Genomic DNA, 72,089 nt, shown 5'->3' on the forward strand with positions numbered 1-72,089 from the left:
ACCTCTGAGCCACCAGGGAAGCCCAAGAACAACAACAGTAGACTTTACTTAGCATTAGGAAACCCTGGGTATGATATAAAAAAAATTAATATACAGAATATGTTCTTCGTTTCACTTCAATCATTGTTTCTTTGCTTTTAATTCATGAGCAAAATATTAAGAACTATGGACAGGGGATATTCAGTTACAAGAAGATCTGATGTTGAAAAAAAGGAAAGTTCATGGAGCTACAGGGAATATCTTACCAAAGGACATTTTTGCAGCTAGAAATGATTAAATGATAGCAGTTCAAAGAAGCAAAAATATTCTGAATGTTCACTCTAACCTCATTTTTATAAAAAACCTGTTCCATGGCCAAAATCTATAGTCATCAGCTTCAGCATTTTTGAGAAACTGAATACCCTGAATTCTGGTTCTATTTCTGTGTACTGACTTTTCACTGACAGCACTGACTCTATTGACTGTTCAGTGACTTACTCCTCAGCTCTCTTTGCTTGGAAATGGAATCCTGCACCTGCTTCTCAGAAGAACAGCAGAATGATGGGTCATTCCATCCTTCTTTCTCCCTTGCACGTATAACCTCTTTCAGCATTTCCTCTCCTCTCATTGATGGTGAAAATGAACCGTACTCCTGCTTGCTGCTGCTGCCAAGTCGCTTCAGTCATGTCCGACTCTGTGCGACCCCACAGATGGCAGCCTACCAGGCTCCCCCATCCCTGGGATTCTCCAGGCAAGAACACTGGAGTGGGTTGCCATTTCCTTCTCCAATGCATGAAAGTGAAAAGTGAAAGTGAAGTCGCTCAGTCATGTCCAACTCTTAGCGACCCCATGGACTGCAGCCCACCAGGCTCCTCCGTCCATGGGATTTTCCAGGCAAGAGTACTGGAGTGGGGTGCCATTGGTTACCACGTTACTTAAATAGTTAAAGCTCCAACAGATTACCTTATCACCAGACTGAGAAAGAGAAGAGCTCAGCATAAGAGAGCTGATATTTCTACTGTCCTACAGCAGGTTGTTAGGACTTGACAAGCATCATCTCATTTAGCTATCACAACTGCTATATGCATTGGACTAAATCGGCCCCATATTCCAGTTGCAGCACTGAAACTCAAGATTTTTCAGCTAATTAGTGACAAACAGAAAATAAATCAAGCACATGTTTGCATGAATCTAGTCTACTCTCTTTCCAAGAATTTCCCATTTTCCCTCCTCCCTTTCTTCTTAGCAGACATGTTCTCCACCAGAAAAAGATTCTTCTGTTCACTCACTGGGTTGGGAAAAACAAACAAACAAACAACTTAATTTTTAGGCAGCTGATCTCTTCAGTAATTGTCACAAATAACTTGTATAGCCTTTCATAATCACTCTTTCCTTTAATCCCAAACTGGTGTCCCCAGTCTGAAAAACTGAGTGGAAGCTGAGTCTTCTTGATTTTTGCAAAAGATTTTATATTTTCCATCACTTCTTGCCAACTTTAGCTCTTAAATGATGCTGTGGGTGACACTGATATTAATACAGTGTTTTGTCATCTCAGATTATTTTGGGAAGCAGTTTTCCTCTATTCTGTGGTGTTGGAGAAGACTCTTGAGAGTCCCTTGGACTGCAAGGAGATCCAACCAGTCCATCCTAAAGGAAATCAGTTCTGAATATTCATTGGTAGGACTGATGCTGAAGCTGAAACTCCAATACTTTGGCCACCTGATTCGGAGAGCTGACTCATTGGAAAAGATGATGCTGGGAAAGATTGAGGGCAGGAGAAGGGGACGACAGAGGATGAGATGGTCAGATGGCATCACCAACTCAATAGACATGAGTTTGGGTAAACTCCGAGAGTTCGTGATGGACAGGGAGGCCTGGCGCTGCGGTCCATGGGGTCGCAAAGAGTTGGACACAGCTGAGCAACTGAACTGAACTGACTTTCCTCTATTCCCCCTTCTTTGCTGTGTCTAAAGTAGACACAGGTTCATTTTTCAGCAAATAAAACGTCCTTAACACAAGGAAATTATGCAAAACCGCCCCTAGATAAGATATCTGCCATAGCCCAAATGGAATATATTTTACCAAAGTAGATTATATATATAACATGCATAAATACACATTTATCTATTTTATTTCTTTTATACTTATGTTTTTTCATAGTTATATATTTTATATGTATTTGTTTGCATTATATTAGACATTGTTAATTTTAGCTAAATTTATTTGAAAATAAAGAAAAATGAAAATTGAATTGCTCCATTTCACATTTATGTTGTTTCACAATAGGTTTAAACTAAAGAAGGAGATTTATAAAAGTTAAGTAGAACAATGTAAAGAGTTTTATGAAGTGGATTCATTTTGCAATTTAATAAAGCATATTTCTTTTCAAAATAACAGAAAACGGTCAACATATTTAGACATCACTTCTTTCAATCATACTAGTTTAGCTATTTCAGATATTTTAATGTTTAAAAATCTAAAATTTACATTATTTGTACTGTGAGCTCCTAAAAATTGGCCACAATTTAGTATTTGGACTACGTTTATTGTGACTCCAATTTTAGGTAAATTTTTATCTGTATTCTTTTACCCCTTCCCCCAACAATAACTTCATTTTCATATATCAATCGCTACCAAATATCCCCTCAGGCTATCCATTGGCAATTAATCAGCACCCCTTCAGCCCCACACTCTCAGCCAGCGTTTTGATTTCCTTTCCTCTGTTTGATTTGCCAGTGTTAGACTTTGACATATGCAATCATTTCTTTTTTTTTTTTGAGATTGATTTTATTTTATTTTTAATTGGAATGCAATCATTTTACAGTGTGCTGGTTTTTGCTGTAAGTATACATATACCCCTTTCTTCTTGAGTCATTTAGTTTTCTGTCCGGAGAAGGCAATGGCACCCCACTCCAGTACTCTTGCCTGGAAAATCCCATGGACGGAGGAGCCTGGTGGGCTGCAGTCCATGGGGTCGCTAAGAGTCAGACACGACTGAGCGACTTCACTTTCACTTTTCACCTTCATGCACTGGAGAAGGAAATGGCAACCCACTCCAGTGTTCTTGCCTGGAGAATCCCAGGGAGGGGGAGCCTGGCGGGCTGCCGTCTATGGGGTCGCACAGAGTCAGACACGACTGAGCGACTTAGCAGCAACGTCCATCTATAAATACACTAACATTTGGTTCTTTCATGTATTGATGGAAACTTGGGTACTTTCTAGTTTGGGGGGGTTGTGATTAAAACTACTTTTATAATCTTTCATCATTTTCGGCTTGTGGGTCTTCTCTTGGAAATACACTCATGAGTGAACTTTCTGGGTTACAGGATAGGTATGTATTTAGTTTTATGAAAAATCTTCCAATCTAGTTTCTAAATTTTTTTGCATTTTTGCCAGCAAAGCTTAGGAGCCCTACTACACCACATCTTTACCAACACCTGAGAACGTTAAGCTTTTTATTTTTGCTACACAGTGAGAACACAGAAGTATGTATTGTGGCTTTAATTATATTTAGCTAATGTCTAATGATATTGAGCCCTGTTTAATGGAATTATCAACCATTATTATTGATCATTCAGATATCTTTCTTTTTTAATGTAATTATTAACCATTATTATTAAAAATTATTATTAACCATTCAGATATCTTTGTTATTATGTAATTATTAACCATTATTATTGATCATTCAGATATCATTCCTTTTTAGTGGCTTTGCCCATTGTTATTTTGTTTTCGTAGTAATTTGTTTTTGAGCTGTATTATCTTAATATGTACTCTGGATATAAGTAATTTTCTAGGCCTATCTATTATAAATAATTTTTTATCTTGCTGGTTTGAATACTTATTTTATGAATGACATATTTTAAAGAACAAGTATTTTTTAAGGTGAACTTAAATAGTTTAACACACTTTTCTTTTATGGCAAGCGTTTTTAAGATCCTATGTGAAAACTAGTTGGCTGCATCAAGATCACAAAGACACTGACTCTGCTCTCCCATGTTTTTTTGGGAAGCTACATATTTTAGATTTTACATTTCGGTTTATGATCCATATCAGATTAGTATTTTTGAATGTTTTCAGGTAAATGCTGTCTTTCGTGTTTTTCAATATCCTGCTCCATTTGTTGACAAAGCTTTATTCCATGGTATGGACCTAACAGAAGCAGAAGATATTAAGACGAGATGGCAAGAATAAACAGAAGAACTTTACAAAAAAGATCTTCACGACCCAGATAATCACGATGGTGTGATCACTGACCTAGAGCCAGACATCTTGGAATGTGAAGTCAAGTGGGCCTTAGAAAGCATTACTACGAACAAAGCGAGTGGAGGTGATGGAATTCCAGTGGAGCTATTTCAAATCCTGATAGATGATGCTATGAAAGTGCTGCACTCAATATGCCAGCAAATTTGGAAAACTCAGCAGTGGCCACAGGACTGGAAAAGGTCAGTTTTCATTCCAATCCCAAAGAAAGGCAATGCCAAAGAATGCTCAAACTACCGCACAATTGCACTCATCTGACATGCTAGTAATGTTCAAAATTCTCCAAGCCAGGCTTCAGCAATATGTGAACTGTGAACTTCCTGATGTTCAAGCTGGTTTTAGAAAAGGCAGAGCAACCAGAGATCAAATTGCCAACATCCTCTGGATCATGGAAAAAACAAGAGAGTTCCAGAAAAAATCTATTTCTGCTTTATTGACTATGCCAAAGCCTTTGACTGTGTGGATCACAATAAACTGTGGAAAATTCTGAAAGAGATGGGAATACCAGAGCATCTGACCTTCCTCTTGAGAAACCTGTATGCAGGTCAGGAAGCAACAGTTAGAACTGGACATGGAACAACAGACTGGTTCCAAATAGGAAAAGGAGTTCATCAAGGCTGTATATTGTCACCCTGCTTATTTAACTTATACGCAGAGTACATCATGAGAAATGCTGAGCTGGAAGAAGCACAAGCTGGAATCAAGATTGCCAGGAGAAATATCAATAATCTCAGATATGCAGATGACACCACCCTTATGGCAGAAAGTGAAGAGGAACTCAAAAGCCTCTTGATGAAAGTGAAAGAGGAGAGTGAAAAAGTTGGCTTAAAGCTCAACATTCAGAAAACAAAGATCATGGCATCCAGTCCCATCACTTCATGGGAAATAGATGGGGAAACAGTGGAAACAGTGGAAACAGTGTCAGACTTTATTTTTCTGGGCTGCAAAATCACTGCAGATGGTGACTGCAGCCATGAAATTAAAAGATGCTTACTCCTTGGAAGGAAAGTTATGACCAACCTAGATAGCATATTCAAAAGTAGAGACATTACTTTGCCAACAAAGTTTTGTCTAGTCAAGGCTATGGTTTTTCCTGTGGTCATGGATGGATGTGAGAGTTGGACTATGAAGAAGGCTGAGCGCCGACGAATTGATGCTTTTGAACCATGGTGTTGGAGAAGACTCTTGAGAGTCCCTTGGACTGCAAGGAGATCCAACCAGTCCATTCTCAAGGAGATCGGCCCTGGGATTTCTTTGGAAGGAACAATGCTGAAGCTGAAACTCCAGTACTTTGGCCACCTCATGCGAAGAGTTGACTCATTGGAAAAGTCTGTGATGCTGGGAGGGATTGGGGGCAAGAGGAGAAGGGGACAACAGAGGATGAGATGGCTAGATGGCATCACTGACTTGATGGAGGTGAGTCTGAGTGAACTCTGGGAGTTGGTGATGGACAGGGAGGCCTGGCGTGCTGCGATTCATGGAGTCGCAAAGAGTCGGACACGACTCAGCAACTGATCTGATCTGATTGGCTGACATATTGAACATGTGTTTTCTAGGTCTGCCAGGATTTTCTTATCTGATCAGTTGATTTATCATTATTATTGCTGTTATCACAGTATCAAATACTATACACATATGATAAATATCCAAATCTAGATATATGTGTCTCCAAAGTTTATGCTCTAATTTGTTTTGCATGTTTTAAATCCTTCATAGAAAGTTCTATATCTATTTTAGAACAAATATTCATAGATTTCTTTTATTTTTATTTGTTTTTCATAGATTTAAAATATCAGGCTGTTGCTGTTCAGCTTCCAAGTCGAGTCTGACCTTTTGCAACCCCAAGGACTTCAGCGCGCCAGGACTCCCTGACCTTCACCATCTGTCAGCGTTCACCCAAGTTAATTTTCATTGAATCAATGACACCATCCAACCATTTCATCCTCTGTCACCCTCTTCTCCTTCTGCCTTCAATCTTTCCCAGAATCAGGGTATTTTCCAGGGTATTTTCCAATGAGTCAACTTTTTGCATCAGATGGCCAAAGTATTGGAGCTTCAGATTCAGCATCAGTCCTTCCCATGAGTATTCAGGGTTGATTTGCTTCAGAATGGACTGGTGGGATCTCCTTGCAGTCTAAGGTACTCTCAAGAGTCTTCTGCAACACCGCAGTCCAAAAGCATCAATTCTTTGCCACTCTGGCTTCTTTATGGTCCAACTCTCACATCCATACATGACTACTAGAAAACCATAGCTTTGAATTTATGGACCTTTGCCAGAAAGTGATGCCTTTGCTTTTTAAACACTATCTAGATTTGTCATAGCTGTCCTGCCAAGAAGTGCAGGGAGCCAGCGTGAGGCACTCCGCCCATGGCAAAGGTCATGAGGAAGGAGGCTCGACATATGCAAAGGTGGGATCGAGCCTCAGGAGTCCCCCTGGAAATCCTCGAGCATCTACCCCCATAACCAGAGCCTGCCTGCTTTACTACTTTGTGCTTTCACCTACACCTCTGACTTTACGGGGGGCTGTCCCTCACCACCTCTTTCGGAGAAGGAGTTAACTTAGAGCTCCAGTTAACAATAATTCCTGGGCGTGATAGGAGTGTTTCAACCTAGAAACTCCTCTAAAGGTTCTCTAGCCTGCCTGACAGGCTTGTCCAGCCACATGTGATTGCTCACAGCCTCCCAACCATGAGAGGCACGAGATGCTTTAAACCTTCTAAAAACAGGTTCCTTAGAAAAGTTAGAAAACCATTAGTATAAGTATAGTGGGCTGATTAGAAATTGTATTGGTGAAGGGTTTTTCATTTGTTGAGCCAATGTTTGTTGCTAAGTCTCCACATCCCCCGCCCTTATACACATTAATGAATATATAGAAGAAATTAGTATTAACCTTTGATATTAATCACATTAGACCTTAGGCTAAGTAAATTCTTTCCTTAACTAAAACCCACTACACCCTCACCCTATAGGAATGTAACTTTATCTGGTACCTTCGGCAGGTGGAGTCTTTTTTAAGAATAACCACCCCCGGAGATATAAGTGTCCTGGTTGACTGACCGCTGTCACAAGGAGAGGGTCATAAATTGTCAGCAGGCCCCCTGGCCAGAAGATGATGTAACACCTAAGACCTCTGTATACATTTGTATGAAGCACCTGACTTTGATAAAAGTCAGGACTGCTGACCCCGCGTGACTTTTGCATAATATCTCAGTGTATAGAAGTAGACCATGGAAAATAAAGAATTGGGATCAGTTTCTCGAAATACTGGTCTCCCCATGTCACTCTCTCTCTCTCTCTGGCTGAGTCTCCATCTGGAGCGCGGAACCCACCAAGCTTACTAATTATGCCTGGGCTTCTAAGGTCCGACTGGGGAGGCCTCAGTGTCTCCTCTCCTTCGGGAGAACGGAAGGACGCCGGCAGCCTCCGTAAGTGGTGCAAACTTCTTGTCTTGAAGTTTTATTGGTCTCCCGCGTAAACCAAGCTACTAAGCCTCTTTTCTCCACTGAATATTCCTACTGAGCTATCCTCATTGTATTACTCTTTATATCTCTAATTAATATCTAATTGAAGCTATTGTATCCTGATCCTCGCTGACGCCGTCCCCGCTTCAAACTCCTTGGAACTCCTTGGATGAGCCGGGGCTGGACCCCGGCAAAGAAGCAGTTGCCTTCTAGTTCCATGACTGCAGTCACCATCCACAGTGGTGTTAGCGCAGGAAATGTGTCCCTGCTTCCACCTTTTCCTGTTCTATTTGCCATGAAGTGATGGAGCGGATGCCAATATTTAGATTTTGTAATATTTAGTTTTAGGCCAGCTTTTTCACTCTCCTCTTTCACCCACATCAAGAGTCTCTTTAGTCCCTCCTCACTTTCTGCCATTAAGGTGCTATCCTCTGCATATGTGAGATTGTTGGTATTTCTCCTGGCAATCTTGATTCTAGCTTGTAACTCAACTAGCCCAGCATTTCACACTGTATGCTCTGAATATAAAGTTAAATAAACAGGGTGATAATACACAGCCTTGTCACACTCCTTTTTCAATTTTGAACCAGTTAATTGCTTCATACAAGGTTCTAGCTGTTGCTTCTTGACCCATATACAGGTTTCTCAGGATCCAGGTGATATGGTCTGTATCCCCATCTCTTTAAGAGTTTTCCACAGTTTGATATGGTCCATGCAAAGACTTTAGCATAGTCAATGAAGCAGAGGTAGATATTTTTTTCTGGGCTGTGCTTGCTTTTTCTATGATCGGGCAAATACTGGCAATTTGATCTCTGGTTCCTCTGCCTTTTCTAAACCCAGCTTGACCATTTGGAAGTTCCCGGTTCACGTACTGCTGAAACCTTGTTTGAAGGATCTGGAGCATAACCTTACTAGCCTGGGAGATGAGTGCAGTCATCTGGTAGTTTGAGCATTCTTTAGTACTGCCCTTCTTGGAAATTGAGATGAAGGTTGACCTCTTCCCGTCCCGTGGCCACTGCTGGGTTTTCCAAATTTGCTGACATATTAAGTGCAGCACTTTAATAGCATCATCTTTTAGGATTTTACATTACTTTGCTGGAGTCCCATCATCTCCACTAACTTTGTTGGAAGCCATGCTTCCACTTGCCTTCACATTCCAGAATGTCTGGCTCTGGGTGAGTGACCACACCATCGTGCCTATCTGGCTCATTAAAATCTTCTCTGAACTGTTCTTCTGTGTATTCTTGCCAACTACTCTTGATCTCTTCTGCTTCCATTAGATCTTTACTGTTTTTGTCCTTTATTGTGCCCATCTTTGGGTGAAATATTCCTTGGATATCTCCAATTTTCTTGAAGAGATCTTTAGTCTTTGCCTTTCTATTATTTTCCTCTATTTCTTTGCATTGTTCATTGAAGAAGACTCTCCTTGCTATTCTCTGGAACTCTGCATTCAGTAGGGTATACCTTTTCCTTTCTCCCTTACTTTTCATCTCTCTTCTTTCCTCACCTATTTGCAAAGCTTCCTCGCACAAAACTTTGTCTTCTTGCATTTCCTTTTCTTTGGGATGGTTTTGTTCACGGACTCCTATACAATTACAAACCTCTGTCCATAGCTTTCTCAGGCACTCTGTTTACTAGACCTAATCCCTTGAATCTATTTGTCACCTCCACCTTGTAATCATAGGGAATTTCATTTAGGTCATACCTGATTGGCCTACTGATTTTCTCTACTTTCTTAACTTTTTAGCCTGAATTTTTCTATAAGGAGTTGATGATCTGAGCCAGTCAGCTCCAGGTCTTATTTCTGCTGACTTTATACAGCTTCTCTGTCTTTAGCTACAAAGAATGTAATCAGTCTGATTTTGCTATTTACCATATTGTCCATGAATTAAGCTGTCTCTTGTGTTGTTGAAAAAAGATATTTACTATGATCAGAATGTTCTCTTGGCAGAATTCTATTAGCATTTGCCCTGCTTCACTTTGTATTCCAAGGCCACACTTGCCTGTTACTCAAGGTATCTCTTGACTTCCTACTTTTGCATTCCAATCCTCTATGATGAATAGGACATCTTTTTTTGATGTTAATTCTATGAGGTCTTATAGGTCTTCATATAATTGATCAGCTTCAGCTTCTTCTGTATCAGTGGCATAGACTTGGTTTACTATGATGTTGAGTAGTTTGCCTTGGAGATAAACAGAGATCATTCTGTCATTTTTGAGGTTGCAAGCCTTGTATTTAGGACTCCTTTGTTGATTCTGAGGGCTACTCCATAACAGATTCTTGCCCACAGTAGTTGACATAATGGTCATCTGAATTAAATTCACCCATTTTCATCCATTTTAGTTCACTGATTCTTAAGATGTTGATTCATACTCTTGCCATCTCCTGTTTCACCACTTCCAATTTACTTTGATTCACAGACTTAATATTCCAGGTTCCTATGCAGCACTGTTCTTTACAGCATTGGATTTTACTTGTATTAACAGACACATTCACAACTGAATGTCACTTCCACTTTGGCCCAGCCCCTTCCTTTTTTCTGGAGTTATTAGTAATTTCCCTCTGCTCTTCTGCAGTAGCATTCTGGGCATCTTCTGACCTGGGGAGCTCATCTTTCAGTGTCATATCTTTTTGCCTCTTTATATAGTTCATGGGGTTATCACAGCAAGAATAATGGAGTAGTTTGCAGTTCCCCCTTTCAATGGATTACATCTTGTCAGAACTCTCCACTGTGACCTGTCCACCTTGGGTGGCCCATCATGGCATGGTTCATGCTGCTGCTGCTACTAAGTCACTTCAGTCGTGTCCAACTCTGTGCGACCCCACAGACGGCAGCCCACCAGGCTCCGCCATCCCTGGGATTCTCCAGGAAAGAACACCGGAGTGGGTTGCCATTTCCTTCTCCAATGGCATGGTTCATAGCTTCATTGAATTATGCAAACCCCTTCATCACAAGGCAGTGATCCATGAAGGTGTTAAAATATCATACTTCTGTGATTTTAATGGTTTTGTATCAGATATAAAAACAATGTGAGAAATGCCATCAAAATTGAATATTCCAATCCATGAATTTATTTTTTTGAGCTCCAAAATCACTGCAGATGGTGACTGCAGCCATGAAATTAAAAGATGCTTGCTCCTTGGAAGAAAAGCTATGACCAACCTATGCAGCATATTAAAAAGCAGAGACATTACCTTACTGACAAAGATCCATCTACTCAAAGCTTTGGTTTTTCCAGTTGTCATGTATGGATGTGAGAGTTGGACTCTATATAAAGCTAATCACTGAAGGAATGATGCTTTTGAACTGCTGTGTTGGAGAAGGCTCTTGAGAGTCCCTTGGGCAGCAAGGCAATCCAACCAGTCCATCCTAAAGGAAATCAGTCTTGAATATTCATTGGAAGGACTGATGCTGAAGCTGAAACTCTAATATTTTGGCCACTTGATGCAAAGAACTGACTCACTGGAAAAGTCCCTAATGCTGGGAAAGACTGAAGGTGGGAGGAGAAGGGAACGACAGAGGTTGAGATGATTGGATGGCATCACCGACGTGATGAAGGTGAGTTTGAGTAAGCTCCAGGAGATGGTGGTGGACAGGGAAGCCTGGCATGCTGCAGTCAGTCCATGGGTCACAAAGAGTTGGACACAACTCAGTGACTGAACTGAACTGAACTGAATCCGTGAACATCATATAATCTATGTATTTTGGTTTTTAATGTCTTTCAGCTTTGTTAGACAATTTTCAGTGCAGAATTTTTGCTAATAGGACATTGCGTTTCACCGTTAGTATTTTATAAATTCTGATGCTATTTTAAAAGTATTGCTTTTCAATTACAATTATGAAATGGAAAAAAAATAGGATTTAATCTCTGAAAATAGATAAATCTTATTTTAAAAGGATTTATTTTTTTTAACCTTGAAGGGGCATCTTAAATAATTTGTTTCTTCACTCAAAAAATAGTAAAAAATTATGTACTTGAAATATTCATTTTACATTTTTAATCATTTGATAATCCCCAAATTTGGATTTGAATATCCTATATTAAGGGGCTTTCTTTGTGGCTCAGATGGTCAAGAAATTGCCTGCACTGCAAGAGACCTCGGTTAGATCCCTGGATTGGGAAGATGTCCTGCAGAAGGGAAAGGCTACCGACTCTAGCATTCTGGCCTGGAGAACTCCATGGACTATATAGCTCATTGGGTCACAAAAAGTCAAACGCAACTGAGTGACTTTCACTTTCATCCTGTATTAAGAGTAGTGTCAAGAAGTGAAAATAAAAAGACCAAGTCTTCACTTTCCCTTCTCCTTGATCGTCAGGGAATGGACATATAATCAATGTTTGGTTGGTCACTTCCAAACACTCAGGATTTTATTTTCCAAGAACTGAAGTAAGGTCAGGGGAATGCAAAAGTGATTACAAAGAATTTTCAAACTCATTCATTCAGGGACATTGGTAAACACAGTCAGTTTGCAGAGGCTGGATATCAACAAATCCAGCGATGAGCCCAGTGTTCCCCGATGGCGACGCAGCGACTGCAGCTCTGAGTCTCTGTTCTCTCCAGGGGCGCTTTGTCTTAGGAATGTGGCCACGTTCACCTACCCAGCCTCCTTTGCTCATGTGAGTTTTGCAGGCCTGATTCTCCAAACTTTCCAGGAATACCACGAGACACCTTAAATCCTTGCAATAAGTTCTAGTTCTAAATTAACCAGAGTCAATCTCTCTTGCTTTCTACTGAGAACCCTAACTAGTACTCTATTTACGTTTTTTGTGTGAGAATTAAAAGAGCTGAGAACTTGGCACATCTGCCCAAAGTAAGCCATCCAAATGTACTAGATCTTTCCCTTGTATTAAGTATCGAATTTCATTCTGAACTTTCTTAAAAGTTTGCTTGTCAGTAAGAATGAGAGATCATAGAAAACGTGCCTCTTTAATGAATAATCAGACTCTTTCCAATTCAGGTTAGTGTTCTGTGTAATCACCCTAGGAAGCAAAAAAGAATTCCCAAATTCATTTAATAGTCTGGACTTCTGTAAAGTCAAAATATCTTAAACTACTAAAAGTTGTAAATATACATATCAATACTAGCAAAAGAAGGGAGGCTTAATCCCTAAACTTCAGGACTCTCCCTAGAATATATTTTAGCCTGAAGGGTATTTGGAGGAAAAAGAAGAGCTGTGCAAAAATGCAATATTAAGACACCTTTTATGCCATATCTATGAGAATTTTATCCAATGAAGCAATGGTTTCTGTCTAGAATTATATTTTGTTTTCTGCCAGTAAAATGTAGCATCACATTTGCTTTTACTCCTGCTAGGTATTTGTATGAAAGGTTTTTAATTTTCTGTAATAGATTCCTAATTAATCAGTATCATTCCAAAGTATTTTTTTTTAACCAATTAATTTTGCCTCTAGGTCTTACTTTTTGCACTCTTATCTTGTATGAGTTAAATATATGATTTCTCCAGTCTTTTTCTTGTATACTTTCAAAGCTTCCACAAACATGGATACCTCTTACATACTTCATTTGATAATGATATTGAACCAAGATCTCTGCAGTATTGACTAGATCTCAGGAGAATATCTTTGCCCATGCTTTTCTATTCACCGTAACATTATTTGTTTAATTATCTGTTTCTTTTTCTATTCCTCCCAGTGTAGAATATAGTTTTCACCCATTTCTGAGTCACTGGGACAAAAATTTGAAGACAAGATTATTAAGAAGTATTAACCAGTACAAATATATTCACTGAATTTGCCACAGAATGAAAAGTCAGAAGACATGTTTTAAATCCCTATTGCAACACTTTTCTTGATTTTTAAATTATTTCTGCAAAATTAATTTGAACTTGTTGCATCTCAGCTTCTTTCAATCTCAAAATGGGAATGCTAAAGGTAATATGTACCCTACCTATTCAGAATGTTACTGAACATCAGATGGTGTGATATGCGTAAGGGCAATTTGCTAAACCAAACAGCACTTCCAGTTGCTTCTCTCTATGAAAGCACTTATCACAATGTCTGGTAATTATCTGTTAAGTTGTCTGTCAACCCCTTCTAAATCCTTTCCTCCTTGAAGGAAACATAAATGAATGAAAATGTAAATTACCAGTTCCAGAGTCCATAGCATATTATACTACCAAAAATCTAAAAGATTTCATCACTTGCTGTGCTTTTAAAATTGCATGCTTCTTGCTTAAATTTAAAACCATTTTATATAAACTCGTTCACTGCTGTCTTTTTTTCTTTTTTCTCTTGTTTCCTTATATATAAAATAGGAAAGAGTGAAAGAGAAACATGTGATCATAAACATTTTGCTCTATAGGCAATGGCATGTACATAAGAGAATATAGTGTAAAAATTAGTAATGGAAAACAAAGATTTAAACTTTGTTATTCAACTAAAACTGTGATTTTTATGTTTAGTATGTTTATAATTTACCCATGTACAATTTCAGAGGTTTTATGTATGTCTGTGTGTGTGTGTGTGTATATATGCATGTGTGTGTATGTACATGTATATATATGTATGTATATACATACATATAAATACATAAACACAACGATTATTATCATTAAAGACATTAGAACAAAAAAAGAGAATTTTGTGATTTACTATGGTATAGATGAAGTCTTTTCTCCATTCTTAGTTATACAGTTGACCCTTGAATAGCACAAGTTTGAACTGCATGGATCCTCTTAAAAACAGATTACTTCAGCAAATATACTGAAACCAGTTTTGGAGATCTGAGCAATTTTAAAAAACCTAAAAGCCACTTAGCTCTTTCTCTCTCATAACTGAAGAAACTGCATATCAGCCTGTCATTATGGGGCACTTTGTAATGTAACAAAATTCTCAATAGTGTATTATGGATGTGACTGTTGTACTGTATTTCATAAAAAATTTTTTATAACAATTTACTAATATACATGCTAAGCTACTAGAAAGCAATATCAATTATACTAGGCTACATGCAGCAATTATATTGCTGCTTCTTTCTCATAAATGAATGGTTAACTGCATAAAAATATGAAGTTCTTTTTCATGTTACTTTCTCTTCTTGATATCTGCTATTAGTAGTATATATAACATCTAAAATGTTTGTCAAACATTAGACAATATTAGATATATATACTGACAGACTACTCATCTTGTTAATAGACACCATAAACATGCAGCATTGATAGATAAAGTACAACACTATAAACACAGTTTGTCTTCCTATTTTCTTTTTTGTCTTGTTTTTTAATTCTTAGTTTGTATTGGAACATAGTGCATTCACCATGTTGTCTTAGCTTCAAGTGCTCAGCAAAGTGCTGCAGTTATATGTCTGTCTCCCCTGCATGGATCACAGCCTTGTGGCAAAGGGGCTTGTGTAACTCAGTGAAGCTATGAGCCATGCCATGCAGGCCCACCCAAGACGGATGTGTCATTGTGAAGAGTCACAACAAAACGTGGTCCACTGGAGAAGGAAATGGCAACCCACTCCAGTGTTTTTGCATGGAGAACCCCATGGACAGTATTCAAAGGCCCAAAGAGACACCAGAAGACAAGTCCCCAGGTCGGGAGATGTGCAGTATGCTACTGGGGAAGAGCAGAGGGCAGTTTCTAATACTCCAGAAAGAATGAAGCAGTGTACCAAAGCCAAAACGACCCTCAGTTGCAGATGTGACTGGTGCAAAAGAAAAGCCCGATGCTGTAAAGAACAATACTGCATAGGATCCTAGAATGTCAGGTCCAGGAATCAAGGTAAACTGGACGTGATCAAGGAGCAGACAGCAAGAGTATGCACCGACATCTTAGGAATCAGTGAACTAAAATGGATTGGATGGGTGGGTTTAACTCTGATAACCATTGTATCTACTACTGTGGGCAAGAGTCTCTTTGGAGAAATGGAGTAGCCCTTAGAGTTAACAAAAGAGTCCACACGCAGGACTTAATCAAGTCTATGCCCCAACCACTGATGCTGAAGAAGCTGAAATCGACCAGTTCTGTGAAGATCTGCAACCCTTTCTAGAACTACCACTTAAAATAGATGTCTGTTTCATCGCAGGGGATTGGAAAGCAGAAACACAAAGTCAAAAGATACCAGAATAACAGGCAAAGCTGGCGTTGAAGTATAGAATGAAGCAGGGCATATGGTAAAGGAGTTTTGCCAAGAAAACATGTCTGTCATAGCAATTACCCTTCTCCAAGTACTCAAGACATCTCTACACATTGACATCACCAGGTGATCAATACTGAAATCAGATTGATTATGTTCTTTTTAGCCAAAGATGGAGAAGCTCTATATAGAGTTTCTTATATAGACTATATAAGTCTGCAAAAAAAAAAAAAAGAACTGGAGCTGGCTGTGGCTCAGATCATGAACTTATTGCAAAATTCAGGTTTAAATTGAAAAAAGTAAGGAAAATAATTAGGTCATTCAGGTATTACTTAAATCAAATCCCTTATGATTATGCCTTGGGAGAAGGCAATGGCAACCCACTCCAGTACTCTTGCCTGTAAAATCCCATGGACAGAGAAGCCTGGTAGGCTGCAGTCCATGGGGTCACTAAGAGTCGGACACAACTGAGTGTCTTCACTTATAATTATACAGTGGATGTGACAATTAGATTCAAAGGATGAGATCTGGTAGACAGGGTGCCTGAAGAACTATGGATGGAGGTTTGTGACTGTATAGGAGACAGAGAAAAAAAAATCCCAAAGAAAAAGAAATGCAAGAGGACAAAATGGTTGTCTGAGGAGGCTTTACAAATAGTTGAAGAAATAAGAAAGATGGAAAACAAGGGAGAAATGAAAAGGTATACCCAACTCAATGCAGAGTTCCAGAGAATTGCAATGAGATACAAGAAAGCCTTCTTCAATGAACAATGCAAAGAAATAGAAAAAAAAACAACAGAAGGGGAAAGACTAGACATCTCTTCAAGAAAATTGGAGATATCAAAGGAATATTTCATGCAAGAATGGTCATGAAAAAGGACAGAAACTGTAAGGACTTAATGAAACGGAAGAGATACAGAAGAGGTGCAAAGAATACACAGAAGAATTGTTCAAAAAAGGTTTTAATGATCTGGACACCCAAATAGAAGGGGAAAAAGTGGAAGTAATGACAGATTTTATTGTCTTGGACTCCAAAATCTATGGTTTTTCCTGTGGTCATGTATGGATGTGAGAGTTGGACTGTGAAGAAGGCTGAGCGCTGAAGAATTGATGCTTTTGAACTGTGGTGTTGGAGAAGACCCTTGAGAGTCCCTTGGACTGCAAGGAGATCCTACCAGTCCATTCTGAAGGGGATCAGTCCTGGGATTTCTTTGGAAGGAATGATGCTGAAGCTGAAACTCCAGTACTTTGGCCACCTCATTCGAAGAGTTGACTCATTGGAAAAGACCCTGATGCTGGGAGGGATTGGGGGCAAGAGGAGAGATGGCTGGATGGCATCACTGACTCGATGGACGTGAGTCTTAGTCAACTCCGGGAGTTGGTGATAGACAGGGAGGCCTGGCATGCTGCGATTCATGGGGTCACAAGGAGCCGGACACGACTGAGCGACTGATCTGATCTGACCTGATCTGACTCTCCTGTGTTGAGGTTGGCACCTCTCACTCCTATAGTTTATTCAAGAACCTATTGCAAAAGTGTAGTCATTCTCATTCTTCCACTTTATTTTTGGCTAGTCTTTGAAAAAAACAAAACAAAACTTCCCTAGAAAGAGTTTCTGTCATGAAAATGCCTGTTATTTTGAGGGGCATAAATTATTATATTTTATTGAAAATTTTCACTCTAACAAAAATAAGTGACAAATATGTATTTATAGAGAACTGGATGGATGGCAGTTGTGAGCAAGCAAGAAAATAGAAAAATTATATGTAGATCTGGCAAGCAAACCATCTTTCTGTTTTTTTTAATTTATTAAATATTCATTAAATACACTTGTGCCAAATACTATGCTATGCAATAGAGTTCAAAGATAAGCACAGTTATTCTGACAGCATCTAAAAGGTATACAGAATTTAATGAAGCTGGGAGGTGAGATCAGCCAAAAATAGTCATAATTTTGTGTAGAAAGAGTGTATTTTGAACACCAGAGGCCCTGCATTAAGAGTCCCAAATCTTTTAATGAGTAGTCTGCTAATGGTGGTCAGACTATTTTACCTCTCTGAATGTTCCTTATTAACAAATTTAGACCAAAATATTGACTTCCTCAACAGGGATACTGGTGATATAAGTTGAAATAAGACGGGTGATAACTTCATCTCCCAAATGCTTAATTACTACTATAGAAAAGGAATTTGATATAAATTATAGATTAAAGAATTTGAGTCATCAGTAAACTTAGAATCCAGTACAGCCAAGAAAAATTTTTCTGTTAGAATAAATAACTATTCTAAGTATCTGACTCTAACTACAAGTTTAGAATTATTGGATATTATATATCTATTCTGTAACTTAAGATGCTTTCCACATTTCATATATTTCAAAATACCGTCTGCAGATTTTCATATAAATACGGAATTCCTTTTTTTTATGATGAGGAGACAAATAATCAAAAACATCAGTTAATTTACATTCTCACTCAATTTGGTATACATATTGGTCAGAAATACAGTCAGAGGAGATATAATATTCTATACTCTCAAAGCCTCAGTAATTGAATAAGATGGATTTCACTTTGTGTGTCTAAAAAATTTGGGTTCACTAACGAATTCCTCCTGGCACAGTTTTAGATAATATGTTGAATAATTGTTTGTGCCTTGTTAATGAACACCCTGTGAATTCAGATGAAAGCTGCAGGCAAAGCTATGCTCTGTCCCTGTGTGTAGACTAGGATGCAGCGGTCACTACATAATGACGGCGTGCTCCTTAAATAAAGTCTGCATGAACGCCGTGTTACTTCTAAGTTTCCACTGCTCTTTTATATGATCTTTTCATTTGACACTTAAAAAAAGCTCTATAAAGTAATGAATATTTTAATGCATTCTATTGGAGGTGATGAGTGGTGAGTTTCCTAGAAAAGACAGATTTAGTACACAAAAGGAGTCATATCTGTCTCTGCCATACTTCAGTGCTTCCTTCTTGCCTGGAATGATTACGATCACACTATTGAAGAGTGGTTTATTACAAGTGCTGCCCATAAAATGCCTGTAGTTTATTTAGCTCCAGGTTGTACCATGACATGGTTGTCATTTTTCTTTCCCTTTCCTCCCCTTGCTTAAAAGTATTTTTATGGGTGGGTGAGCAAAACAAAGGGGCATTCTGTTATTGCTAAAGGAAATTGAATAGTGTTCTCGAGGGAAAAAAAAAGAGATGGAAGAAGGAAGGTGACACAGACATTGGAGCAATCTGATCTCATTTAACAAGTACGGAATATGAGTGTGTTGAGGTGCCCTGGTGGCTCAGACGATAAAGCGTCTGCCTGCAATGCAGGAGACCTGGGTTCAACCCCTGGGTTGGGAAGATCTGGAGAAGGAAATGGCAACCCACTCCAGTACTCTTGCCTGGAGAATCCCACGGACAGAGGAGTCTGGTAGGCTACAGTCCATGGGGTCTCGAAGAGTCGGACACGACTGAGCGACTTCACTACACTATCACTACGAGCATGCTAAGCGCATTAACCTAGAGTCGATCTGATTCCTGATAATCTTCACAGCAGGAGGGTTCCGGGTACCTTGTCACCAAATCCTTTTCAACAAATCCTTTTCAACTTTTATGGAATTCTTTCAGTGATTAGAGCCTTGGGCTTAGAACACACATGGATTAGGCTCATCTCTTAGAGGAGTTTTATGTTCAATCAGTCTTGGTCGAAGTTGAGAATAGACTATATTACATTTTAACATTTCTTCTAGCTCAAGGTTTTATGATCCTTTGGAGATTCATAATTTCTGGTATCTACGACATTCCTTCGTATTAAGCTGAGTTTTTCTAATTTACTGCATCATGCTAAACGGTGCCCTGGTGGTCTGAAAAATGAATGTGCGCATCCAACCCTAAATACTGTATTTAGTACACTTGCCACTATTCTTCTCTTATTTGTGTATTTTCATCTAGAATCATCTTTTGTGAGCAGAGATAAAAATCTTTGTCAAAAAGCAGCATGAACTGAATTCTGTGTTTGCCATTATTAGTCACAGAAGGTTAGGCCACAGTTTTCTCATGGCAGAAAGAAGGGGAAATTATATATTCCTCCCAAGCTGCTAAATCACTTAAGGCCAAGAAAACTTCTAGCAAAATATATTGAACATATATATATATATATATATATATATATAATGTATAATAAGAATATGTATATATATAGATATATGTAATATCTATATATTATATATATAATATTTCCTTGCTGTATCAACTGAAGTTCAATTCTAAATTAACTTTCTGATTAGTGTTCTTGCTAGAAGTCTTGTTCTCATCACTTTATATCAGTTCAGTTCAGTTCAGTTCAGTGGCTCAGTCGTGTCCGACTCTTTGTGACCCCATGGACTGCAGCACACCAGGCCTCCCTGTCCATCAAGTTTATTCAAACCCATGTCCATTGAGTCAGTGATGCCATCCGACCATCTCATCCTCTGTCGTCCCATTCTCCTCCTGCCTTTGATCTTTCCCAGCATCAGGGTCTTTTCAGATGACCTTATATACTAGCCCCCCCTAACTTTTTTTTTTAATCTTTTATGATTGAAGTGTAAGATTCTGGGTTAAAATGCAGTTTCCCTACTTGATTATCTTCCATCTCTACCGTAAAAGCCTACAATGTTAGCTCCAGTTTGCTCAGGATGGCCAAAAAAGCCATCACGATCTGGCTTAATTTAGCTCCCAAACTCATGTCCTGCGACATCCTGTATCAGCACACATTCTTCTTCTATAAATACCTTTAACTGATTCCAACTGTCGATTGTTTCTTAACTAGCCATTTTTGTGAACCTCTTATACCATTGCTTTCTGCCTATGAGGTGCCTCACCCACATTTTCACATCACAAACTATAAGACATTCTTCAAGTTTAGATAAAATAAACTTCCTAAAACTCTTCAGCTGGCATTCTCTTGGGGATTTCCATGGAAGGCTGTCTATTTTGCTGGTGTAGTGTTTATCTAATTAGATAACAATGAGTTGCTTGTGGGCACACGACTTTTGATAGTGAGGAACGGATGTCTTCTCCCTCAGAAAGCAGTATAAGGGTCTGCCTGACATAATCAAGGACATTAGTCTCTCTTCTGTGCACCCAGAGTACACTGAATTTGATACCTTTATTTCAACATTTAACTAACCTCCTTCTTGGTTTGCTTTTCTGTCTCTTAATCATGCTCCTAGTTGCAGGTCTGTGAACTCAACGACAGAATGAATGGATGAATTTATCTATCTATCTAGGTATCTTATTTATACGAACGTACATATACTCATAGATTCATCAAGCAGCCTACATCTTGACACAGAGGAAACATGCCATTAACATTTCATTTTTTGTTTTTGTTTTTCATCTGCAGAAAAATAAAATTTAGCAACTCCCTCATGTGAGACTGTAGTGCTTAGTGATCATTCTGTAACAGCCACTTCAGTTGGTTTGATGTGGAAAAGAATGAGAAGGAAGACATAATTTCCCCCAACCACTGATCTATGGGAATGTAAACAAGCTGCCCAGGAACAGCGAGCCTCCTTTTTACTCGTTCACTCCCTTGTGTTTAAATAGCCTCCTGTCAGCTGCGCATTGACTTGCAGACATGGTCCTTATTTATCTGTAATGTGACACGACCTATTCGGTTTGACTTATATGAGTTTGCCATTGTCATCCTCAAGCTGTTGGCATCTTCTGTCATGCATTCTGAGGGGTGCAGGAGATGGACTCAGTAAATTTATAGCTCCTCCTTTATTTTTACGTTTTGGCCTTTCAGACTCTTGAGTGGTGCCTGACATGGGATCTGTGTCCTTCCATACATTACACATGTTCCGAGCACTTATTTCATCTTTTTCTTTCTAAGATACTTATTAATATTGTCACTCAGAGACAGTGGACTACAATGCTAAACTACTCATTGCATTATTTCTATTTGTACCATGGACAGAAGCTATCACAGAAGGCAATGGCAACCCACTCCAGGACTCTTGCCTGGAAAATCCCATGTTTGGAGGAGCCTGGTAGGCTGCAGTCCATGGGGTCGCCAAGAGTCCGGCACGACTGAGTGACTTTACTTTGACTTTTCACTTTCATGCATTGGAGAAAGAAATGGCAACCCACTCCAGTATTCTTGCCTGGAGAATCCCAGGGACAGAAGAGCCTAGTGGGCTGCCGTCTAAAGGGTCACATAGAGTTTTACACGACTGAAGTGACTTAGCAGTAGCAGAAGCTATAATACAATATACTTTACTGCATCTTGTACAGAATATTATCTACACTAGCCACTCCTGGCTAGCTAATGGAGGTCCAGGAAGAGAGTGGCATATGCGAACAGAAATAGGGACACGGGAACAACAGCCTGGAATTAGTGAATCATTATCAACCTTAAATATATAATGGGGCAGCCCCAAATATTCTGCATATGTTTTCATAAGGGGGTTGAAATAATAGACTATACATTTACATTTAAATTAAAATAACATATGTTCTGTATCCAGCTTAGTAAGAAAACACTCATTGTTACTCAAAAACACTACAAACCCTTCTCTTCTTTCATTCTCTTCATTTTTTGTCTTCTTCTTAAAAACGGCTATTTCCATCCTTTCACTTTCCCTTGTTTCATTTCTTCTTTCATAAATTGGAACATAGGTGCTTTACAAGGTTGAATTAGTTTGGAGCCCCCAGAAATAAAGTCTGTTGCTGTTTCCATTGTTTCCCCATCTATTGCCATGATGGTGACTGCAGCCATGAAATTAAAAGATGCTTACTTCTTGGAAGAAAAGTTATGACCAACCTAGATAGCATATTCAAAAGCAGAGACATTACTTTGCCAACAAAGGTCCATCTAGTCAAGGCTATGGTTTTTCCAGTAGTCATGAATGGATGTGAGAGCTGGACTATGAAGAAAGCTGAGCACCAAAGAATTGATGCTTCTGAACTGTGGTGTTGGAGAAGAGTCTTGAGAGTCCCTTGGACTGCAAGGAAGTCCAACCAGTCCATTCTAAAGGAGATCATTCCTGGGTGTTCATTGAAAGGACTGATGCTAAAGCTGAAACTCCAGTACTTTGGCCACCTCATGCAAAGAGTTGACTCATTGGAAAAGACTCTGATGCTGGGAGGGATTGGGGGCAGGAGGAAAAGGGGACGACAGAAGATGAGATGGCTGGATGGCATCACTGACTCAATGGACATGAGTCTGAGTGCACTCCGGGAGTTGGTGATGGACAGGGAAGCCTGGCGTGCTGCAATTCATGGGGTCGCAAAGAGTCAGACACGACTGAGTGACTGAACTGAACTGAATTGAACTGATGGAACCAGATGTCATGATCTTAGTTTTCTGAATGCGAGTTTTTTTTTTTAATTACTTTACAATATTATATTGGTTTTGTCATACATCAACATGCATCCACCACGGGTGTACACATCTTCCCCATCCTGAACCCCCCTCCCACCTCCCTCCCCCTACCATCCCTCTGGGTCATCCCAGTGCACCAGCCCCAAGCTTCCTGTATCCTGCATCAAACCTGGACTGGCGATTCATTTCTTATATGATATTATACATGTTTTAATGCCGTTCTCCCAAATCATCACCCCCCCACCGTCTCCCACAGAGTCCAAAAGACTTCTATACATCTGTGTCTCTTTTGCTGTCTCGCATACAGGGTTGTCGTTACCATCTTTCTAAATTCCATATATATGTGTTAGTATACTGTATTGGTGTTTTCCTTTCTGGCTTACTTCACTGTGTATAATAGGCTCCAATTTCATCCACCTCATTAGAACGGATTCAAATGTATTCTTTTTAATGGCTGAGTAATACTCCATTGTGTATATGTACCACAGCTTTCTTATCCATTCATCTGCTGATGGACATCTAGGTTGCTTCCATGTCCTAGCTATTATAAACAGTGCTGCGATGAACATTGGGGTACACATGTCTCTTTCAATTCTGGTTTCCTCGGTGTGTATGCCCAGCAGTGGTATGGGTATTGCTGAGTGGTATGGCAGTTCTATTGAATGCGAGTTTTAAGACAACATTTTCACTCTCCTATTTCACTTTCATCAGGAAGCTCTTTAGTTCTTTTTCACTTTCTGCCATAAGGATGGTGTCATCAGCATATCTGAGGTTACTGATATTTTCCAGGCAATCTTGATTCCAGGTTTTGCTTCATCCAGCATAGCATTTCTCATGATGTAATATTCATATAAGTTAAATAAGCAGGGAGACACTGTACAGCCTTGACACACTCCTTTCCCTATTTGGAACCATTCTTTTGTTCCATGTCCAGTTCTAACTGTTGCTTCTTGACCTGCATACAGATTTCTCAGGAGGCAGGTCAGATGGTCTGGTATTCCCATCTATTTCAGAATTTTCCACAGTTTGTTATGATCCACACAGCTAAAGGCTTTGGCATAGTAGATGTTTTTCTGAAACCCTCTTGCTTTTCCAATGATCCAGTGGATGTTGGCTATTTGATCTCTGGTTCCTCTGCCTTTTCTAAATCCAGCTTGAACATCTGGAAGTTCTTGGCTCACATACTGTTGAAGCCTGGCTTGGAGAATTTTGAGCATTAATTTACTAGCATGTGAGATGAGTGCAATTGTGCAGGAGTTTGAGCATTCTTTGGCATTGCCTTTCTTTGGGAATGGAATGAAAACTGACCTTTTGTAGTCCTGTGGCCACTGCTGAGTTTTCCAGATTTGCTGGCATATTGGGTGCAGCACTTTAATAGCATCATCCTTTAGGATTTGAAATAGCTCAACTGGAATTCTGTCACCTCCACTAGCTTTGTTCCTAGTGATTCTTCCTAAGGCCCACTTGACTTCACATTCCAGGATGTCTGGGTCTAGGTGAGTGATCACACCATCGTGGGAATCTGGGTCCTGAAGATATTTTTGTACAGTTCTTCTGTGTATTCATCCTGCCTCTTCTTAATATCTTCTGCTTCTGTCAGATCCATACCATTTCTGTCCTTCATTGTGCTCATCTTTGCATGAAATGTTCCCTTGGTATCTCTAATTTTCTTGAAGAGATCTGTAGTCTTTCCCTTTCTATTGTTTTCATCGACTTCCTTGCATTGTTCACTGAGGAAGGCTTTCTTATCTCTCCTTGCTATTTTGGAGCTCTGCATTCAAATGGGTATATCTCTCTTTTTCTCCTTTGCCTTTAGCCTCTCTTCTTTTCTCAGCTATTTATAAGGCCTCCTCATACAACCATTTTTCCCTTTTGCATTTCTTTTTTTGGGGGGGATGGTCTTGATCACTTCAGGCACTCTGTCTATCAGATCTAATCCCTTGAATCTATTTGTCACTTCCACTGTATAATCATAAGGTATATGATTCAGGTCATACCTGAATGGTCTAGTGGTTTTCCCTACTTTCTTCAATTTACGTCTGAATTTGGCAATAAGGAGTTCATGATCTGAGCCACAGTCAGCTCCTGGTCTTGTTTTTGGTGACCGTATAGAGCTTCGCCATTACCTCCAGGTCTTCCCAGCAGAGGCAAGGCTGTCCCACTGGGAATACAAGGCCGACTTCCAAGCTACTGTCCTTCCTTGCCTGGGGTCGTGGTCAGGAGCCCGTTGTTGCTGTGGCCTCGACCGAGGCAGACAGACAGCGTAGTGCCCCACACCCTTTATGGAAAAACCTAGAAACAGTGACCATCCACAGTGACAACTGTGTCAAACAGAAGATACGGCGAGCATTCGTGGTGGCTGCAGCATCTCCTCCAGACTATTGCACTACCCTGACCCCTTTGATGTTGGCTTCTTCTCCGAGGATGTTTCTTATCCAAGAATGCTTCTTACCTTTTCTCAAGAAATCTGCAAGCTTTATACCTAGTGGTATATATATGTCAATCCCAATCTCCCAGTCCCTCCTACCCATCTATTCCCCCCTTAATATCCATATATTTGTTTTCTTTTTCTGCTTTGCTAGCAAGTTCATCTATATCAAGTACTTAATGATATTCATTCTTTTTAGTGAAAAATTTTATACTATGCCATGTAGGAAATATTTATTTAAACAAAATCAATCAATAGAAAAAGTTCTTTTCTTTAAGAACAGCTCTCTAGTGTACTTGTGTAGGAGTACAGGTGTGTAGCAGGTGGTTTTCTCAGGACAGAAATGTGGGCTGAACAAAAAGTAGAGCTATGATAAGAATCACAGCAGATTTTTCTAACAGAGGATTACTATGCATTAAGAAATGTCCTATACATGCATTATATATTTAACTATTGCAGTAAAATTATTTTATTAGAACCATAAAAGAGATAAACTGAGAGTTACACAGCCATAGATAGTGAGGAATTATATTTGTTTAGGCATATGATTGTGAAATATTTCAGGAAAGATATATCATGGTTGAGAAGGGGTAATTAAGAAACTGATTCCCAAACTAGATGGCACAAACTTGTCACTTTTAAATTTCTCAAAGAAATTTATATACTTCTAAATCAGAATCTTAGGGTGACGAGGAGCATAGTGAGAGGTAAACCAATTTCTATTTTAACAAATTACTTGAATAAAGCACACAACCTACAGGTCAGTGACGCTTGCAGTCCTTGGATTATGAAATAACTTGAGATAAGGCTTGACTTGGAATTATAATTAGTTGGGATTGAAGACTTTTAGTACATACAAAGAAAAAATATGGTTGATAACATTTGAAATGACTGTCAGAGAATGCAGTCTTAAATATAAAGCTACTACTTCTAATATTTATGTTAAAATTTTTGAGAGTTAATTGCTACCCAAGGCTTTATGAATCCAGAAAAAATCAGGTAGACATTTATACCCATGGAATTAATATAAGCAAACACAAAGGTAAGCAAGATTATCTTAGATACTGAGAGTCACAAAAAGATTGAATCAGGGAGAGAATAAGGTCACTAGGATAGTAACTTTCAGAAAAACTTTAAAAATGGGAGGTTTTGAAGTAGTCTGACCATGGGTTAGAAATGAATTTTCAGACACAGAGTACTGCAGAAAGGAGTGAGCTTATTAAGAACAAAGAGCAGAAAAAGTGGGCACTGCGGGTGCAGTGGGCCAACAACTCCTGACAGGCCAGGGATCGTTGACAGTTTTCTTGAGTTAACAGTCAATTTTTATGGGCTCAAGACAAAGGAAATTTCTGTCGGAAGGTTGGTGTTTGGTGACTGGTTGGGGCACCACAGGATGTTTACTAGAGTGGGCATCTTTGCCTAATTGGGAGTCAGGAAGCTTATTAGTGATGACCAGGGTCTTTTGGCTCTGGTTGCAAAGGGATTCAGTCAGCTTTGGGGATGATCTTGGTTCTGGGCTCCACTTCTGCAACCCTGGTGCAAGGCATCACACCTGTGGCCTAGGGCAGTACTCAACAAGAAGGCTTCATTCACAAGAAGATATGGAAGCGAGAACAGCCCAGGAAAGGGAACAGGAAGTACAGAGTTCCTGAAGCAGACACCCACTTGACATTTTCAAGAAATAGAATATATTGATTTAATCAATGTATTAGGTCACTCTGTAAAAGTGATATGTCACTATGAAATACTAATAGGTCACTATGAAATACACTACTGATGGTTGACATTATTGTATTTAGAAGATAAATTTGGATGCAATGTAAAATCTGTAAGGAGTAGGGAGGGTAGTGGAAAAGCCTAGCTGAAATTTGTTTGTAATATCCAAGGTAGTAAGCAATAAAGTCTTTCCTCAAGCAAATGACCTTAGGAAGGGCCAAAAGATAAGCAAGCATTTCAAGAGATATTTTGGAGTTGGAACTAATAGAACGTGTTCAATGAGTAATATGAGCTACTAATATAAAGAGAAAGGCCAAAACTGGATTCAAAAAAAAAAAAAAAATCAATGTGCATGACGTACTTAACAATACTTGCTGTCGTTCAGTCACTCAGACATCTCCGACTCTTTGCAGCCCCATGGATTGCAGCTCACCAGGTTTCCTTGTCCTTCACCATCTCTCGGAGTTTGATCAAACTCATGTCTGTTGAAATGATCGTGCCATCCAACCATCTCATCCTCTGTCATCCCCTTCTTTTCCTGCCTTCAAACTTTCCCAGCATCAGGGTCTTTTTGATGAGTCGACTCTTCTAACAGAAGCAGAATATATTAAGAAAAGGTGGTAAGAATACACAAAAAAACTATATAAAAAAAAATTAATGACTTATCAATACTACCATGTGCAAAAAGTATGGAAACTGGCATTTACAAATTTTGTTCTGATTATGCTACTGTCACTCACTGAGACTGGGAATGACGCCTTCTACTGCTAATGTGGGGTATTTAAAACTTGTCTCAGAATAAGTACTTAATAGACAAGTCTTACTAGACAAATTGTTATTCAGTTTGTCTGGATATGATATTCACTAGGTTTTACTTTTATTTGACCTGAAAAAGTACTGAAATAAAATTTACAGCCCTATATTCTTAACATGTATCTAGCTTTAATTGTGCAATCTTGAGTAAGCCATTTTTCAGATATTCAATTTCCTAATTAAAAAGGGAATAATGGACAAGAAGTCTTGGCTTATTCCAGCTTTAAAAATTTATAAGTTTACTATTACTGAATATTTTGATATTTTAAACTATGAAAAAAATTTAATGTTGTTCATTTAAGAATAAATTAACTACCTTTCTAAAGCATGTATTTATTCTTCATCCTTAGTGATTAAACACTCTCAACAATGTTCAAAGGCACAGAAATAAAAATTAGAACTAAAGACCAGAGAAGAGATATTCATAGCCATTTTGTATATTTTAAAAATACTTTGATTGAGATATAATAAACGTTCATCATGGGCAATCAGTAGTAAAGATGTATAATCAAGATTAGCATTATACTTAAATGCTTCATACAGGCATCACACAGCATTCCTCATATACTGAAACCAAAAATCATTTCCTTTGGTGCTATAGACTGGTTTGTGTCCTTGCTTCCCACTTTATATGTTTAACTCTAATCCTTGATGTGATGTTATTAGAAGGTGGGTGTTTGGTGAGGTGATTAGGTCATGAATGGGATTATTGCCCTTATAGAAGAGGCTCCTTCTTCAAACAGAAGATGGCAAGAGTGAACATCAACATTTGAGGAATCAGCGAACTAAAATGGACTAGAATGGGTGAATTTAATTCAGATGACCATTATATCTAATACGGTGGGCAGGAATCCTTTAGAAGAAATAAAGTGGCCATCATAGTCAACAAAAGAGTCTGAAATGCTGTACTTGGATGCACTCTCAAAAATGACAGAATGATCAAGGCAAACCATTCAATATCACAGTAATCCAAGTCTATGTTCTGACCACTAATGCTGAAGAAGCTGAACAGTTCTATGAAGACCTTCTAGAACTAACATCTCAAAAAAGTTTCCTTTTCACTATAGGGGACTGGAATGCAAAAGTAGGAAGTCAAGAGATACCTGGAGTAACAGGCAACTTTGGCCTTGGAGTACAAAACAAAGCAGGGCAAAGGCTAACAGAGTTTTGCCAAGAGAGTGCACTGGTCATAGCAAGCACACTATTCCAACAACACAAGAGAAGACTCTACACACGGACATCACCAGATGACTAACACCAAAATCAGGTCAATTATACTCTTTGCAGCCAAAGATGGAGAAGCTCTATAAAGTCAGCAAAACAAGACTGGGAGCTGACTGTGGCTCAGATCATGAACTCCTTATTGCCAAATTCAGACATAAAATGAAAAAAGTAGGGAAAACCACTAGACCATTCAGGTAGGACCTAAATCAAATCCCTTATGATTATATAGTGGAAGTGACTATTAGATCTGATAGACAGAGTACCTGAAGAACTATGGACAGAGGTTCAGGACATTGTACAGAAGGCAGTGATCAAGACCATCCCCAAGAAAAAGAAATGCAAAAAGGCAAAATGCTTGTCTGAGGAGGCCTTACAAATAGCTGAGAAAAGAAGAGAAGCTAAAGGCAAAGGAGAAAGGAAAGATACACCCACTTGAATGCAGAGTTCCAAAGAAGAGCAAGGAGAAATAAGAACGCCTTCCTCAGTGATCAATGCAAGGAAATAGAGGAAAATAATTGAATGGAAAAATTTAGAGATCTCTTCAAGAGAATCAGAGATACCAAGGGAATATTTCATGCAAAGATGGGCACAATAAAGGACAGAAATGGTATGGACCTAGCAGAAGCAGAAGATAATAAGAAGAGGTGGCAAGAAAATGTAGAAAAATATTTTAAAAGTTCTTCATGACCCATACACCCATGATGGTATGATCACTCACCTAGAGCCAGCCATCCTGGAATACAAAGTTAAGTGGGCCTTAAGAAGCATCCCTACGAACAAAGCTAGTGGATATGATGGAACTCCAGTTGAGCTATTTCTAATCCTAAAAGAGGATGCTGTGACAGTGCTACACTCAATATGCAAACAAATTTGGAAAACTCAGCAGTGTCCACAGAACTGGAAAAGGTCAGTTTTCATTCTAATCCAAAGAAAGACAATGCCAAGAAATGTTCAAACTACCGCAAAATTGCACTCATCTCACGCGCTCAAAGTAATGCTCAAAATTCTCCAAGTCAAGATTCAACAGTACATGCACCATGAACTTCCAGATGTTCAAGCTGGATTTAGCAAAGGCAGAAGAACCAGAGATCAAATTGCCAATTTCTGCTAAAAGGATTGGATTGTAGAAAAAGAGAGCTCCAGAAAAACATCTATTTCTGCTTTATTGACTATGCCAAAGCCTTTGACTGTGTGGATCACAACAAACTGTGGGAAATTCTTAAAGAGATGGGACTATCAGAGCACCTGACCTGCCTCCTGAGAAATCTGTAACAAGAAGATTAGTTGGTCAAGAAGCAACAGTTAGAACTGGACATGGAACAACAGACTGGTTCTAAATCGGGAAAAGAGTACGTCAAGGCTGTATACCGTGTCCCTGCTTATTTAACTTATATGCTGCTGTACATCATGATGGACTGGAAGAAGCACAAGGTGGAATCAAGATTGCTGGGGAAAATATCAATAACCTCAGATATGCTGAGGACACCACCCTTAGGGCAGAAAGTGAAGAACTAAAGATCCTCTTGATGAAAGTGAAAGAGGGGAGTGAAAAAGTTGGCTTAAAACTCAACATTCAGAAAACTAATATCATGGCATCTGGTCCCATCACTTAATGGCAATAGATGGGGAATAAGTGGAAACAGTGAGAAACTTTATTTTGGGGGCTCCAAAATCTCTGCAGATGGAGGCTGCAGCCTTGAAATTAATATATGCTTGCTCCTTGGAAGAAAAGCTATAACCTACCTAGCTAGCACATTAAAAAGCAGAAACATTACTTTGCCAATAAAAGTCCATCTAGTCATGCCTTTGGTTTCTTCAGTAGTCATGTATGGATGTGAGAGTTGGATTATAAAGGAAGCTGAGGGCCGAAGATTGATGTTTTTGAACTGTGGTGTTGGAGAAGACTCTTGAAAGTCCCTTTGACTGCAAGGAGATCCAACCAAAGCATTGTAAAGGAAATCAGTCCTGAATATTCATTTGAAGGACTGACGCTAAAACTACATACTTTGGCCACCTGATGTAAAGAACTGACTCATTTGAAAAGACCCTGATGCTGGGAAACATTGAAAGTGGGAGGGAAAGGGGATGATTGCCGGGGTCCAGCCCCGGCTGATCCAGGGTATTCGAAGGGGAGACAGCTTAGGCGACTATTTAAATATTCATCAAAGATATAAAGAGTAATAGAATGAGGATAGCTCAGTAGGAAAATTCAGTGGAGAAAAGAGGCTGAGTAGCTTGGTTTATGCGGGAGACCAATAAAACTTCAAGACAAGAAGCTTGCACCACTTACGTAGGCCGCAGGCGTCCTTCCGTTCTCCCGAAGGAGAGGAGACACTGAGGCCTCCCTGGTCGGATCTTAGAAGCCCAGGCATAATTAGTAAGCATGGCCGGTTCCGCACTCCAGATGGAGACTCAGCCAGAGTGAGAGAGAGTGACATGGGGAGACCAGTCTTTCGAGAAACTGATCCCAATTCTTTATTTTCCAGAGTCTGTTTTTATACACTGAGATGTTATACAAAAGTCACGTGGGGACAGCAGTCCTGACTTTTATTAAAGTCAGGTGCTTCATACAAATGTATACAGAGGTCTTAGGGGTGTTACATCATCTTCTGGCCAGGGGGGCCTGCTGACAATTTACGACCCTCTCCTTGTGACAGTGGTCAGAACACTTTTTTCTCCAAGGGTGATTATTCTTAAAACAGACACCACCCAAATAAAGTTACATTCCTATAGGGTGAAGGTGTAGTGGGTTTTAGTTAAGGAAAGAATTTACTTAGCCTAAGGTCTAACATGATTAATATCAAAGGTTAATACTTATTTCTTCTATATATTCATTAATGTGTGTAAGGGCAGGGGATGTGGAGTCTTAGCAACAAACATTGGCTCAACAAATGAAAAACCCTTCACCAATACAATTTTTAATCAGCCCATTATACTTATACTAATAGTTTTCTGACTTTTCTAAGGAACCTGTTTTTAGAAGGTTTAAAGCATCTCGTGCCTCTCATGGTTGGGAGGCTGTGAGCAATCACATGTGGCCGGACAAGCCTGTCAGGCAGGCTAGAGAACCTTCAGAGGAGTTTGTAGGTTGAAACACTCCTATCACGCCCAGGAATTATTATTAACTGGAGCTCTAAGTTACTTCTTCTCTGAAAGAGGTGGTGGGGGACAGCCCCCCGTAAAGTCAGAGGTGTAGGGGAGAGCACAAAGTAGTAAAGTAGGCAGGCTCTGGATTTCCAGGGGGAATCCAGATGCTCGAGGATTTCCAGGGGGACTCCTGAGGCTCGATCCCGCCTTTGCGTATGTCGAGCCTCCTTCCTTATGACCTTTGCCATGGGCGGAGTACCTCACGCTGGCCCCCAACAGATGATAGAGGATGAGATGGTTGAATGGCATCACCGACTCTATGGACATGAGTTTGAGTAAACTCTAGGATTTGGTGATGGACAGGGAGGCCCGGCACGCTGCAGTCCATGAGGTCGGAAAAAATCAAACACAGCTGAGTGAGTGAAGTAAGAAGAGGCTCCAGACAGACTGGTCACACTTCTGCCACATGAGGACACAGTGAGAAGAAAGCCATCTATGAACATGTAGGTTGTCACCAGAAACCAAATCTGCCCTCACCTAGATCTTGTACTTCCTCGCCCCCAGAAATGTGAGACAGTTCTCTTTTGTATAAACCACAGAGATTGTGGTATTCTGTTACAGCAACTTTGAAGGCAGTGAAACATCCGGTTGTATTTTGCTTGCAGGTATCATCAGTCTGAAGAGTTGTTATTTTAAATATTCATTCATTATTTTTAAAAACTGGGAGAAGCTGTTATACAATGGTTGAAAATAAGACAGTATATCAAAACACTTTTATCTGCATCTAAATTTCCAGATTCCAATTAGCAAAGAGGTATTATCCTGACACAAGGCAAAGAATAACTTTTACAAATTAAAAAGTTGCAATTAATTCTAAATTCTGCCAAATACCCTGGGTAAGCTTTGATGTGAGAGCAGTGCATTCTCCTTAGAGGTAAGATGAGGATAATTGTACCTGTCCCCTACCAAGTGAAGAGCAAAATTGAGAGGATTAATGATTCAGTCTAGTGCTTTGAGGCCCTCAGAAAATGGCAGTAGTAAGTAAAATGTGCCACCATTAATTGGGGCCTGTGGCATATATCTTCACCTCTCTTATCTTTGCTCCTTCATCTGTAAAATGGGGGGATAATAACCTCTTGCCTTTCCTAATTAATCTCTGTGTGGATTAATTAGTAAATGATGGCTTTACACAGCCTGATGGGGAAAAAATCACATTACTGACTAAAGGATCCGCCATAGCCACAGTTGTATAAATAAATGCTCAAACTCAGTTTTTAAAGCAGCTGTGCCCCAAACTTTGACAGTTTATGACTATTCTGCTTTGTATTCATTAAGTTAATACATATGCAATTAACATATCAAGTTCTTTAACAAGCAAATTTCTGAAAACATGTTTTTTCTCTTCATTCATGAAACATTCTTCATTATCCTGAATTCAACAGGAAACTACAAATTTTAAATATGATGTCTTAAAATTTCTCATCATAAGAAAAACGTTATAACTGTGTATGGTGACGGAGGCTTCCCTCGTGGCTCAGATGGTACAGCTTCTGCCTGCAGTTCGAGAGACCTGGATTCAATCACCGAGTCGAGAAGATCCCCTGGAGAAGGAAACGGCAACCCACTCCAGTATTCTTGCCTGGAGAATAACCTGGTCGGAGGAGCCTGGTGGGCTACTGTCCATGGGGTTGCAAAGAATTGAATGCGACTGAGTGACGTCATTCACTTTTCAGGGTGATAGGTATTAAGCTTATAGTAATGATCGTATAAATACTGAATCATTATGTTATATACCTAAAATGAATATAATGTTATATGTCAATGGTACCTCAATTAAAAAAATGAATCCTCTGAGTTTTAAATTACTAACATTTATATATATATTTTTGCTTTTGACTGCAATTCATAAATTGCATTACCTACTTACATCATATATGACTTGCACTTATGATAATATTCACTAATATAAACCTAAGAGTAATAGCAACATAAATAATAAATGGGTGAAAGTTGTATTTATCACAATGTGTTATATATTATATTATAAAATAATTAATTTTGATGTTAATTATGAAACATCAAGCAAATAAGAGCACAGAACTAATATTCATTCATATCCTATCTATTCAGATGGCGTGAATGTTTACATTCTGCCATGATATAGGAATGTTTTTTTCTGTTTCCTCTACAAGCATAAGTACTTTCAAGTAAATACTTGCTCCATACATTAAAATGACAAAAATAAAATCTCCCTCACTTTCAAATTGTATTTCAAGTTAAACTAGCCATGTACACTCTTGAAAAGATCATTTCTGCCATGTTATATTGTTATTTAGTATATAGAATATCTGTTTCTTTGCTTTCCAGAGATTATAAACCTACAAAAAATATAAATCTATTCTTAAATTACTGATATAATTTTCAAAAAATAGTCTTTTGAATTAAATGGAATACATCTTGAGTAGTATTTAATTCAAAATTTTATTTTTTCCTTTATTTGTATTCATCTATAAATAAAATGGCCTGCACTTATTTTCTTTCACATTATTGTAGAATACATAAAATCTAGTTAACTTCCAAGAGAGGATACTATATTTTGAAACTTTCATTTTGGCCAAAGCATGAAATTGCTTGTGTTTTTAAAGACCTTATGGAGATGGTTTTACCCAGGATGAATTGGTTCTGCAGGTGTCCCGTGGTGCTTCTGCATTTGCAGCTGAACAGTTCCACATCACCCTAATTACATTATATTGGATACACAGGAAGAGAAGAGTTTTCTCCATTTTCACAGAGTCAAACTGGCACAATAATGAGACAAACTCACTAGGTAGAGAGGTTTAATGTTGAGTATGTTCCTCAACTATTCTTAAGGTAGTTTTCAGTTGATGCCTCAAGAACATTTACCCAGAGTAAAGAACAATAACTCCAGCTTTACATTTGCTCTATATCCCAAAGAGCTCATCAAGACAAATTTTTTTAAAGCAATTCGAAATTTTCAGTCAGGTAAGAAGTAGCCCTTTAAATACCAAAAGGTACATAGTACATACAGTTACTTTTTAAAATTACATTTTGTCAAATAAGTAGCTAGAATGATATTACTATATCCAAAAGTGAAGATCAGCCACTATGGAAAACAGCATAGAGGTTCCTTACAAACCCCAAAATGGAATTTCACATGATCCTGTAACCCCACTCCTGGGAATACATCCAGAGAAAACTCTTATTTCAAAAGGTTCTTATGTCCCAGTGTTCACTGCAGCGCTATATACAGTAACCATTGCATCTCATGTTTATTCCTTCGATAGACGAGTGGGTAAGGAAGATGCATTGCGTATACAAAATGGAATATTACTCAGCTATAAAAGTAATGAAATAATGTCATTTGAAGCAACCTAGAGATGAAGCTACAGATTATCATACTGAGTGAAATATCCGACAGGAATACAAATATCATATGATATCATTTATATGTGGAATCTTAAAAAAATGGTAAAAACAAATTTATTTACAAAACAGAACTAGAGTCATAGATGTACAAAACAAACTTATAGTTAGCAGAGGGGAAAGTGGGGAAGTAGGGAGATATATTGGAAGACTGGGATTGACAAATACACAGTAAGAAAGCCAAATATCATTTACATGCAAAATCTAAAAAAGTGAACTTATTTACAGGACAAAAAAAAGGAATAAGAGAAACAAACTTATGGTTACTGAAGAGGAATGGAGGAAGTTAGGTAGGTGGAAGGATTTAAATTGGGAGCTTAGGAGTAACAGATACACACTGCTATATATAAAATACATGAGCGACTAAGTCCTACTGTATGCTCAAGGAACTATATTTGATACCTTGCTAGTAAAGTAGTGCTCAAAATCCTCCAAGCCAGGCTTCAACAATATGTGAAACGTGAACTTCCTGATGTTCAAGCTCGTTTTAGAAAAGGCAGAGGAACCAGAGATCAAATTGCCAACATCTGCTGGATCATGGAAAAAGCAAGAGAGTTCCAGAAAAACATCTATTTCTGCTTTATTGACTATGCCAAAGCCTTTGACTGTGTGGATCACAATAAACTGTGGAAAATTCTGAAAGAGATGGGAATACCAGACCACCTGACCTGCCTTTTGAGAAATTTGTATGTAGGTCAGGAAGCAACAGTTAGAACTGGACATGGAACAACAGACTGGTTCCAAATAGGAAAAGGAGTTTGTCAAGGCTGTATACTGTCACCCTGCTTATTTAACTTCTATGCAAAGAACATCATGAGAAACGCTGGACTGGAAGAAACACAAGCTGGAATCAAGATTGCCGAGAGAAATATCAATAACCTCAGATATGCAGATGACACCACCCTTATGGCAGAAAGTGAAGAGGAACTCAAAAGCCTCTTGATGAAAGTGAAAGTGGAGAGTGAAAAAGTTGGCTTAAAGGTCAACATTCAGAAAATGAAGATCATGGCATCCAGTCCCATCACTTCATGGGAAATAGATGGGGAAACAGTGTCAGACTTCATTTTTTTGGGCTCCAAAATCACTGCAGATGGTGACTGCAGCCATGAAATTAAAAGACACTTACTCCTTGGAAGGACAGTTATGTCCAACCTATAGATAGCATATTGAAAAGCAGAGACATTACTTTGCCAACAAAGGTCCGTCTAGTCAAGGCTATGGTTTTTCCAGTAGTCATGTGTGGATGTGAGAGTTGGACTGTGAAGAAAGCTGAGCACTGAAGATTTGATGGTTATGAACTGTGGTGTTGGAGAAGACTGTTGAGAGTCCCTTGGACTGCATGGAGATCCAACCAGTCCATTCTGAAGGAGATCAGCCCTGGGATTTCTTTGGAAGGAATGATGCTGAAGCTGAAACTCCAGTACTTTGGCCACCTCATGTGAAGAGTTGACTCACTGGAAAAGACTCTGATGCTAGGAGGGATTGGGGACAGGAGGAGAAGGGGACGACAGAGGATGAGATGGTTGGATGGCATCACTGACTCGATGGACATGAGTCTGAGTGAACTCCAGAAGTTGGTGATGGACAGGGAGGCCTGGAGTGCTGAGATTCATGGGGTCGCAAAGAGTCAGACACGACTGAGTGACAGAACTGAACTCAACTGAATAACCTATAGGAAAGAGTCCAAAAGGGGGGAAAAAAAAAAAAATATATATATATATATAACACTGAATCAATTTGCAGAACACCTGAAATTAACACCTTGTAAATTAACTATACTTCAACAAATAAATAAATAAGTAAATAAAATGGACCAAATCAATGATATCAATGTTGGTGCTAGTATCAGAGGTACACGCCAATAAATAATCAACAAATAATTGTTAAATGATGTATTTCATTCAATTTTAAGATTACTTTTCACTTCCAAGAATGAGTCAGTCTATTTGATCTATTCATGTTGTCATGTAGGTGAAAAGTATTTTCTAAGGTCAAGATACTCATTTCCGTGGTTGGAAGAAAGAGAGGTAAGTTTTCATGAGCCCAGGCAATGTGTATGTGTCTCCTGTGTGTGTGTGTGGCCCTGTGTGTGTTACCCACAGCGTGGTGAGAAGTTATAGAATAGAATCTAGGGAATTATTGAGCAATGAAGTACTGACAAAAGGTTGGCAATCACTCAATAAAGTGTTTTATACATTATAGAACAAGAGCATTTGAAAAAAATTTCATACAGTTGCTCAATATCGACTTGTTTACATGAGGGTTTTTTTTTTTTTTTTTCATTTCTTAAAACAGAGTTTGCTCTTTTACCAAAGTGTATCTGTTCCATTAAGACCTGCAGAGGTCAAGCTCATTGCTAAATAGCCAAAGTGATCTGGTCTTCATAATATCAGGCTCAGTTATTTTGACTTGGTCTATCAACTGTAAAATTAAATCATCTATATACAACTGCATCAGGGTTCAGCAACTGAAAACAAATTTCACTTTGTTTGTATATCTGAGGGTATATTTATATCTACCTGCAGTGTTCTGTTTTATTATTTATGTGGCTTCAACTGTTCAATACCGAATTTTATAATGGTAAATGGAGATTCTAGTTGGAAAATAGCATGGTTCTCCCTTGTTATTTATAGGAACGTATTTTTATTAAGAGCATGGACCTTGCAGTCAGGTTGACCCAGCTTTTCTTAAAGCAACACTCTAATTAAACTCTCTTGTGTTTGTTTCTGGATCCCTGTTGCATCTCACGTTTACTCCATGAGAATAAGAGTTGAAATAAGAGTTATCCTATGATCATCTTTATATGTTGCAGCGTTTCTCTAGCAGAATTGAAACTGTGGTTTCCACAGGAAGTTTTATTCTATGGATCTAATACCATCTTCCATGCAACTAACAGAAAATAGACATCATTTCCTGTAGTAGACTTTCTGGATTTTTAGCATTGATAAGTCTCTATCTCTCTCTCTCTCTCACACACACACACACACAGAACACTTGTGCATTTTACACCTGAGATTTGGGCTCTAGGTAGAAGGAAGGAGGCCAAGCATATTTTAGTCTATTGTGTTATTCAATTTTCAATTGGTTATTCCTTTCAGTTCAGTTCAGTCACTCAGTCATGTCCGACTCTTTGCCACCCCATGAATCGCAGCACGCCAGGCCTCCCTGTCCATCACCAACTCCTGGAGTTCAACCAAACTCTTGTCCATTGAGTCGGTGATGCCATCCAGCCATCTCATCCTCTGTCATCCCTTCTCCTCCTGCCCCCAATCCCTCCCAGCATCAGAGTTTTTTCCAATGAGTCAACTCTTCGCATGAGGTGGCCAAAGTATTGGAGTTTCAGCTTTAGCATCAGTCCCTCCAAAGAACACCCAGGACTGATCTCCTTTAGAATGGACTGGTTGGATCTCCTTGTAGTCCAAGGGACTCTCAAGAGTCTTCTCCAACACCACACTTCAAAAGCATCAATTCTTCGGTGCTCAGGTTTCTTCACAGTCCAACTCTCACATCCATACATGACCACTGGAAAAACCATAGCCTTGACTACATGGACCTTTGTTGGCAAAGTAATGTCTCTGCTTTTGAGTATGCTATCTAGGTTGGTCATAACTTCCCTTCCAAGGTGTAAGTGTCTTTTAATTTCATGGCTGCAATCACCATCTGCAGTGATTTTGGAGCCCCAAAAAATAAAGTCTGACACTGTTTCCACTGTTTCCCCATCTATTTCCCATGAAGTGATGGGACCAGGTGACATGATCTTCATTTTCTGAATGTTGACCTTTAAGCCAACTTTTTCACTCTCCACTTTCACTTTCATCAAGAGGCCTTTTAGTTCTTCTTCACTTTCTGCCATAAGGGTGGTGTCATCTGCATATCTAAGGTTATTGATATTTCTCCCAGCAATCTTGCATGCAGCTTGTGCTTCTTCCAGCCCCGCATTTCTCATGATGTACTCTGCATATAGCTATTCCTTTACATCAATATAAAATTTTGAATTTTATGCTTCAGGTATTTGGTAGTCACAGAGAAACTTTAAGCATGCTAAAATAGGTATATCAGAAAGATGAATCATTAAAAATTTGAGGGTCAGTCTGAAAAAATTGAAGATTAGAAGCAGAACCTACACAGCATATTAAAAAGCAGAGACATTACTTTGCCAAGAAAGGTCCATCTGGTCAAAGCTATGGTTTTCCAGTAGTCATGTATGGATGTTAGAGTTGGACTATAAAGAAAGCTGAGCACAGGAGAATTGATGCTTTTGAACTGTGGTGTTGGAGAAGACTCTTGAGAGTCCCTTGAACTGTAAGGAGATCCAACCAGTCCATCCTAAAGTAAATCAGTCCTGAATATTCATTGGAAGGACTGATGCTGATGCTGAAACTCTAATACTTTGTCCACATGATGCAAAGAACTGACTCATTTGAAAAGACCCTGGTGCTGGGAAAGATTGAAGGCAGGAGGAGAAGGGGATGACAGAGGATGAGATGGTGGGATGGCATCACTGACTCAATGGACATGAGTTTGGGTAAACTCCAGAAGTTGGTGATGGGCAGGGCGTGCTGTAGTAAGAGTTAGACACGACTGAGTGACTGAACTGAATTGAACTGATAGATGGAAACTCTTTAAATACTTTACTTAAGAGTTATTAGGTCAAAATTAAGGTACAGTCACTTATAGAGAAGACACATCTTAAAAGTGGTTTGAATCCACAAGACTCCTTAATTAAATGTGAAGATGAAAGGAGAGGTAGGAAATATAAAGAAGAAGACCAGGCCAAAAGGGAGTATAAACTACATTTAGCTCTTGAATACCTAGTTTAGAATTCAGAACCAGTTGCTGCGATGAAGATACCTACTTAAGGATTGTTAGGATACAGGCATTAGTGGAAGTCAGAGGAATACGAAGTGTGCAAGCGAGCCTAGCTGAAGTGAGAAGAGTACTTTTTGAAAAAATAACTCAAAATTTGAAATATAAAAATGCTAATAATTTTGTTTCTGGTATTTGAATTATGTCCTGTAATTGGGAAATTTGGGAGAATAGAACTATCTCCAGAGAAGTTCTGTATCCATCTTTGCTGGTCGTACGGAAAGAACACCACCCTGTGCTGTATGAGTCTCAGCCAGTGTATCAGCTGCGTATTACTGTAATAGCACTGCATAACTAAATCTCAGTGCTGTGTGACAATACACGCTCCTTTCTGCATAGAAATCTAAGGGTCCCTGGGGTGGTTCTGCTGCCACGTGCCTGGCTTGATTAACCTCGTCTTATGGGTCTTTGGTCAACTGGTAAGTCAACTGGGTGCTGCCTGGGTTAGAGTGGCCGCCAATGGGTGATTTTGATCTCCTCCATGCGTTCATCATAACAGACTAGCAAAAGATTCCCCATGGCAATCACAAGGAGGAAAGACAGAGTAAAAATGTAACAGTTTTTTTTTTTTTTTCCCCAAATCTGCTTCAGTCAAGTTTGTGAGCTACAGTTTTGACCAATACAAGTCGCATGGTCAAGCTAACTGTCAGTGTAGAGAAACTAGAAAATAGTGTGAAACCAGGAAGATGTGAAAAATTGGGGCAGTTAATACAATAAATGTCAACCACACAGGACCTTGCATAAACAAAAGATATTAAAATACAAATCATATAGTAATAAAGTGTTCAGGAATCATTGAAAAATACAGATAATCAAATAGTTTTAGCTAGTATAATCAGCAAGAAAAAAAGAAGCTATTACCAATCATCTATTAAAAAAAAAGAGGGTATCTATTGCATTAAAAATTGTGTATTTATTTGACCCAAGACCCGTTCTTATGAATATTTATTTTTATAAACAAAACCTAATAAAATCTGTAGAAGATACAAAGAGCCTGAAAACCCTTCTAAACATTAGTTTTAATTTTTTAATGAAGAAAATAATATCCACAATTGTAGCTGGATTATATTTCTAAAAACTCCTGGAGAACTAAAAGTTTTCAACTCTGATTCTTTTAAGACTTTACTCCTCAACACTTTCCCCCACCCCTCTTGTCGAACTCATATTATCCAACCAAATAGTCCATCATGACCACCGTCTTACTGGCCCTACATCCTGCCCTACAACTAATTCAACTTTGACCACCAATATGTCCTGTAAAATAATCTCTTCATTTTTCCAGAACACTTATGTTGCAGTTGTTCTCAAATTGGCTTATTTTAATGAAGGCCTCTGGAGAAGGAAATGGCAACCCTCTCCAGTATTCTTGCCTGGAGAATCCCATGGATGGAGGAGCCTGGGGGGCTACAGTCCACGGGGTCACAAAGAGTCAGACACGACTGAGCAACTTCACTCACTCACTCACTCAGAAGCATTACTATGAACAAGGCTAGTGGAGATGATGGAATTCCAACTGAGCTATTTCAAATCCTAAAAGATGATGCTATTAAAGTGCTGACTGAACATACTAGCACATTTGGAAAACTCAGCAGGGGCCACTGGAATGGAAAGGTCAGTTTTCATTCCAGTCCCAAGGAAAGACAATGCCAAAGAATCTTTAAACTACCATACGATTGCATTCATTTCACATGCTAGCAAAGGAAGCTCAAAATCCTTCAAATTAGGCTTTAACAGTACATGAACTGAGAACTTCCAGATGTACAAGCTAGATTTAGGAAAGGCAGAGGAACAGGAGATCAAATTGCCAACATCCTTTGGATCATAAAAAAAGCAATGGAATTCCAAGAAAACATCTACTTCTGCTTAATTGACTATGCTAAAGCCTTTGACTGTATGGATCATAAAAAAACTGTTGAAAAATCTTAAAGAAATGGGAACACCAGACCAACTTACTTGTCTTTTAAGAAACCTGTGTGCAGGACAAGTAGCAACAGTTAGAACCAGATATGGAAAGACAGACTGGCTCAAAATTGGGAAAGAAGTATGTCAAGACTGTATATTGTTACCCTGATTATTCAAATTCTATGAAGAGTATATTATGCAAAATGCCAGGCTGTATGAATCATGAGCTAGAATCAAGACTGTTGGGAGAAATATCAACACCTCAGTTGATACCAACCTGCAGATGATACCACTCTAATGGCAGAAATCAAAGAGGAAGTAAAGAGTCTCTTGATGTATGTGAAAGAGGAGAGTGAAAAAACTGGCTTGAAACTCAACATTAAAAAAGTGAAGATCATGGCATCCAGTCCCATCACTTCATGGCAAACAGGGAAAAAGTGAAAAAAGCAACAGATTTCATTTTCTTGGGCTCCAAAATCACTGCACTCTGTGACTTCAGCCACAAAATTAAAAGACACTTAATCTTTGGATGGAAAGCTATGACAAAACTACGATGTATTATAAAGCAGAGACATCACTTTGCTGACCAAGGTCCGTAGAGTAAAGCTATAGTTTCTCCAGTAGTCATGCACTGATATAAGTGAGGGATGATAAAGAAAGCTGAGTGCTGAATAATTGATGATTTTGAACTGTGGTGTTGGAGAGGACTTTTGAGAGTCCCTTGGACAGAAAGGAGATGAAACCAGTCAGTCCTAAGGAAATCAATCCTGAATAAACATTGGAAGGACTCTGAAACAGAAGCTCCAATACTTTGCCCACCTGAGGCAAAGAGCAGACTCATTGGAAAAGACTCTGATGCTGGGAAAGATTGAGGACAAGAAGAGAAGGGGTTGGCAGAAGATGAGATGGTTAGACAGCATCACTGACTCAACAGACATGAGTTTGTGCATACTCCAGCAAATAGTGAAGGACAGGGAAGCCTGATGCACTGCAGCTCATGAGGTCACAGAGTAAGACACGGCTTAGCGACCGAACAGCAATGAGGAAGGCGTGAAATAAATGTCCTTGGTGCTTTTTCTCCTTTCACATCATAAAATGAAAGAACACGTATCTAATTTAAAAAGAACATGTCATAGAGCATGGATATGCTATTATAGAAGATATATAACAGCAGCAATGTTTTGCATATTACAGGAAAAAAGCGTGATTTTAAATGAGCCAAATAATACCAAATGAAATATAGAGAATATAATGGTATTGCATTTTAGGAGTGTTTTATATGAATACTTAAACATATACATGTATACATAAATATGTGATAGGTTAGATGTATCAAATGCTATATATCAAAAAATAACAGTAATTGATAAAAGATGACTTCTAATTTTTTTCATTTGTGGAATGTCTAGCTTTCTTCATACATATATAATGCTTTTACTGTTCATGAAGTATAATGTATATATATATGGAGATATATTCTAAATGTATAAAATTGTGTCTTAACTTACAAAGTCTACTCATTCTAGCTTATCTGTTATTTTGATCAGATAGTCTCATTCATGCTTACACAGATGTTTAAATCATAATTTGGAAATAAATATATGACTAAAAGCATGAAAAATCAAACATGAAATGATTAGTCAAAATACTTTAAACACAGACATTATAATAATTAATTGTACAACTTTGTTTCCCTAAACTTGAGATTCAGTAATGTCTTTTTTCTTTTTTTTCATGGTATGGGTCAAACCTCAAATGCTTCGCAGGATGTTCATTCACATTTGATATAAAACATATGCATTATCTTTTAGAATTAAGTCAGAGTACTGAAATATTTTAATACCTTATATTCAACCAGTGTGTGCTATGTCACTGTAGTCATGTCTAACTCTTTGTGACCCTATGTACTGCAGCCAGCCAGGTTCCTCTGTCCATGGGATTCTCCAGGCAAGAACACTGGAGTGGGTTACCATTTCCTTCTACAGAGGATCTTCCCAATCCTGGGATCAAACCCACATCTCTTATGTTTCCTTCACTGGCAGGCAGGTTCTTTACCATTAGTGCCACCTAGGAAGCCCATTCGGAGAAGGCAGTGGCACCCCACTCCAGTACTCTTGCCTGGAAAATCCCATGGACAGAGGAGCCTGGTGGGCTGCAGTCCATGGGGTCGCTAGGGGTCGGACACGACTGAGCGACTTCACTTCCACTTTTCACTTTCCTGCATTGGAGAAGGAAATGGAAACCCACTCCAGTGTTCTTGCCTGGAGAATCCCAGGGACGGGGGAGCCTGGTGGGCTGCCATCTCTGAGGTCGCAGAGTCGGACAGGACTGAAGCGACTTAGCAACAGCAGCAGCAGGAAGCCCATTCAAGCAGTGGAAAAATGCTTTTGTATTTCTCAAGGAAACCAAACTCAGTGTTGGCTACAATTCTTAACATGGGAAAAGTTGTCCATCATTGTGAACTGAATCATCTAATGAGCAGGAGTACTCCTAAATTGGGGCTTCCCTGGTGCTCAGATGGTAAAGCAGCTGCCTGCAATGCGGGAGACCTGGGTTATAACCTATTACTGATGCATATCCAATTAGGTATAGAGGAATGTGACAGTAACATTTCTACAGATAAAATATCAATAATTGGCAGGATCAGGGAGGGCCACACTTCTTTAAAATTTCTGGAGCCGAAATGAATATAAGCAGATAAAAGCTAAAACTTACAACTTACACAGAACACAGACACAGAAGTTGCTCAGTAGTGTCCAACTCTTTGCGACCCCATGGATTGTAGCCCACCAGGCTCCTCGGTCCATGGGATTTTCCAGGCATGAATACTGGAGTGGGTTGCCATTTCCTTCTCCATAAATCTTAGATTTATGAAAATATTATATAAAGCACATAGTTAAATTAATGGAATAAAATTTTTAACTATCTCTAACCATGCATTGCACGAATCTCTTAGTTAGGAAATAGTACATAAATAGTCAATTGAAATGCGATAGAGGATGGAGACTATATTCCTGGAACCAGAACATGACTCTGAAATGCTGTATTGGGCGAGAAACCACATGGTACAATCGTCCTGACCAGGCTCATATCTAGCAGGGTAGGGCGCTGCAGGGTGGAAGGGAGCAAAGACTACAACACTGATCAAGGCACTCATGATTCTAGCAGTACTGCCCCATAGGATTTCCTTAAACTGATCGGATATAAACCACGTCTGAACTGTTTAATATGGTGGCAGTTCACATACAGCTGTTGAAAGCTTGACTTGTAGTTGGTATGACTGAGGAACAGAACTTTTAACTTTAAAAAATTTAACTAAATTTAGTTTGTCACATGAAAGCCTCCAGATACAGCAGTTCTGTAGTTATACTTCAATCTACTGGTTTGGAATCTACACTCCCATTTCAGTTAATTTCTTTGACTTGGCCATACATTTGGTTAAAAAGTAAAGAATAGCTAGCTTTCTGCAGTTCTATCATTTAGTCATACTAATGACATAAGAAAGTATCAGTCACCTCTGTAAAATGCCTTGGAAGTTAGTCACTCAAAAGCAAAACTGGGGGACACAGGCAGCTGGAGAAACACTCCCTCTGGGTAAAAAGTACCAGAGTCAGAGGCTGATGCCGCCTGTCTTCTACTCACTGTCTGGCTATATTGCTGATGGTGTCTGAGAATCTCTTAGATACCTTTATGATAATACCAGTATTTGAATATGATATTTAAAACTGCAAAGTGGAAAAGATAACCCACGCTAGTCTTGTCTAATCTGGCTTCAGAGCTCTGCTCCAAGTGAGAAATGTTTATTTATTTGTTAGCACCCAGAGCAACTCTCAGCAGAAGTGATGTACAGCCAGAAACAAAGTGAGCGGACTTTATGCTTGTGTTTGAATTTGCTAATTAAAATGTATTTCGGATGTTTTCCCAACAAGCATGTCCACATGCTCAATGGCCGTACTATATCTTGCAGAAGAAGAGAAAGAGTATGGGTTGGGCCAGGTCATCCTCATTCACTTAAGCCCTGAACACCTCGATTCTTAATGGCTGGTCTAAGGAAGAAGATAATTAGATCATGCAAAATATTTACCTAACTTTTTATTTCATTTGATGCTTTTTTCTTCTCCAACATGATATTCTACTTACTAATATCTGAAAACAGTTTCAAATAACACTGAAGTCAAACTTGTGGTCAAGTTGCTTAAAAATCTTTTGGGACCTTGTGTCATAACATAAGCTAATATGGAGTACATTTGCAAGTTTCCATTAAGCTGTGAAACACGTTGATTGTAAATGGATTTAGTTCTGTTGTGAACTTCCAAATTCATTCTTTAATTTGAAAGTGAAGATAGCACCTCCAAAGAATCATGGTTTAAAGACTGAATTGTTACCACAAGATTAATATTTTCATTTCTTTTGTAATTATCTCCAAACATCAGAAATGCACAGATTCTTCTATTTTATCTGCTACCCTTCCCATTCCTTCCTGGAGTTGTTACTGTTGTTCTAAATTCAGGCTTCACTCATGTATTATCATAATTATTTTACATAACTCTCCGAAGGTCATTTCATTGTCAAATCTCATCAGCTCTGATTTAATACCTTCAAACATAAGAAACTATTGGAACAAATAAAAGCAGACAAATATTACAATTTAAAAATAAATGAAAATATACACATTATAATGAGAAAATTAAGATCAATGTACTAATGAATTATCATGGCCACACAGACTTAAGTTTTATTTTTTATTTTACAGATAAAAATTATAGCCCCTTGCTATAACTAGAACTGGTCTTTTAGCTTTTTTTTTTTTTTTTTTGGTTTGGTTGTTTGGTCTTTTAGCTTTTTAAATAGGTTTTTGAAGTGATGAAAGAAATTTGAAAAATGTTTGTTGAGAATACTAAATTATGTTGGTGGATTTCCCCTCTAATATTTTTTTTAATTTGATTTATTTAAATTAAAAAAAAACAAGTCTTAAATCTGGCTTGACCATCAATAATTCATTAATGACTATTAGATGAACTCAATATTTTATACACACTTAGATGTGAATATGATGCAAGTCAAAATCATTTTGTAGACAAATCATAAAAATAGCTGTGATATAAAATAATTGCTTTATTATAATTGATAACAGTCTTTGTGAAACACAGGACTTTGTAGAGGTGATCCATATTCAGTTTTAAAAATACGTAGTAATTGTGGAAAAGCTGTTTCATTCCAATCCCTAAGAGAGGAGATGCCAAAGAATGCTCAAACTACTGCACAATTGCACTCATCTCACTCACTAGCAAAGTAATGTTCAAAATTCTCCAAGCCAGGCTTCAACAATACATGAACCTTGAGCTTCCAGATGGTCAAGCTGGTTTTAGAAAACGCAGAGGAACCAGAGATCAAATTGTCAACATGGGCTGGATAATTGAAAAAGCAACCGAGTTCCAGAAAAACACCTGCTTCATCTTTACTGACTATGCCAAAGCCTTTGACTGTGTGGATTACAATAAACTGGAAAATTCTGAAACCGGTGGGAATACCAGACTACCTTACCTGCCTCTTGAGAAACCGGTATGCAGGTCAGGAAGCAACAGTTAGAACTGGACATGGAACAACAGACTGGTTCCAAATAGGAAAAGGAGTATGTCAAGGCTGTATATTGTCACCCTGCTTATTTAACTTATATGCAGAGTACATCGTGAGAAACGCTGGGCTGGAGGAAGCACAAGCAGGAATCAAGATTGCCGGGAGAAGTGTCAATAACCTCAGATATGCAGATGACACCATCTTTATGGCAGAAAGTGAAGAAGAACTAAAGAGCCTCTTGATGAAAGTGAAAGAGGAGCATGAAAAAGTTGGCTTAAAACTCAACATTCAGAAAACTAAGATTATAACATCTTTTCCCATCACTTCATGGCAAATATATGGGGAAACAGTGGCAGACTATTTTGGGGGGCTCCAAAATCACTGCAGATGGTGATTGCAGCCATGAAATTAAAAGATGCTTATTCCTTGGAAGGAAAGTTATGACCAATCTAGACAGCATATTGAGAAACAGAGACATTACTTTGCCAACAAATGTCCATCTAGTCAAGGCGATGGTTTTTCCAGTAGTCATGTATGGATGTGAGAGTTGGACTCGAAAGAAAGCTGAGAGCTGAAGAATTGATGCTTTTGAACTGAGGTGTTGGAGAAGATTCTTGAGAGTCCCTTGGACTGCAAGGGGATCCAACCAGTTTATCCTAAAGGAAATGAGTCCTAAATATTCATTGGAAGGACTGATGCTGAAGCTGAAACTCCAATACTTTGGCTACCTGATGGGAAGAGCTGACTCATTTGAAAAGACCCTGATGCTGGGAAAGATTGAAGCAGGGAGGAGAAGGGGACGACAGAGGATGAGATGGTTGGATGGCATCACCGACTCAATGGTCATGAATTAGAGTAACATCAAGGAGTTGGTGATGGACAGGGAAGCCTGGCGTGCTGCAGTCCATGGGGTCACAATGTCGGACACGACTGAACGACTGAACGGAACCGAACTGAACAAAATGTGGAAGAACTGGGGGTGAGAATCGTCATCGTCAAGACTGAAAAAAAATTTTTTTTAATAAATGATTAAAAAAAGTGAACTCTTGATTTCTTGTGACATAAAATAAAGATATTTGTAAAGAACACAAACCAAAAGCTTCCCAATTGACTTTTACATGTTGAAAAACATCTGATATTTTCTTTATCAGGGTCCTTTTCACAGAATATGTAAATATATAAGATTGTCAGATCTTACTCTTTGAATATGTTTTTCTTTTTGATGTTCCTTTTCATTATTCACCTTAAAAGAAAAACTGGAGAACATTTATTTTGCAATATTGAAAATGCAAATAAATTATTGTTTGCCTTATTATTTATTTTCATCTGAAACAAAGCTGGAATACCTAATTTATACTGTACTTTTAAATATGTTATAAACGGATTAAAATTATACAAAGCTATAAAGCTTATAAAATGATGTGGTATTCCTCTAATCTTAAACACGATTGGAAGAAAAATTAAATAGATGTATTTTATTTACAAACCCTGTGGGATAGGTGCTAGGTGTCTCAAACGTATCCTGCTACTAACAAGACCTCTGTGTGTGCCAAGATGCTTCTGTCCTGTCTGACTCTGTGCAACCCTGTGGACTGTAGCCCACCAGGCGCCTCTGTCCATGGGACTCTCCAGGCCAGAATGCTGGAGTGGGTTGCCATTTCCCTGTCTAGGGCATCTGCTGACCCAGGGACCACATCTGCATCTTCATGTCTCCAACGTTGGCAGGTGGGTTCTATACCACTAGGGCCAGGTGGGAAACCAAGACCTCTGATTCTCAAACAAGCAGATTTAAACGCAGCACCTCAAACCTCAACAACTCCTTATCTGCTGCACTTTCAAAACATATCCAGAAGCCAGCCATCATCTTACCCCCCACTGCCACCTCAATTCAGTGTCATCTCTCTCCTGGCTTACTGAAGTAGTCTCCAAAGTTACCTTCTTAGTTCTACCTTTACCAACACTCCTCTCTCTCTAGCCAAAGTATACTATCAATTTGGTAGCCGGGATGATTCTTTAAAATTAGTTAGGTCTTGTCACTCTTCAGCTCAGATCTTTCCAATGGCTTCCCTCTTCACTCAGAATAAAAAGTAAAATTCTTGTAATGGCCCCCCAAGCCCTACGTTATCTGTTAGTCTTGAATCACCATATACTCCCTGACCTCATTTTCTGCTTTTCTCACTCTCTGTCATTGTGCTCCAATCATACAGGCTCTCTGACAGTTCAACCATCAGTCAGGAGTACTCACCAAATGGAACCTATGCTTGTTCTTTTCTCTGTGTGGAATGTTCCGTGCACAGTACAGACATCATTCCCTAGCTTAGTTTCTTGTGTCTTTGCTTGCCTATCACCTTATCTGAGAAATACTTTCTGACTACTCCATTTAAAATAGCATTTCCAAAAATCATCTTTCCCTTTGCCTCCTCTCTCCTGTTTATATTTCACCATCTAATTTACCATGCTAGGAAAGACTGAAAGCAGGAGGAGAAGGGGATGACAGAGGATCAGATGGTTGGATGGCATCACTGACTCGATGGATATGAGTTTGAGTAAACTCTGGGAGTTGGTGATGGACAGGGAGGCCTGGCATGCTGTAGTCCATGGGGTCGCAAAGAGTCAGACATGACTGAGCGACTCAAGAACAGCATACTAATCATTGTCTCTAATCCTTAGAATATGATTTTCATGAAGGTAGACATTTTTGTCTATTTTATCCACTGGATTTCACTGCCTGAAACAAAGCCTGTTACATAGTGAGCAGTCAATGTCAATTTATGCAATTCCTAATTTATCGAATAAATGAATGCTTAATATTTAAAGAGTTTTTGTTTTTATTTTTTTAAATGTTATAGTCCCTTGGACTGCAAAGAGATCCAACCAGTCCATCCTAAAGGAGATCAGTCCTGAATATTCATTGGAAGGACTGATGCTGAAGCTGAAACTCCAATGTTTTGGCCACCTGATGCGAAGAACTGACTCATTTGAAAAGACACTGATGCTGGGAAATATTGAAGGAGGGAGGAGAAGGGGACGACAGAGGATGAGATGGTTGGATGGCATCACCAACTCAATGGACATGAGTTTGAGTAAACTCCGGGAGCTGGTGATGGACAGGGAGGCCTGACGTGCTGCAGTCCATGGGGTCACAAACATGACTGAGTGACTAAACTGAACTGAAGTTGAAAAATTTGACAAGGAAAGGAAATAGGTAAGGGATTCTGATAGCCAATAAACATTTGAAAATATGCTGAACCCAACAGAATAAATGTAATTGTAATGTGTTTTTTTTTTTTAATGATATATCAATTTTCCCATCAGGATAATTTTAAAATATAAGATGGAGAGACTGAAGGTATGAATTTATCTAACATATTTGGATGAGATGCTAGATGTCTTCTGTTCACTGATTTCACCCCATATTAACATAGCAACTGAGGGGATTCTTGTGGTCTCTGTGAGAAGAGCAGAGACATTTCACTCAAACACATCTCAGACGAGTGCCCTGAAGTATAGTTTCCATTTCTTCCTCTGGCTCCATTCTCAACATGTTCCCACCCTTCTTAAGTTTTGGGGAAAATGGCTTGTAGAAATTACATTAATAGGGTCTCAGCACTTTGAATTTCTTGGTTTTATTCAGCCAGTGGGGGAGTTTAGCAGAAGAAAAAAAGGATAGAAGCCTGAGATCATAGCATTTTATCAACTCCCTGTTGTCAGCTTCTGCACTGGCTGACTCACCTCTCAAGGAAGGTTGCAACTCCTGTGGGCCACAAACTTCACACCCATTCCATCTGCCTTTAAACCCTTCTGATCAAGAAGAATTCCTAGAAGTAATTCTAGAAGTAATTTCTTAGTGTTATTAGCACTGGAGAATTGAACTATCTCTTATATTCTTCCTAAATCCAGCTCACTCTTATATAATTGGTCCTTTTATTAAATTCTTCTCACACTTGATGCTTTTAATGTATCAATATTTAATGTTAGAGCCTGACTGATGCAAAAAGCAATCTGACTCTATATTAAAACTAAATATATATCAATCTCCTACTAGCAAAGTTTGAAAATCTAGCCAATAAAACAAAAGCACCAGTGCTTACAGAATATTGCACCGTAAATTGTAATAGCAAGATAACTGGGAATGATCAGAATGTCTTAATAGGAAAACAGTTATAGGCATTATGGTTATGATCATATTGAGGTTGCTAATGCAGTTATCATAAAAGAATTGCTTATACCCTAACTTAGAAAGATGACCAGATATATTTTAAATAAGAAACAGAGTCAGTTATTATCACATTTAAAAAAATAATAAATTTTATATATGTGTATGGATAAGAATCTGTGGCAATACCATAAGGCTGTTCATATTAAAAAAGGCTGAGGGGAAATATTTTGTGTTTTTCCTTAAAATATTTGCATTGTTTCATGATACAAAAGGAACAATACTACTTTTGACGTTAAAAAGTAATTAAGAAGTGGTAAGAGTAATGAACAAAACTATGTTTCTATAGGCTAGTTTCTCCATCTCCTAACCAAGATTTTCTTTCCCAGCTCTATTTAATTTTCCTGTAATGTCTACAGAGAACTCAGAAGTCTCATTTATGAGGCAATATGCCTCAGAAGGAGGAGGAAGGCTGAGTGGGGACCCTTCCTTTTCATTCTCCCCTCCCTTCTCTCTGCCTTTCACATGACACCTGTATGGAAATAGCAAACTTTTTTTTTTTTTTTTTTGCTTTAGTGGCCCTTAGAACCATGTAGTATGTTGAAAGAGTAATTGAGAAATATTTATTTTATTTTTAATTCATTATAGCAATGCTAATGTGTTGTATAGAGGCAGAATCTTATGAGCTGAAATGAATCGCACCACTGTCACCTAATCAATCTAAACTGGGAAGGTTTTCTTATCCCTAACATGAGGTAGAAAGCACATATCCAGGTTCAGAAAGTAGAGTCCCCAACAACACGAACCCAAAAAGAACCACACTAACATGCGCCATAATTAAAATGATAAATGTTAAAGATAAGAAGATAATTTTAAAGGCATTGAGAGAAAAACAGAGTTACATACAAGGAAACTGCCTTAAGACTATAAATTGAATTTTTTCAACAGAAGTTTTAAAGATCAGAAAGGGATGTCATGATGTAATTACAGTGCTGAAAGCAAAGAAAAGTAAAACTTACAAAAAAAATACTCTATGCAGCAAGATTATCATGCAGAAATGAAAAATAGATAAAAAGTTTCCCAGAGAAGCAAAAACTAAAAGCTTGTCACCACTAAATTGGCTTGAAAAGAAATACTGAAGACTCTTCCTTAAATAAATACGAAAATATGTGAATGAAAAAAATCAAAGGAATTTGATACAAAAGGCAGTGGATCAAGAACTTAAAAAGCCAGTATGAAGACGAAAGACAGAAGTGCAAAGTCCAAAGGGATCAACGGTAACAACAATAAGTCAAGGAATGCATGAAAAGATATAGAAGATGAAGTCAACAACATAGAAAGTAAGGTGGGAAAGTAAGAAATGTGCGACTTTTAGAAAACGTTTGAGCTTAACTATCAGTTTATATGCATATATACAAATAGAAAACATAGAATGAATAGACACACTCAAAACAAAGGAGAAACAACAAAGAGAAAGGAAGCCAAGCATAATACGAAACAAAACCATCAAAACACATGCAGAGAAATTAAAACAAGAGCAGAGAAGGACCACAAAAATACCAAGAAGCAAATAACAGAATGTCAAGGGGTACACCCCTTATCAATTATCACTTTAAATGTAAATGGACTAAATGCCCCAATCAAACGGTGACTAAAGGGGTGAAAAGCGGTAACCATCTATGTGCTGCCTGCAAGAGACTCAACCCAGAGCTAAAAACATGCACAGGCTGGAAGTGAAGGGATGGAGAAAGACAGCTCATGCAAATGGAAATGAAAAGAAAAAAGTTGGGAGATTAACATCCAGACAAAATAGACTTTAAAATAAAGACTGTAACAAGAGACCAAGAAAGACAGTCTGGAACAATAAGGATGTCAATGCAGGAGGAGAATATGGCACCTGTAAATACATAAGCACCTAACGTAGGGGCACTCAAATTTATAAAGAAAATGTTCGCAAACATAAAGGGATAAATTGACAGTAATAAAATAATGGTAGCGGAATTCAACACTCTACTAAATCAGCAGATAAGTCATCCAGAGAGAAAAATCAATAAACATTGACCTTAAGTGAAATATTAAGCCTAATGAACTTAATAATATCCACGGAATATTCTAACCAAAGCCAGCACTATACATTCTTTCCAAGTGCGCGTGGAACATTCTCCAGAATAGTACAAGTGCTAAATCACTGCTGCTGCTGCTAAGTCGCTTCAGTCGTGTCCACTCTGTGCGACCCCATAGACGGCAGCCCACCAGGCTCCCCCGTCCCCGGGATTCCCCAGGCAAGAACACTGGAGTGGGTTGCCATTTCCTTCTCCAATGCAGGAAAGTGAGAAGTGAAAGTGAAATCACTCAGTCGTGTCTGACTCTTCGCGACCCCATAGACAGCAGCCTACCAGGCTCCCCCGTCCCTGGGATTCTCCAGGCAAGAGCACTGGAGTGGGTTGCCATTTCCTTCTCCAATGCATGAAAGTGAAAAGTGAAAGTGAAGTCGCTCAGTCGTGTCTGACTCTTAGCGACCCCATGGACTGCAGCCCACCAGGCTCCTCCATCCATGGGATTTTCCAGGCAAGAGTACTGGAGTGGGGTGCCATTGCCTTCTCCATAAATCACTTCAGTCGTGCCCAACTCTTTGCGACCCTATGGACTGTAGCCCGCCAGGCACCTCTGTCCACGGGGTTCTCCAGGCAAGAACACTGGAGTGGGTTTCTGTGCGTTCCTCAAGGGGATCTTCCTGATCCAGGGATCAAAGCCTCTTCTTTTACCTCTCCTGCATTGTCAAGCCTGTTTTTACCACTGGTGCCACCTGGGAAGCCCAGATACAGTGACAGTGAAAGTGAGTCGTGTCTGACACTTTGTGACCAGTCCATGGACTTTGCTTTACAGTGCATGGGATTCTCCAGGCCAGAATCCTGGAGTCGAGAGCCTTTCCCTTCTCCAGGGGATCTTCCCAACCCAGGGATCAAACCCAGGTCTCCTGCATTGCAGGCGATTCTTTACCAGCTGAGCCACCAGCGAAGCTAAGGAATATTGGATGGGGTAGCCTTTCCTTTCTCCAGCAGGTCTTCCTGACCCAGGAATTGGACTGGGGTTTCCTGAATTGCAGGCGATTCTTTACCAGTGAGCTACCAGGGGTAGTGCATGGTAGGCCACAAAATAAGCCTCAGTGAATTTAAGAATATTAAATAATATCATTCATCTTTTCCAATCACAACAGAATAAAACTAGGAACTAGTTACAGGACAAAAACTGGAAAAAAATACATATATAGAGACTAAACAACACGCTACTAAAAAAAAAAATGAGTCAACAAAGAAATTGAAAGGAAAAAAAATACACTGAAATAACTGAAAACAGAAACACAATTTTCAAAAATGTATGAGACCTGGCAAAAGCAGTTCTAAGAGAGAAATTTATAGCAAGAGAGGCCTACATCAAGAAACCAGAAAAATCTCAGTTAAACAATCTAACTTTGCACCTAGAAGAATTAGGGAAACCCTAAGTTAGTAAAGAAAGGAAATAGTAAAAATCTGGGCAGAAATAAATGAAATAGAGAACCAGAAAACCACAAGAATAGAAAATATCATTAAGACTAAGACCTCTTTTTTTGGAAAGAAAAACAAAATTGATAAACATTTAACCAGACTCACCAAGAAAATAAGAAAGAGGGCTCAAATAAATAAAACTAAAAATCAAAGGGAAGAAGTTACAACAAATACAACTGAAATAAAAACAACCATAAAATAATACTACAAACAATTATTACAAACAATTGTCAGAAATTTAGACAATTTAGAAGAAATAGATAAATTCCTAGAAACATAAAATCATCTAAGAATGAGTCAGGAAGAAATAGAAAATCTGAACAGACCAATGACTAGTAATGAAATTGAATTAATAATTAAAAACAAACAAATGAAAAAATTTAAAAAAACTAAAAACAAGTCAAGGGCTAGACAGATTCACAGGGGAATTATACCAAACATCTAAATAGGAGTTAATACAGATCCTTCTTGACCTATTGCCAAAAAAAAAATTGAAGAGGTGGGAACACTTACAAAATCATTCCATGAATCCAGCATTACATTGATACCAAAACTAGACAAAGACACTTTCTAATAAAAAGTAAATTATAGACTAATTTCCCAAATAAACATAGATAGAAAAGTCTTCAACAAAATATTAACAAACAGAATTCTGCAACACAGTAGAAGTATCACACATCATGATCAAGTGGGATTTATTCCAGGGATATAAGTATGAAAATTCTTTCAGAGTTCAATATTCACAAATCAATTAATAATACCACATTAAAAAAAAAAAAACAAAGGATAAAATCACATCCAGCCCTGGGATTTCTTTGGAAAGAATGATGCTAAAGCTGAATTTCCAGTACTTTGGCCACCTCATGCGAAGAGTTGACTCATTGGAAAAGACTCTGATGCTGGGAGGGATTGGGGGCAGGAGGAGAAGGGGACGACAGAGGATGAGATGGCTGGATGGCATCACTGACTTGATGGACGTGAGTCTGAGTGAACTCCGGGAGTTGGTAATGGACAGGGAGGCCTGGCGTGCTGCGATTCATGGGGTCGCAAAGAGTTGGATACGACTTAGCGACTGATCTGATCTGATCTGATCTCAATAGATACAGAAAAACATTTTGAAAAAATCCAATACCCATTCAAGATTAAAAACTCTCAACTCAGTTGGAATAATAAGAACGTATCTTAACATAATAAAGTCCACTTTGTCAAGTGGGCTTTAATAAGCATCACTACGAACAAAGATAGTGGAGGTGATGGAATTCCAGTTGAGCTATTTCAAATCCTAAAAGATGATGCTGTTAAAGTGCTGCACTCAACATGTAGAGAAATTTGGAAACCTCAGCAATGGCCACAGAACTGTAAAAGGTCAGTTTTCATTCCAATCCCAAATAAGGGCAATGCAAAAGAATGCTCAAACTACTGCACAATCGCACTTATTTCACATGCTATCAAAGTAATGCTCAAAATCCATCAAGCTAGGCTTTAACAGTACACAAACCAAGAATCTTCAGAGGTCCAAACTGGATATAGAAAAGGCAGAGGAACCAGAGATCAAATTGACAACATCCGCTGGATCATAGAGAAGCAACAGAATTCCAGAAACACATCTACTTCTGCTTCATTGACTATGCCAAAGCCTTTGACTGTGTGGACCACAACAAACTCTGGAAAATTCTACAAGAGATGGGAATACCAGACCACCTTAGCTGCCACCTGGGAAATCTGTGTGGAGGTCAAGAAGCAGCAGTTAGAACTGGACATGAAACAATGGACTGGTTCCAAATTGGGAAAGGAGTACATCAAGGCTATGTACTGTCACCCTGCTTATTTAACTTATTTGCAGAAAACATTATGAGAAATGCTGGACTGGATGAAGCACAAGCTGGAATCAAGATTGCCGGGAGAAATATCAATAACCTCAGATATGCAGTTGACACCACCCTTGTGGCAGAAAGTGAGGAAGAACTAAAGAGCCTCTTGATGAAAGTGAAAGAGGAGAGTAAAAAAGTTGGCTTAAAATTCAACATTCAGAAAACTAAGATCATGGCATCTGGTCCCATCACTTCTTCACAAATAAATGGGGGAGCAATGAAAACAGTGACAGATTTTATTTTCTTGGGCTCTGAAGTCACTGCAGATGGTGACTGCAGCCACGAAATTAAAGATGATTGCTCCTTGGAAGAAAAGCTATGACCAACCTAGACAGCATATTGAAAAACAGAGACATTACTTTGCCAACAAAGGACAAAGGTCTGTGTAGTCAAAGCTGTGGTTTTTCCTATAGTTATGTGTGGAAGTGAGAGCTGGACTATAAAGAAAACTGAGAGCTGAAAAATTGATGCCTTTGAATTGTCCTTGTACTGCAAGGAGATCTAACCTGTTAATACTAAAGGAATCAATCCTGAATATTCATTGGAAGGACTGATGGTGAAGCTGAAGCCCCAATACTTTGCCCACATGATGTTAATAACTGGCTCATTGGAAATGACCCTGATGCTGGGAAATATTGAAGGCAGGAGGAGAAGGGGACAGAGGATGAGATGGCTGAATGGCATCACTGACTCAATGAACATGATTTTGAGCAAGCTCTGGGAGATGGTGATGGACATGGAGGCCTGGCATGCTGCAGTCCATGAGGTCACAAAGAGTCAGACACAATTGAGCAACTGAACAGAAACAAATGACAAACCTACAGCTAACATTATAATCATTGGTGAAAAGCTGAAAGCTCTTTCTCTAAGATCAGGAGCAAGTCAACGGCACAGTCTCATGTCACTTTTACTCAACATTTTCTTGGAATTTTCTGTTTAGTCACTAAGTTGTGACTGACTCTTTGTAATCCTGTGTCTGACTCTTGTAATCCTGTGGACTGCAGCATGCCAGGCTTCCCTGTCCTTCACTATGTCCTGGAGTTTGTTCAAACTCATGTCCATCAAGCTGGTGATTCCATACAACTATTTCATCCTCTGTTACCCCCTTCTCCTCCTGCCGTCACTCTTTCCCAGCATCAGGGGCTTTTACAATTAGTTGGCTCTTCACATTAGGTAGCCAAAATATTGGGGCCTCAGCTTCAGCATCAGTCCTTCCAATGATTTCCTTTAGGAATCACTGGTTTGATCTCCTTGCAGTCCAAGGGAATCTCAAGAGTCTTATCCAACACCGCAATTCAAACACTTCAATTCTTTTGTTCTCAGCCTTCTTTACGGTCCAACTCTCACATCCGTAGGTGACTATTGGAAATATCATAGCTTTGACTATACAGATCTTTGATATTTCTGCTTTTTAACACTCTGTCTAGGTTTGCCATAACTTTTCTTCCAAGAGTCAAGTGTCTTTTAATTTTGTGGCTGCAGTCAGCATCTAGAGTGATTTTGGAGCCCGAGAAAATCTGTCACTGTTTCCACTTTCAGATCAGTTCAGTTCAGTTCAGTTACTCAGTCGTGTCTGACTCTTTGCGACCCCATGAATCGCAGCACACCAGGCCTGCCTATCCATCACCAACTCCCGGAGTTCACTCAGACTCACGTCCATCAAGTCAGTGATGCCATCCAGCAATCTCATCCTCTGTCGTCCCCATCTCCTCCTGCCCCCCATCCCTCCCAGCATCAGGGTCTTTTCCAATGAGTCAACTCTTCACATGAGGTGGCCAAAGGACTGGAGTTTCAGCTTTAGCATCATTCCTTCCAAAGAAATCCCAGGGCTGATCTCCTTCAGAATGGACTGGTTGGATCTCCTTGCAGTCCAAGGGACTCTCAAGAGTCTTATCCAAAACCACAGTTCAAAAGCAATTCTTCAGCACTCAGCTTTCTTCACAGTCCAACTCTCACATCCATACATGACCACTGGAAAAACCATAGCCTTGACTAGATGGACCTTTGTTGGCAAAGTCATGTCTCTGCTTTTGAATATGCTATCTAGGTTGGTCATAACTTTTCTTCCAAGGAGTAAGCGTCTTTTAATTTCATGGCTGCCCTCACCATCTGCAGTGATTTTGGAGCCCAGAAAAATAAAGTCTGACACTGTTTCCACTGTTTCCCCATCTATCTCCCATGAAGTGATGGGACCAGATGCCATGATCTTCGTTTTCTGAATGTTGAGCTTTAAGCCAACTTTTTCACTCTCCACTTTCACTTTCATCAAGAGGCTTTTTGGTTCCTCTTCACTTTCTGCCATAAGGGGGGTGTCATCTGCATATCTGAGGTTATTGATATTTCTCCCGGCAATCTTGATTCCAGCTTGTGCTTCTTCCAGCCCAGCCTTTCTCATGATGTACTCTGCATAGAAGTTAAATAAGCAGGGTGACAATATACAGCCTTGACATACTCCTTTTCCTATTTGGAACCAGTCTGTTGTTCCATGTCCAGTTCTAACTGTTGCTTCCTGACCTGCATACAGATTTCTCAAGAGGCAGGTCAGGTCGTCTGGTATCCCCATCTCTCACTCTACTGGAATGAAAGAAGTAAAGCACATAATTTGCAGATGTTATGATACTCTATATAGAGAACCCCAAAAACTCAACCAAAACTTATTATAAATAATAAATAAACTCAGTGATGTTACAGAATACAAAATCAATATACAGACATCTACTGCATTTCTTTTTTTTAATTTTATTTTATTTTTAAACTTTACATAATTGTATTAGTTTTGCCAAATATCAAAATGAATCTGCCACAGGTATAACAAACTACCAGAAAAATAAATCAAGAAAACAACCCATTCATGATCACATCAAAAATAAGAAATATACAGAAATAAACTTAATCATGAAGGTGAAAGAGCTGTAGTATGAAATCTATAACAATAAAGAAAGAAAGTGAAAGCAATATGAATAAATGAAAAGCTATTCCATATTCATGGATTGGAAGAATTGATATAGTTAAAATGTCCATACCCCCAAAGCATCTACAGACTCAGTGTAATTCCTATCAAATTCCAGTGGCATTTTTTTTTATAGAACTAGAACAAATAGTTCTAAAATTTGATTGGAGTGACAAAAGATTCTGATAGCCAAACAATCTTATCAAGGAACAGATCTGGAAGTATCAAGGTCCCTGACTTCAAACAATACTACAAAGCTATAGTAATCAACAAAGTATGGTACTGGTACAAAAGCAGAAATACGTATCAATGGAACAGAATAAAGAGCCCAGAAATCAAGCCGCATTTATATGGGCAATTAATCTGTGAAAAATAAAGCAAGAATATACAATGGGTAAATGTCTCTTCAAGAAATGGTGTTGGGAAAACTGGACAGGTACATACACAAGTATAAAGCTGGAGTACTTTGTTTTGCACGCCATACAAAAGTAAACTTAATACGGATTAAAGGCTTAAATGTGAAACCTGAAATCATAGAACACCTGGAAGAACACAGGCTGTAAGTTTTGAGATCAGCCTCATCAGTGTATTATCTGGATCTGTCTTATCAGGCATGGGCACAAAAGCAAAAATACAAATAGGACCACATCGAACTAAAAAGCTTTTCCTAGCAAAGGAAGTCATTAATAAAACAAAAGACAATGAAACAAGTGGGAGAAGATATTTGCAAATGATGCAAATGGTTAACATATGAAATATATAAAGAACACATACAACTCAATTAAAAAAACAACAACAGGCACTTGACTAAAAATTGGACAGAGAACCTAAATGGGCATTTTTCTGAAGAAGATTTATAGATAACCAACACCAACTTGAAGGCTTCCATGGTGGCTTGGGCAGTAATATTATAGTAAGTTTGCATCTTACATAATATCTAAAAATGTCAAATTACTATTTTATACATATGAAAATAATGTAATAATGTAACTCAACTATATTTCAATTAAAAACTGGGAAAAGCCCAATTGAATACTGTACAATGAGAAAAATAAATAGAAGGATACCTGGGTAACTTTATTAAATGACCCAACTTCGGAGAAAACAAATGAAGTGAAGACATTTTCCTGAGAAATATAAGATCAGATGTAAAGTTGATTTGTCTCCTGTAACATTTTCAACAATCAGAAGCGGTCCAGGCAGGCAGCTCTTAGACAGCCTAAAAGGACAGTCACTTGAGTAAGTTTCGAAAGAGAGCATGGTGGTGCCATGTAGTAGCATCTTGACCAGAACACTCCAGTTTCTGCCTTTCTAGATGCTACAAGGCCACTAGAATTCTGTGTATGTTTTCATTACCACCTTAGGTATCTTCATTCTGAGACAGCCTACTCGCTCCATGCTATTTAAACTACTGTTAGCTTCCCTCCCTATCCATAGCATTTCTCTCCGTGTGTCCTTCTTTCCAGGTCCTTTGCATAATCCGGGAGTCTATCCCACTTGATTGGCACCTATCTTTGAACACTGACTTAAACACAGCATTAAGGTAAGCACTTTGTTATTGTTTATAACTGTCTCCCATTCATCTAGCCTAGTATCATGAAAGTAAACTCTCTGTTAAAACAAGACGAGTTCAGAGTGCTGGAGTAGAAACTCTGTAACTTAGATGTTGTGGGGAAAAAATTAAACCAAATAAATTTTGTCCTGCTCATGAGTTTTATTTCAGAGGGAAAAATGGCCCATAGTGTATCTATCCAGATCTACATTAAAAATAGGCTTCACAGGGGGTTCTGTGTGCATGGACTCTCTATTAGAATTGTAAAACTACCCCTTGAAAGAAGTGTGCAATCTCAGGTGCCTCAGGCTCACTTCGAACCCTTCATTCCACATTCCAAAGGCTTCTAAATAAAACATTAAAAATTGTTATAAATTGTTTAGAGTATGACCTAGATAGAAGATAGTCTCAGTTATCTATGAAATTTACACATTAATAATAAAGTTTGTAGACTGTTTTATTAAATACATTAAAGCTTGCATCAGCAAAATGTATTAAATGTGTTTATAAATCAGATAAAAGGCTAAGTCCTTGAATACAGTTATATGATAAACACATTATTAATAGGAAATGGAGCTGAGTAGCTGCATAAATTAATCACAGATAGCTGACTGCAGGGGCTGAGGCTCATATCTAGACTAATAAGATTTTTCAAAGAATTACTTTGGTTAGATTGCTAGAGTAAATAATGGCAAAGTAGATTTCATGATCCCAGCACTGATCGGTATTTTCATATTAGTCTTACCTCCATATAATAAATAGTCCCTGTTTGGATGACAAGTTTAAGTGAATGTGAGGATCAAACAATATATATGTTTCCAGAATACCATCATAATACTGGCAAATGACTTAGAGAGATTTATATAAGGTTTACTTCAAATATCTTATTTTTGGAATGCTACGGATATAATGTGGGAGACCAAACACTTCACATTTCATCTTGCATAGTAATTCAGACACAGTCTCCCACCCTCTTCATAATTCAATAAAGAATACACGGAGTTTAAATTGGAAACCTGCCTTGCCATTCTTGGATGTTTACATTTGGCTATTTCTATTGTAGACATGCCTATACAGTCCAGCAGAAGGTAATATTGAATAAAATATTTTCTGTTAAACAACAAAATGAAAAACAAATATCCTAAATATTTCTAGACAGGAGCACCTATCCATGCATTTTAAAATGTTACTTAATCTGAGAAAAGGACCCTGAAAATTTCTGAATATATGATTTGCTCAGCTATGGTACAAAAGCTAGAGACAGTTTCCCTTATATCTATAATAACATTTGTATTCCTTTGCTACACAGGGAGTTATCTCAAGCAATTAGCCAGTCATTAAAGCACTCAGAGCATTAATTTATTAATCAGCAGTCTTGCACTTTCTAGTCTCACAGCCCCCTCCAAGTAACCCTGTTATCTCCTTTCAGAAACTGGAAATAGCCCAACCATCTCCCTATCTCTTCATCAAAAGAGCATTTGTGTTAAAAGACCTCACAGGACCCTGTATTCACAGACCTACTAAGTTTTCAGCCCTCCGTTTCACGTTATTTTACTTGGTCCCGCTTGTTAGGAAAGACAACCATCCACCCCAGGTTGTCCAGAACAGACTGGGCTACAACTGCTAACTAGGTATCATTATTTATAGTGCCCCATTTCATTTTTAAGAGTTTCTTAATTTAGAAGATAAACTGCATAGTCAACTTATAAGATGGACAAGAGAAATTACTCTCTCATTTTACAGTGATGAAATATAAGGCTCAAAATTGTTATTTGACCTAGTTAATGCTTTTTCTGCCATAATGTTCTGCTTTATTTGGGGATATTAAGGTACAATAATATATCCAGCATTGAGTGTAAAGAAATAAAAAGTTATCTATCTCCATTCCAGATTCGGTTATTTGAATATGAGCTATAAAGACTCTGTATGACATTCCTGACAGTAACATAGCCTAATTAGCATCCAGGACTGTGGAACAAAATCTTGGTGAAAGCTATATCTTAGCAGAAAGCAGGTTGAACTTGGCTTTCAGGACAGTCAAAATTTTGTAAGTTTTACTTGAATTAAAAATTGCAACCCACATGATTTTTCTTGTAAAATGGAGTTTACTAAGGAGCAATGAATTACTCATCCTGAACATTCCAGTGTAAATTTATTATGGTAATTTTTAGTACAAAATTATATAATAAAAACAAGAAACAAGGAACAAAGAAATCTTACAAATCATCTCCTCAAGCTCCTAATTTTACAAATAAGGATACTATGTCACAAAACTCATACTAATATCTATGAGCAGAGCAGTTCCATGACACTGCATACTTTAAAATATACCCAGAAGAGGTAAGTTTCAACATTTGGCAACCATATTCTTCCAAAACCAGTCCTTCAAAAGGCTTTGCATAGAAAAATCCTTCAGTCAGTACGTGTTTGAAGAATATTTCATGCACATAACACATGAGTAGACCAAAAGCTCAGTAAAGTTTTATGTTTAAGAATCCAATTTTTCTTCCTGTCACTGAGCATTTCCAGGAGCCATTTGTCTACATATTCTTATTTTGTTATACACACTAATTAATATCATCAGGAAGTGCTGACTTGCAAAAATGGTTTTCAGTCTTTCAAATATAAAGACACTCCTTCTATCAGTAATCTCATAAATTTAGATATGTTGATCAAGAAAGTGAGAATGAATAAAAGTTATTGATAATGTGGTAATAGTAGTATTTTGTTTATTTTAAAATAGCTATTAATATTTATATAAAGTTTCATTTAAATTGCAACCATTACTTGAGATGATAGATGGGATGGATAGATGAATAGATGGGTGGATGGATAGACAGAGATAGATAGACATTTTCTTTCCCTTAGCTGACATGCCACACAAGAAAATAAATAGAGAGTAATCATCAAACTAAACAGACATATACAGGGTACTAGATGAAATAAAATAAATGAATGAGGAATGGAAAAAATCTATCCCTAGAGAGAGAACAGCAATAAAATATGAACTATGCTTCTTGCTTAATTTAGCATGGCTCATGAGGGTTATAGAAGGAAAAATAAAGGTTAATCATTCTTTATGATTCAGTCTGAATATTTGCCTAGAAAAAATCCAAAGTTCTACATGTCTTGTTTGTTATAAATTTTGTGTTCCAAAGCTGACTCACTCCAAGACCTAGAAAAATTCAGAATTTAGTGCTTGTTGCCCAGCTCTGTTTCTTCCAAAAATTTCTGTAATTTAGAGGTTTGTGCTTTCCTGCTTTTGCATCAAAACAAGTGAGTTTTTAACTCTGAGACATTTTCTTTTGTGGAAAACTCAAGAAATAGCTTCTTCAAATTTTCAGAAAGTAAAAAGTCTAGTGCTTCATTTATCAAGAATTTAAGTGAGGTTAGAATTCATTATGTCTTTCTCAAAAGATCAAACATTAATTCTTATCAAGAAATCACACCTTCTTTTCCAAATATATTTCCCATTTTCCAAATGACATCTTTTTTCCCCTACATTGCCTCTCAAGAACTGTGTACAAGCATAGCTCTTTAATCCAAAGAAACATTCACTTGCCAAATGTCACAATACTTCTTATCCTTCCTAAAACAAATCCAGTACCCAAACATGACTTTTATTTCTAAGATTCCCCAAACAAGCATGTTTGGGGAATATAAACATATTTATCTTCATGATCAGGTGCATGCATGCTAAAGTTTTTCCTGAGATAAAGAGAAATGGTATTAAATTATTCAAGCTCTTCTTATAAAATGAGAGCAATACACAAAGTAAGACATTTGAAAGTTAAATTCTTTTTCTTTTGGATTTTCCTCCTTCTTTCTTTGTGTTCACTCATCAGCAAAGGAGAAGAGAGTCTTTGCTCCACTTCCATCCCTATGTAAGCACCTTCAGATTTACCCCCTGGGCTACAGGCTCCTTAATCTGGAGTAGTAGTGTGGACTGGGCATATTAACACCATGCTGTGTTTCTACACTGAAATCTTTGCTTGAGAAGCTTAGTTTCAGTAAACATGAACTGAATTGCTTTTAAAGGAAAAAGGATGAAAACTGATGTCATTAGGAAGCAGTCAATACTTCAGAATACCGAAGAGATAGCTAGTTTATATTTAATGACCATTTGCCACATGCAGAGACTCCTCCATTGGGTTTTCTATGTATTATCTCATTTAACATCAAAATAACCCTATACTATTATATCCAGCCTAACTGATAAGGAAGTAAGTGTGCTAGTTGCTCAGTCGTGCCTGACTCTTTGCGACCCCATGGACTGTAGCCCATCAGGCTCCTGTGTTCATGAGATTTTCCAGACAAGGATACTGAAGTGAGTTGCCATTTCCTTCTCCAGGGGATCTTACTGACCCAGGAATCAAACCCCGGTCTCCTGCACTGCAGGCAGATTCTTTACCGACTGAGCTATAAGGGAAGCCCTTATGGATAAGGAAACTGAAATCACTACAATATTGTAAAGTAATTAGCCTTCAAAGAAAAAAAAATTAATTAATTAAAAAGAATAATACCTTAAGGCACTTGCCCAAGGGCACATCTGGTGCTTGGTGAAGCTACAATCTGATGCCGGCAGTCTTATTCTAAAATCCAACTAAATTGCTATCATTAAGACAAGGATTATTAAAGTGTAGTGGGTTCTATGAATAGCAGAGAATATAGAACTCATGTGGGTACTTGAGTACTGAACATTAAATATTATGCCTTGGAAGCCGGAGCAAAGGCCTTACTGGATGAGCTGTGCATTGAGAAACAGAGCTAAATCCATCACTTGCCAATGGATCTACAATTGCTCACTTGGTCATTCATTTTCAGAGAGAAGAATTCACGTATCTGGTCATCTCATGGACCCCTGGTACAGGATAAGTACCTAAGATATTGTTCCCAAAACTATAGTTCCTCTTTTGGCAAAATGAGAAAGAAACTTGGCTCAAAAAATAAAGCAAATTCCTGGGCTTTTGGAAAATTCTGTGATTGGCCTACTTATGCATGACTGCATGAACATTGTCAACACTTTCCGAGACTCATCCCAAGCATCCATGCACTCTACTGCCAATGTGGATTCAAGTTTGTTAGTACCAGGTTACTTGCCATCATGCCCTGACCCCCTTTTCCTCTTCAGTTTGCGTCAGGCAAGAGCCACAAGGGTTGGCTGTTTCAAAATGCCTTAACATATCACTGGAGCACTCAAATTTGTTCTCCACAAACTGAAGCTAAATCTTTCAAGGATGCCCAGTCCTTTTTACTTGATGAAGTCAATCTCTGTGCTAGACCAAAAGGACAGATAGAGTTAGTTCATAGAAGCTTCTCAGCCTCATTGCATTTCATGGATTTTTCATTTCACTGGGTCAGAAACTTCTCTTGACAGTTAAAACACTTGGCAAGGCACAGTTTGCCTTGTTCTGCTGCATGCTCTTTTTATCTCTCTTCTCCATCACTCTCCAAAATGACGGGTTCTTACTAGGAAATCTTCCAGCCCTCACAAAATCCATCTTTTACACACTTTTCCAAAGTCCTAAAAGCCAATTTGAAAATGTACTAGATTTTCTGTGCCATATTTTGCTATATAAAAATAGGAATATGTAATATTATTATTGTTGATATAATTAAGTTGGAGGGTGTAATTTTCCTACTTGGTCAAAATATATTTCACTGTTCCCCGTTACATAAATGTAAATTCCAAACTCCTGGGTGTGACATATAAAAACTTCCCAAATCTCAGCTTATGCCAAGTTGAAGACATGAAGTGTTCATATGGTGAAGTGGAGTGAGGATTAGTTGATGATTAACAGGTATAAGAGGAGAGCCGGAAGGAGACATTGTCATTAGAAGGGTGCATGTACAGAAGCAAGATCTAGGAAAAGCAGACCCAAGTAAAGTGAAGATTCTTGAAACTGAGGAGCAGTAAGATGGTATCCCGGCGTTCCCGAGGAATTAGGTCCTGCCTCCTTAGGTGGCAAATTTTCTCCTCTTTGAGGAGAAAAGATCTATCAACTCTTTCATCAATTTATAATGTGTTTCAGTTGTTGAAAAGTCTGATACTAATCTTAATAAAAGTTGTTCTCTGCCCCAGTTGAAACCGTGCGTAAGTAAACGAGCTCTCTTACATAACCCGTGAGGAACAAGGACTTGGCAGTGCTGCAGTGCAGATAACTTTTCCAGAGAAGATGCCCTAACGCTCCAGGTAAGCGAACATGTGCTCCTGGAATGTCTTAGAGACATAGCCTCAGAAGTGTGACGCGTACTTCCTTTGTCTTAAAAATAAGTCATTTAACTCCATGATGAAACCATGCAAATGTGTAAATGGTCATTTCTGCAAAACCATTTTCACGCAGGTCACTTCAGCCTGTAGTTTCTTTCCTCCATTGCACAATGTAGCAGCATCTGTGAAAGTCATTTTTTTTGGTTTTTCTTCTCCTTGGTAGAATCTTGCTTGTATCACAGGTTTAAAAGTTCAACCTTTAGTTCAGCTCTCTTTTCTCTTGATGGACAGGTCAATTCAGGGGGTTGTGATTGCCTGGGGCAAACAGACAGGAAATATACACAAATCGCCGCTTTCTTCTAATTAAAGATATATTTGTGAGACAAAGTACAAAGGAAATAATTTTTATGTTTCTGATCTAATTCTCTTGCTGAATAATTGGAGGCTATTTTCAGTGATATTTGAACATCTATTTAATCTTTACAACTAAGTCAAACCACTGTTAGATCTCAGATCTTTTTCTTTTTTTCTTGTTTATAGAAAGTGAAGAGTTTAGCAATCATCCAGAGAAAAGAAAATGTAGACAGCTGACCTAGATAACGTGGGTGTTTCTGTACGCTGCCAAAATTAACTGAGTTTCATGCTCAGCCTGCATTTCATTTTAACGGTGTAGGTCAGACTCTTGGCTCTGTTACCTGCCTCCAGTGCCGAAGAGGTACTTTGTTCTGGTTAAATGACTACACTTCCAGCAGGTCCCAGTGCAGAGTTCACATTCACCTTCACTAGAGCAAAATATGGCACCATCACCATTAACAGTGCTACTCAGTATATCTATCAAGTACACTCCAATGTGTCCTGGCAGCAGTTCAGACCATTCGATTTGCAAAGACGCGATGGCCCACTTGAGGCTCACCGAATCAGTCTTGACCATCATAATCACAGCTAGCCTTGGCATTCAGTGCCAGATCATCCTCCCCAAACGAGCAAATGAAACGACTGGGGGAAGATGCTTCTTGGAAACAGCTTGAACTTGAATGGTGACAACAGCTGGCTAAGCTGATGTTCTTCATATGATATAACACCCGAGTTCTTGAAATAGTACTTTTGACTAAAATCATGTCCTGAAACCATGTCCATAAAATCGTCTAAGCCAAAGGAGGTAATATTGAGTTAAAGCAAGAGCACTGATGGAATTAAAAGGACAATGTTCATTTCTCCACCTTAGTAACCACATGCTGTGTGCGTGCTTAGTCGCTCAGGGGTGTCTGGCTCCTTGTGACCCCATGGACTGCAGCCCGCCAGGCTTCTCTGTCCATGCAGAGTCTCCAGGCAGGAATACTGGAGTGGGTTGCCGTGCCCGCCTCCAGGGGATGTTCCCAACCCAGGAATCGAACCAGGGTCTCCTGCATTACAGGCAGATTCTTTACCAGCTGAGCTTCCAGGGAAGCTTAGTAGTCATATATTTCCAAATTTTACCACTTTTCTGCATAATAACCTAGCCATCGCGGCCAGAAGGGCAAAAGGTTCTATCCTACAGCCTTGTTAATACAAATGGTTTATATAAAGTGAGTTTTATACAACTAAGGTAGAACTAGCATAAGTCAGCCAGTCGTGCCTAACTCTGCCACCCCATGGCCTGTAGCCCATCAGGCTCCTCAGTCCATGAGATTCTTCCAGCAAGAATATTGGAGCGGGTTACATTCCCTTTTCCCAGGGGTCTTCCCGACCCAGGGATCAAACCTGGGTATCCTGCTATGCACTTATGCAACTAAATGAATCAGATCAGATCAGATCAGATCAGTCGCTCAGTCATGTCTGACTCTTTGAGACCCCATGAAACACAGCGCGCCAGGCCTCCCTGTCCATCACCAACTCCCAGAGTTCACTCAGACTCACGTCCATCGAGTCAGTGATGCCATCCAGCATCTTATCCTCTGCCGTCCCCTTCTCCTCTTGCCCTCAATCCCTCCCAGCATCAGGGTATTTTCCAATGAGTCAACTCTTCGCATGAGGTGGCCGAAGTACTGGAGTTTCAGCTTTAGCATCATTCCTTCCAAAGAAATCCCAGGGCTGATCTCCTTCAGAATGGACTAGTTGGATCTCCTTGCAGTCCAAGGGACTCTCAAGAGTCTTCTCCAACACCACACTTCAAAAGCATCAATTCTTCACTGCTCAGCCTTCTTCACAGTCCAACTCTCACATCCATACATGACCACTGGAAAAACCATAGCCTTGACTAGATGGACCTTTGTTGGCAAAGTCATGTCTCTGCTTTTCAATATGCTATCTAGGTTGGACATAAAACTTTCCTTCCAAGGAGTAAACGTCTTTTAATTTCATGGCTGCAGTCACCATCTGCAGTGATTTTGGAGCCCAGAAAAATAAAGTCTGACACTGTTTCCACTGTTTCCCCATCTATTTCCCATGAAGTGATGGGACCGGATGCCATGATCTTCGTTTTCTGAATGTTGAGCTTTAAGCCAACTTTTTCACTCTCCACTTTCACTTTCATCAAGAGGCTTTTTGGTTCCTCTTCACTTTCTGCCATAAGGGTGGTGTCATCTGCATATCTGAGGTTATTGATATTTCTCCCGGCAATCTTGATTCCAGCTTGTGTTTCTTCCAGTCCAGCATTTCTCATGATGTACTCTGCACAGAAGTTAAATAAACAGGGTGACAATATACAGCCTTGACAAAGTCCTTTTCCTATTTGGAACCAGTCTGTTGTTCCATGTCCAGTTCTAACTGTTGCTTCCTGACCTGCATACAGATTTCTCAAGAGGCAGATCAGGTGGTCTGGTATTCCCATCTCTTGAAGAATTTTCCACAGTTGATTGTGATCCACACAAAGGTTTTGGCATAGTCAATAAAGCAGAAATAGATGTTTTTCTGGAACTCTCTTGCTTTTTCCATGATCCAGCGGATGTTGGCAATTTGATCTCTGGTTCCTCTGCCTTTTCTGAAACCAGCGTGAACGTCAGGAAGTTCACGGTTCACATATTGCTGAAGCCTGGCTTGGAGAATTTTGAGCATTACTTTACTAGCGTGCGAGATGAGTGCAATTGTGCGGTAGTTGCAGCATTCTTTGGCATTGCCTTTCTTTGGGATTGGAATAAAAACTGACCTTTTCCAGTCCTGTGGCCACTGCTGAGGTTTCCGAATTTGCTGGAATATTGAGTGCAGCACTTTCACAGCATCATCTTTCAGGATTTGGAATAGCTCAACTGGAATTCCATCACTTCTACTAGCTTTGTTCGTAGTGATGCTTTCTAAGGCCCACTTGACTTCACATTCCAAGATGTCTGGCTTTAGGTCAGTGATCACACCATCGTGATTATCTGGGTCGTGAAGATCTTTTTTGTACAGTTCTTCTGTGTATTCTTGCCACCTCTTCTAAATATCTTCTGCTTCTGTTAGGTCCATGCCATTTCTGTCCTTTATCGAGCCACATCTTTGCATGAAATGTTCCTTTGGTATCTCTGATTTTTTTGAAGAGATCCCTAATCTTTCCCATTCTGTTGTTTTCCTCTATTTCTTTGCATTGATCACTGAGAAAGGCTTTCTTATCTCTTCTTGCTAT

Source organism: Bos grunniens, chromosome 14 (genome assembly GCF_055505025.1).
Source record: "Bos grunniens cultivar Pamir isolate PY7600 chromosome 14, Bosgru_T2T1.0, whole genome shotgun sequence".
NCBI lineage: Eukaryota > Metazoa > Chordata > Mammalia > Artiodactyla > Bovidae > Bos > Bos grunniens.